The sequence below is a fragment of the Cynocephalus volans genome, chromosome 4 (genome assembly GCF_027409185.1).
Source record: "Cynocephalus volans isolate mCynVol1 chromosome 4, mCynVol1.pri, whole genome shotgun sequence".
Lineage (NCBI taxonomy): Eukaryota > Metazoa > Chordata > Mammalia > Dermoptera > Cynocephalidae > Cynocephalus > Cynocephalus volans.
The window spans coordinates 37,485,151-37,557,239 of record NC_084463.1 but is presented as its reverse complement, the minus strand read 5'-3'; the positions used below and the strand labels follow the sequence as shown (position 1 = coordinate 37,557,239).

Sequence of the window (72,089 nt, the reverse complement as noted above, 5' to 3'; positions counted from 1 at the left end):
CATTTAGATGATTTTTCACACTTTTTTAAAGATGGTAGACTAGAGTTGTGTTCACTTATTTGAAAACTTTTTCTTGATCAATTTTATTCATATAAGTAGCAAGTTTAGAATGAGACAGTTGGTGAAATTTGGAATACTTTTAAATTATTCTTTTCTGTGTTTTTTAATTCTGAATTTATATTTGTGGTAAACAGGAAAAAAAATGCAATGTCATTTGTATGGAAGTGACATCACAGCCCTTACAAATTAATTATAATTTTTTCTTCCTTTAACTGTAGATGAAATTTTATCAATTTTGGGCAAAATATATATACCAGACATTATGCAGAATTTCAGAATGAATCATTAAAATATATAAACTAGCATGTATTCATATTTAACTCAGGTAGCTTTACATGCTAAGTAATTTAATTTTTTTTCCATTTTTTTCCTGACACAAAACCCAGCTTTTACATAATATCAGAGCAGATAAAGTCTTGCTAACAAGAAACCACTTGTTCTAAAAATGTTTTTAGTAAAATAATCTAAAACAATATTAAATGATCACAGTGTTTATTGTCCTTCTACTACAGGCACAGCTCAGTTATAGTCTCTAGAACTCTAGATTAATTGATTGGGTCTCTCCCTCAAAATGATTGCATCTATTTTCTACAGTATGCTATGTATCACTGTCAGACTAAGACAGTCCACATGAGGTAGTACGAGGGATGAGGCAAAATGTACACTGGCACAATAAGGTGTGCGTATAAAAGGTAGTTACATTGAAAAATCATAACACCACTAAGAAACTTAGTGAATGCATTTTAATAAAGGTGAGTAGTAGGTGGGACACCAGTAGAACAACTCAACAAAAACATGGAAAATCTTATAGCTATTTCATTATGAATGTAAACATCTAAGAGTTCCTTTTTTCATGTTGCATTCTAAATTTTCCATGAAATATATTGACTTACATATTAAAAAACACAGATATATAAATAATAAGTGGCTTGTGTAATATAAATAATAGAATGTTGCCAATTTGTCTAATCTGCATATATTAAACTATATTTAAAAAATAAATAAAATAGCCTCCCAATATCAAATGCATAATCCACAACAGGAGGGAATCGTATGTATAAAAGACAGCTTTACCCACTCGGAAAATTTGAGAGCACACACTGATTTTGGCAAATGGTGCGAGAGAGGAATTGAACATTCCCATGAAAATCCTTTTTCTAAGTCATAGAAAGGCAGGTAGTAATAAAATCATATGATCAATTTTAGTGCTTTTTGGTCTTACACCTTTCTCTGAATCCAAACTCTCTCATTTTGAACTTGACTGGATAATTTTATTTTGATAAGAAATAACAAAAATCACAAATGGAAAGGAAGACATTATAACTGATACCACAGATATATGAAGAATCATTAGAGACTATTACAAACAGCTGTATGACAACAAATATGAAAACCTGGAAGATATGGATAAGTTTCTGGACACATACAAACTACCCAGACTGAACCAAGAAGACAGAGAAAACCTGAACAGACTAATAACAAGCAATGAGATTGAAGAGGTAATCAGCAAACTTCCAACAAAGAAAAGCATAGGTCTGAATGGCTTTACAGCTGAATTCTACCAAACCTTTAAAGAGGAATTAATACCAATTCTCCTCAAACTATTCCAAAGAAATTAAACAGAAGCCACTCTCCCACACTAATTTTAGGAGGCAAACATAACTCTGATACCAAAAACACAACAGATAATGACACAACAGATGTTACACAACAGAAAAAGAAAATTACAAGCCAATATCTTTGATAAACACAAATGCAAAAATCCACAACAAAATATTGGCAATCAGAATACAGCAACACATTAAAAAAACTACACACTTAGATCAAGTGGCATTCATCCCAGGGATGCAAGGATGGTTCAACATACAAAAGTCAATAAATGTGATGCATCCCACTGAAAAACTCAAGGACAAAAACCATATGATAATCTCAATAGACACTGAAAAATCATTTGACAAAATTCAACATCCTTTCATGATAATGACTCTCAACAAATTTGATATAGAAGAAAAGCATCTCAACACAATAAAAGCCATCTATGACAAGTACACCATGAGTATCATTGTGAATGGGGAAAAACTGAGGGATTTTCCCTCAAGAACAGGAAGAAGACAAGGATGTCCACTCTCACCACTTCTATTTAAAATAGTACTAGAGGAACTAACCAGAGCAATCAGGTAAGAGAAAGAAATAAACGGCATCGAGAATGGAAAAGATAAAGTCAAACTGTCCCTATTTGCAGAGGACATGATACTATTTATAGAAAAACCTAAAGACTCTACCAGAAAACTGCTGGAGCTGGATCATAATTTCAGTAACATTGCAGGATACAAAATAAATGCCCCAAATCACTTGCATTTATATTCTCCAATAGTGAACTAACAGAAAGAGAAATCAAGAAAGCAAGCCCATTTACAACAGTCACTAAAAAATAAGATACCTAGGAATCAATTTAACCAAGGAAGTGAAAGATCTCTACAATGAGAACTACAAACCACTACTGAAAGAAACTGAAGGAGACACAAAAAGATGGAAAGATATTCTATGCTCTTGGATTGGAAGAATTAACATTATGAAAATGTGTATACTACCCAAAGCAATCTACAGATTCAATGCAATCCCCACCAAAATAGCAATGACATTCTTCACAGAAATGGAAAAAAAAAAAACAATCTTACCTTTCATATGGAAAAAAAAGACCCCAAATAACCAAAGCAATCCTGAGCAAAAAAAAAATAAAAACCAAAGCCGAAGCCTTAACTCTGCCTGACTTCAAATTATATACAAAGCTATAGTAACCAAATAGCATGATACTGACATAAAAATAGATACTCGGACAAGGGGAGCAGAATAGAGGACCCAGAAATCACCCCTCAGGCTTACAGCCATCTGATATTTCATAAAGGCAACAAAAACCTACACTGGGGAAAAGACTGCCTCTTCAATATGTGATGCTGGGAAAATTGGATATCCATATGCAGAAGAATGAAACTAGACATGCACCTCTCACCATCTACTAATATCAATTCAAAATGGATTAAAGACATAAGTATAAGACCTGAAACTGTAGAATGACTAAGGTAAAACACTTTAGGAACTAGGTCTGGGCACAGACTTTGTGAACATGAGCCTGAAAGCAGAAGCAACAAAAGAAAGACTAAGCAAATGGGACTCTATCAAACTAGAAATATTTTTCATAGAAAAGGAAATAATCTACAGATTGCAGCAATAACCTACAGAGTGGGAGAAGATTTTTGATAAGTATGCATTCAACAAGGGAATTATATCTATAATATACAAGGAATTCAAGCAATCACATAGTAAAAAAAACAACACAATTAAAAAAATGGGCAAAGGAACTCAATAGTCATTTTTCAAAGGAAGACATACAGGTACAGAAAAAAATGCCAACAGGTACATGAAAAAACGCTGAATATCACTAGGCATCAAAGAAATGTAAATTAAAACCACACTGAGATATCATCTCACCCCAGTTAGACTGGCAATAATCAAAAAGACAGAGAATAACAAATGCTGGCAAGGATGTGGAGAGAAGGGAATGCTCCTACACTGTTGGTGGGACTGTAAATTAGTACAACTACTATGGAAAACAGAATGGAGGTTTCTCAACTACAGACAGATCTTCCATATGATCCAGCAATCCCCCTTCTGGGTATATACCCAGAGGTATGGAAATCATCATGTTGAAGGGATACCAGCACTCCCATGTTCATCGTAGCTTTGTTTACAATAGCCAAGATATGGAACCAACCTAAATGTTCATTGATGGATGATTGGGTAAGGAAAATGTGGTATACATACACCATGGAATACTATTCTGCCATGAAAAGAATGAAATTCTCCTGTTTGCAACAACACGGATGAGCTTAGAGAAACTTATGTTGAGTGAAATAAGCCAAGTACAAAGGGATAAATACCACATTTACTCTCTCATAAGTGGGAGCTAAGACAGAAAGAAGGAAGGAAAGAAAGACCACAGTGGTGCATTGGATTTGCAGAGGGAGAGAATATACCTTGGGATACAAAGTGGAGTGGGGGGGGAAGAGGAAGGGTGAGGGAGGTTGGGGATAATTGGGTGTGGGACACGGGGTACAATCGCAATTTGTAGTAATGGGCATGCTGCCAGTATGGATCTGGCTTTCACACTTTGGGCATGAGGGATGACAATCAGTTTTGCATCTCATGAGTGTTCATAACAAATAAAAAAGAAGTTTTCATAAGCCTGAACTGTGTACAGTTTTGGATGTGTTTCTTAAAAAAAAAAAAAAAGAAAAGAAAACAAAAATAAAATTGCAATATTAAGATATGGCCTTGGGAGGAGACTATGCATTTGAGAGTTCCTGAAGATTACATTTCTTTAGCTTCGCATTTCCTTCTGAATTTAGGTCTCAAAGTTTAGTAGTTTTTATCATTCTTTCTTTTTGTTACTTTCATTTGACAATCTGCGAGAAAAATACTTTAAGGTTATTATGTGTATTTGTCTGTTTTGTAGTTGCTATAACAGAAGTGCCTGAGACTGTGTAATTTAAAAAGAACAGAGATTTATTTGGCTTACGATTCTGGAACAGCTGCATCTGGCATGAGCCTCAGGCTGCTTCCACTCATGGTGGAAAGTGGCAGGCAGCCGGTGGGTACAAGCAGATCACATGGTGAGAGGAAGCAAGAGAGAGAGGATGTGCCAGGGTCTTTTAAGCTTTCGCAGGAACCAATAGAGTAAAAACTCACTCATTACTCCCTCCTCCCCCAGGGAGAGCATTAATCCATTCATGAGGGATCCACCCCCATGACTCAGTCAGTTTCCAGCACTGCCACATTGGGAATCAAATTTCCACATGAGTTTTGGAGGGGACAACACATCCAAACTCCATCATTATGTACCAACAGAAATAAATGAAATAAGATGATTATGAGAAAATTAACTGATAATGTTTTCTCTGGTATAAAATCGGTGGCATCACCTTATACACTGAGAGAGGGAATAAAAGTGGAGTGTGATGGTGGAGGGAAGTTGGGAAGAATGGCTTAACTCTGAGTAGAACCAGGAGATCACTGTTTGCTTTTTCTACTCAGATATTTACTCCTTCCTTCCTTTAGTGTCTGGTGATAGCATCAACCACTGAAGGTGATTTTCAAGAAATAACTCACAAAGTTGTCCAGCACAAAACAAGCCCTCAATAAATATTATTTTTAACAATGCTAACTATTGTTATTGCTAATGTTACTGGTTTTTTTAAATTATCATTCTATATAAACTAAAATGTTTTCAGGGACGGAGACATCTTCACTGCTTTGCTCCAATGTAGACACAAACCCTTTCAATAGTTATCCAGATCTCAGTGGGACCTAGTTCCATTATAGATTCAAAAACAAACAGACAAACAATAAAAGAGCAAACATCCAGATATAGAATGATTTCAAATGAACACTGCAAATATAGCCATACACTTTGTCCCTATGCCCAGCCCAGCACAGCCCCATGGAGAGAAGACCCAAATAACAAAAATCAGAAATGAAAAAGGAGACATTTACATTCATACCACTGAAATACAAAGAATCATTAGAGACTATTATTATAAGCAACCATACACTAACAAATTTTAAAACTTGGAGAAAATGGGTCAATTTCTGGACATATAATAACTACCAACACCTGAACCAAGAAGAAATAGAAAATCTGAACAGATTAATAACAAACAAAGGGATTGAAGCATTAATCAGCAGTCTTCCAACAAAGAAAATCCCAGGACCAATGGTTTTACTGCTAAATGCTACCACGTGTTTAAGGAGGAATTAATACCAATTCTCTTCAAACTATTCAAAAACATTAAAACACAGGCCATTCTCCCAATCTCGTTATATCAGGCCATGATCACACTGATACCCAAACCACACATATACAACAAGAAAAGAAAACTACAGGCCAATATCTTTGATGAACATAGCTTCAAAAATTCTCAACACAATATTACCAGCAGAATACAGCAAAACATCAAAGAAATTGAACACCATAATCAATTGGGATTCATCCCAAGGATGCAAGGATGGTTCAACATATGCAAGTTAATAAATGTGATACACCACATTGAAAAAATCAAAGACAAAAACCATATGATTGTCTGGGAAATACACTATTTCTCCTTTATTTCTGAAGGATACCATTGCTAGATAAAGTATTCGTGGCTGGCAGTTTTTTTGTTTTTTTTTTTTCTTTTAGTACTTTGAATGTGTTATTCCAATCTCTTCTGGCCTGTAGAGTTTCTGCTGAGGAGTCTGCTGTTAGTCTGATGGGGATTCCTTTATAGGTGTCTGGATGCTTTTCTCTTGCTGTTTTTAGGATTTTCTCTTCATCTTTGAGTTTGACAGTTTGACTACAATGTGTCTCGGAGAGGACCTATCTGGACTGTACCTGTTTGGAGACCTTTGAGCCTTTTAGGTCTGGAAGTCCATATCTCTACCAATTCCTGGGAAATTTTCTGCTATTTTTTCATTGACTATATTTTCAATGCTTTTTCCTTTCTCCTCCCCATCTGAAACACCCATAATTTGAATGCTTATGTGCTTAAGGTGATCGGCCAGCTCTCTTAGATTTTCTTCCTTTAAAATTATTTTTCTTCTCTGTTTTTTTTTTTTTTTCTTCAGTCTTCTTGGGTTATTTCAAAAAGATTGTCTTCAAGATTAGAAATTCTTTATTCCACTTGTGTTAGCCCTGCTGCTTAAACTTGCAATGATAGTTTTTATTTCATCCAATGAATCTTTCTTGTGGTGGAGTCAAGAACCTGGTAAGAGGATGGGGTGGGCTGAGGCTGACTACCCAGCCTTCCCAGACCCTTTCTCCTCCAGCATCAGAAGTGTTCCAAATGATGCATTTTGCTCTGTGTTCAGAGAAGGGTGTGTGGAGTGGGTGGGTGGGTATATGGGTGTATGTAACAAGTTTTCAATTTTTATTTTTTTCTCATGAGCTAGTTTCTTGAGACACATCTTTGAAAAGGTAATGTCTGAGGTAATAGTTCCCGAGGTGCAGTCCTCAGACCAGCAGCATAAGCATCACCTAAGAACTTCTTAGAAATACAATTTCCTGGGCTTCACCCATATTGATTAAGGGTATAAAGTTTGTTAAAAGACAGAATTCCAACAAATTTAAAGATATTGGCTTTTACTTGTGATTCTAGATTTGGACAACATCTTATTCTATAATATAGAATGAGTGTTTCAGTGAGCTGAATGGAGGAGGTTGATTTTATAAACAGAAAAGGGCTGAGGAAGACAGAAACAGAGAACAAAAAGTGAATTGGTTGTTTCAAAGTTACTTTTCTCATAAAAGTTAAAGCAGAGGTACTTTCTTATCATGCTAGCTAAAACTGGCTTGTTTAGGGATTTGGCTATTATCTCTCTCTTCTAATTTCTCAGAAGGTCAGATAAACAACTTAGTTTCTGTTTGGTGACATGGAAATTTAGCATGAATGATTCCATTTTGGTTTCATCTGTTGGGCCTAGTACAGTAGCTCAGTCCAAACCTGGCTTCTGTAACAATTTGTTATTGCTCCATAGCAAATTACTGCAAACTTAACTTCTTACAACAATGTACATTCATATCATGGCTTCCCTGAGTCATGACTCTGGGCTTGGCTTAGCTGGATCCTCTGCTCAGGCCTTATAAGGCTGCACTAAAGATATCAGCCTGTCTGTGGTCTCACCTGAAGCTTGAGCTCCTCTTCCAAGCTCACTCAGGTTGTTGGTAGAATTCAGTTTTTGTAGCGGTAGAACTGAGGCTCTCACCTCATAGAGATTCACCCCCTTCCTTGCAACGTGACTCTCCCTATAATACGACAGTTTGCTTCTTCAAGACCAAAGTAAGAACATCTTTTTAAAGGGCCCGTCTGACTGGATTGGAAACTAACCAGAATAATCTTCCCTCTGAGGAATTATAAGTCAACTGAATAGGGACTTCAATTCCATCTGCAAAATCTCTTTACCTTTTTTTTTTTTTTTTTTTGGTGGCTGACCTGTAAATCTCTTTACTTTTGACATAACATAATCATTGGGGTGATAGCCAGTCATAATCTCAGGCTCCACTTACACTAAAGAGAAGGAGATTATATAAGGACAGTGGTCATGCATTGTCAGAGGCTATGTTAGAATTCTGCCTACTACACTGAATCAGAAACTCTGGAGTTTTCGCAAGTCCTCAAGGTATTTCTAATACATGCTAAATTCTGAGAATCACTGGTCTAAAGAGTTACTAAATTTTGGCCGCAATATAGTCTTTATAATTATTTACCAATTGACTTCATGAGAACAAAGAATTTTTTCAGTATCTTTTTTAGTCTGATTTTATTTTATTGTTTATTTTTGTTTTAGGTGTGGTAAATTTCTATTTATAATGAGCTCTCCTGTAATATATGGTGTTTGTGAAATTATTGCCTAATATTCTGAATAGAGCAAGCTTCTAATTGCAATGGGATTTAATCAACTTCTAGCCCATGTCTGTTGTTTTAATAACCTGGCCTTGATCGTAGAATCAGAACTCTGGATGAATAGACAGATGAAAAGATAGATAAATAAATAAACATATTTATATTTTTTAAGGTTCTTTTTTATAAAGAAAAAACTTTTCTACTTATGATAGTAGTTTCCTAGGAGATTTCAAACCTGAGTTTTATGTTTTAACAAGCTAATTCTAACTAAATTAAGCTGATAAGGAACCATAAACTTCAAATAACCTGGTAAACCTTTCCTCATTGAACCTAACTGAACACTCTTGACCAGTTAAATCAATGAGATTTGATTTAACAAACTGAGTAGATGTAATGTGTGTTCCTGATGGATTTTGGACATGACCATGACTGGTGCCATTGTGCACACAATGAGCACAAAATAGCCACAGGCTTCGTCTTGCACTCCAGCACCAAGCCCCTCCCCACTTCCCTTTATGAGAAGCCTCCTGACTTAAACAGAAACCTCTTTTGCTTCCGCAAGGACACAGATTTCCACCCCAATCCACATTAGCATAATGACTCCTTGATGGTATCAGCCAGCCCTTGGTGCATTATATAAGCTCTACGACCCCCACACCTGCTGCTGCCTTCCATTTTGAGGGCAGCCCTGGGCTGACCCCACTTTGGGCACAGTCCAGCAGATTCTTTTACTTTAATAAAGCTTGAATGGTATCCGGCCTCTTGGCTCACTTTCTTTCAGATCCATTTTATGGAGAATGCTAGTTTTCAAACCTTAATCAGCATAACCTCATGTTGGGAAAATGGAATGGTTTGGTCAAGGCCCTCACCTCAGGTCCAGTTGAGTGTGGTTCAGCATCCTTTGTAAGCAAATTGTGTGTGTGTGTGTGTGTGTGCGTGTGCGTGTGCATGTGTGTGTGTGTGTGTGGAGTTAGTATGCATGAGAGCCAATGTATCTTTTTAGTTTTGTTGCTATTCTTGTGTTCTTGAGAGAGAGCGCTACAGTAAGGAGAGGTAAAGAGAGAGAAAGAGAGAGAGAAAGAGAAAGAGAGCAGAGAAGAGTTTGGTGAAGCAGGCGGGTGGGCATCAGTCTCAGGAGTCTGCCTCGCACAGCCATGCTTTCCAACCTACGACTCCAAGGACCTTTCGGCCGGTTATCTAGCTCGTAGACCTGCATGAAGGGGTCTGGTGACCCAGCCTTGTGTATGAATGGTTTGTGACCCAGTCTGTGAATGGGCTTCAGGGGACTGTGAGCTCCAGACCCAGCCCTAGCTCGACAATTGGCCCAGTTGGCAGGATCACCTGCACATAAAAGAGCCCGACAAGTAGCATGGTTGTGAAGCTAGACAACTGGCATCACGAACGGGATAAGTAGCTCTGCAATTGGCGCTGTGAGGATTCCAGGCCTTAGGCTAGCCAGACACCTCAGAACTTTTTTTTTCTAGCTCTTAATAATGCTTGATCATTTTCTCCTTTGTAAAACAGTAAGTGAATTTATGTCTTCCCTTTTCTTGTAAGTTAACAGACTCAGATATACATCTAACTCCAGAGGCAGATTTTTTTCTTTTAACTATCTTCTAAGATTTTGACCTTCCCCAAAGTATTTCATTTTGAAATACATCTAGAGTTCTTCATAGAAAAGAGAAAAAAACTGTTTCAGAGGAAATCTATGCGTTGTTTATATCACACCCTTTCAGGTTATCTGATTCTAATCATTCATTTATCCGAGGTATTTTACAACTTATCAATTTAACCACATAACTTTAACCAATAAAGTTAAAATTGATAAAATAAATGAATTCTTGAATTCTTGTCTTAATGTAAGGAAACTGATATTTAACTTATTTTACTTCTAGTTTTGCTTCCATTCTCCCCATTATACCATTCAAGCAATACTTTCAAAAGAACTAAAAATTCAGGTGAAATTAAAAGACTTTGTTACCTTTAAAACTTTGGTTCATGGAGATGTAAATATAATTATTTGAATAGTATAAATTTTGTTAGAATTTTTGTCTTTCTGTGAGACTATCTCATCTTCCCAGACTGGCAATTAGTGAGTAATTCTGTAAATCTTTAGTCTCGGCATTGTAAATTTACAGTACTTAGATTACAATAAATCCATAGACTGGAATGGATATTTCTGGAAATATCACATAATGAGAGCAATAGTGACTGAATAAGGAAGAAAAGAGCTTGGGCCAATTCGAATGTGTTAGACAAGATGACCTTTGGAAATCTAAAGATGTTTGTAAACCCTGCCCACTCGAGTGCCCTGTAGATAAAGGAAGATGAAGCAACCAGATGTTGAGGTTCAAAACATGCCACCCCAAAATATCACTGTAGGAGACCAAAATATGCCACCCCAAGTATACCAGATTGGCAAATTGATAATTTCAAGCTAGTTAGTTTGAGAAACTGCCGACACTGGAGTAGCTCTGAAAAACTCCCCTTTTGTAAAGGTAATTTACATTAGTAAAGGTATCTACCAGGAACGGAGCTGCTCCTAGACAACTTTTATTACCCTGAGGGACTGTCATCTGTATAACAAGGCAACCTTTATTCACCATACAGTTCCCCTCACAGCCTGTAACTTTTCTCCACCCACCCCCAGAAGCCCCAAGCCCCTATTCCTTAATGTAGCTCAGGACGCTATCTACATAAGCTTCAATCATCTGGCTCTTCTCTGAGTCTCATACTTTTGTGGGACTCCCACACATATGTAAGTAATTAAAATGGTTTTGCTCTCCTGCTAATCTGTTTTCTGGTTAGTTTATTTCTTAGCCAAGACAAAACACCTACAAGGGTGGAGTGAAGTCATTTTTCCTTCAAAGACAACTAAACAAACTATCTCTAGGGCTTGTCCCTCACATCCCAGCTCTAAGGCTTCTTTCTCTCTTACGTTTCTTCAGTTACTCCTGTCTTTCTCCAAACTGCACATTTGTCTAGGAGAGTTCTCAAGACTGTTTGCTGGAAGGAGCACAATGTATTTGGTTCAGTGGTTCAGTTTGCTCAATTCTTTCTGTGAGCAGAGTGTCCCCTGCTGGCAGTTGTCCATTATGACCTCTAACTTTAGGGGACATTCCACTGTGATATGTAATCTTTCAAGTCCCACAATCTGCATATGTAAGGTGATTGGTCTTGTCTTGTCTGGGTGCACTGTTCAATAACTTTTTTGGTGTATTTGCTGATGTACTTTGCTTTCAGGGAAAACAGGCATTTCTATTGTGAGATCCCTTTACTAGTAAATGTCTCTCTGCTGACATCTTTATGAAATGATAACTTTAAAGTTTTATGGTAAAGTATGTCTCTATAAAGCTGTTAAATTTTGAGAAGAGGTCACTACTAAGTAATGTCGCTCTGTTTTCTCTTGCACCTCCCCATAATCTTATATGGGCATATCCTCTCCATGGTTTGGAAGAGAGAAAGGCTTTGACAATCTTTCTTATTATTGTGATGTCCTTAGTTAAAGAAAAGAATTATTCAATGGTAGTTGTGCCCACAGTAAGGAAGACTTTTTTCAGAATCTTTGCAAGAGGTATAGAGACCACTGAAATGGGGTCTTGTGTTGGGAAGAGAGGCTGGGCTCTCCTTCAAGCACAGCATGGACAAGTGGGAATTTATAGCCAAGGAGCAGTGTGGAGATCAACGGATGGAAAATGTTTAATCACAGGTAAGGGGGATTCTGGCTAAACCAATCCAATAGGATTCTTGCTGAAGGCAGGCCAGGGTGATCAGACATCACCTAGGAGATAGCTGAGGATGAGAAACTGGTCTGATATGGAGGATGATCAGATGGGGTATTCTGTCTAAAATGGCTTAGCGCTATTCTTTGCTATAACTGGATTTTACAAGTGCACGGATGGGCCTAAGAAAAGGTTCAGAAGCACGACTAAAGTTTGGCAAGACAAAAAAAAATCTTTGCCACTTTCCACTGAGCTACAAACATGCAGCGCTTCACATTGTCAGCACCACGCTCACCCAGTGAGCGAACCGGCCATCCGTATATGGGATCCGAACCCGGGGCCTTGGTGTTATTAGCACCGCACTCTCCCGAGTGAGCCACGGGCCGGCCCTCAGCGTTTCACATTGAAGCTGAGCAGAGTTGCAGCTGTTTTCACTTCATTATCTCACATGACCAGGCCCTAATTATATGATCTTTGAAGTAGGGGCTTGTTGCACCATGAAGAATGGCAAGAAGAGATGCTGATTTATTCTATTAAAAGTAGGTATAGAACAGAAGTTGTAACAGGGATTATCCTTCACTTATATTGCTGATAATATATTGCATTTTCTGAGACCTACTCTGCATTGGAGAAAGTGAAAAAGTAAGTAGTGGTATTACAGTTATCAATTTTCTCCACAAACCCATCTTTAAACTGTGGGATAAAGCACTAATCTTTTCTGTTTCCTCCAGGGGGCGGTACTGCTCAGCTTTTTTACCAACAATAGTTCTTTCTATGGGGTAGGAAGTCAAAGTAAGAAGCATTTCTGAGTCTAAGTGTCTTTTTGAATTATTTCCTCTGGGCTGGAAAAATAACTATGGGTCTATAATACTCCGCCTTTTTGGTTCAGGTATTTGAAATGAAACTGTTTGCCATCTAATGCCCATAGCAGCCAATAATTAATAATTTATCCATTTTAGCATTCATTATGCCCCCCAAAGTATGTACTTTGTTTTCTCCAGTGCATATTTATTAGTGTAAATAAATATGGGTAAAATCAGGTACAAGACTTCCAGTAAAAACTTGGAGGATTATGAAACTAGTCCTCATTTCTATTCTAATTCTCCTTATCTAGCAACTGACTCGGGTCTAAAAAAAGAGGTAAAAAACATGATATTCTATGAGCTGGCTCAAGTCAGGCCCCTGTTTTACCATCCCAGGCTACTGTTGGCTTTACAAGTCTGGTAAGAACTCCTTAGATGGCCCAGAGATTAAATACCAGCCCTGCTCCTTTCTAGATATGGCCATTTGCTCAACACATTGTAACTAAGCTTCCTTTTCTGTAAGTAGGGAATAATAATTGTGCCAAATCTATATCATTGCTGTTAGAATTAGGCTAACTGGAGGAGATGAGCTAGAAATAGCAAAACCATTCCTTGGAGGTGAGTCAGCTTCCTTCCCACAGCTAATACACTGCTTACTTTGCGGGCCCACATATTAGGTGGCCAAGGTGTCGGTGAAGGGCATCAAGAACGTGCTTCAGGATGAGGTCTTCCCCTCACTGGGGGTGATCTGGTGACTGCAACTGCTGTGTGCTCCATATGGTAACTGTAGAAGTCACTCTTGGGTCCTGATTATGACCACTCTCCAAGGGAAACAACTTGGCAACCAGTAGACTACATTGGATTTCTCTATCATGGAGGGAGTAATAATTCATCTTCACAAAGATATTTGCAAAATCCACATGCAGACTTGTCATCACTTGCCAAGGTGATGTCTGTCTGCTCAACTCTCTGTAGATCTACACAGCTTTCTATCCATACCCATTACTTCCTCTCAACATTGCTTCCCATTAACAGGCACATTATATCATCAAGGAAATACGGCAGAGGGCTCACATTCTTGGGATGCACCAGTGTTACCTGTAAGGGGCTGACTTGATAGAGCAGTGCAATACCGTGCTGAAGGCTACATGACTGCACCAGTTTGGAGACAGCACACTGCCGAATTTGGGTGCCATCTACCTAATATGTACAAAATTTAAACCAATGGACAATATGTGGTGTTGATTCTCCCTTATCTAGATTGTCCACGTCCATGGAGGAGTTGTGAGTGACCTTATTCACTCTTACACTTAATAACTTCTTGGAAATATTTTTATTTATTTATTTTTATGATTGACACATAATAATTATACATTTTATGGGATATAATTTGATGTCTTGGTACATATATGATGTATAATGATGAAACCAGGGTAATTAGCATGTTCACCCCTTTAAACATTTATCACTTCTTTGTGATAAGGACATTCAAAAGCCTCTCTTCTAAGTATTTTGAAATATACAATGCACTGTTGTTAAGTCTAGTCATCCTACTCTGCAGTAGTACATCAGGACTTATCCCTTCTATCTAACTGTAACTTTGTGCCCATTGACCAGTCCATGCAAACATATCATTGGGCCCAATGGTTTTGAAGGATCTAGTGTCTTTGGAGGAATGATGTCACCAGGGAGAGCAGCCAGGTTTCTGTTCAGATGAAAGTTGAGAGGGCTTCTTAGTTATTTGGGCTCATCATTTCACTGAACCAACAAGCAAGAAAGGAGGTCATTGTATTGGATGGGGTAATTGATCCTTATTACAAGGGGATATAGAGCTGCTGCAGTGCGTGTTCATAGGTGGAATTTGGCAACGTCACTGGGGTACCTCTTAATTCTCCATGCCTAGCGATCCTTGCCAAAACATCAGCAATCAAATAAATACAAGACCCCAAGGACTAAGATCCTGCAGAAATTAAGATTTGGGATCATATCACTACTGAAGTTCTGGCAGAGCATAAGAGGAATATTTGATGGGTGTTGGGAGATGAGAGCCTTAATTAGCTCTTTTGGGTTCATCACCAACTAAAGAAGAGGGGATAGAGCAGCTTCGTGAATGTTACTTGTTTGTTTGGTTGTATTTTTTTCTTTCTTTTTTTCCCTTATACCCCACCTACACAAGGAATACCAATGCCAGCTAATGTTTTAGATTTCAGGTAGGAATGTGATTGGAATTCATGTAGCCATGACACTAGCTGCTGAAACTGTGTGTGCCCCTTGCCCTCATGTTGGGAATGTATACCCAGGAAAGGAGTAAATGCTGAGGGTAAAAATGTGTAGACTGTCCTGCATGTCTTCTGCTTGCCCTCCAGATGCATGCTCCATCCAGTATAGACAAGATTAAGGGTTCCCTATGCCTCCTGGCTTCCAGCTCAGTTTGGTCGTTGGAAAAACAGCAGGTGGGAGAGAGAGAGAAACCTGAGCTAAAAGTATTTATTACTCTGGCTCCCGTCCTGCAAGGTCAATATGGGGGGGGGCATATCCCTTGACCAAAAGCCACTGATCCTGACACGGCAGCTGCAGTAGTTCTCCACTGTGGTGAAATAAATTACTACAACCTTAATGACTGAAAACCTCATACACATTTACTATCTCTCAGTTTCCCTGGGTTCGGCAGCCTGGGCACACTGCTCAGGGACTCACAGGGCTACAAACAAGGTGTGGATGGGTTGTGTTCTCATCTGGGGGTTTGATCAAGGAAAATTCCACTTTTGTGATCATGATGTTGTTGGCAGAATTTATTTCCTTGCAGCTGTAAGCTCACACAGGTTGCTTCTTCAAGGCTAGTAGGAATACAACTCTGATTTCAGAGAAAAGCACGTCCTCTTTTTTAGGTCTTTTTTAAATCAGAGCTGTCCAGGATAATCTTTTTTATTAACTCAAAATCAATAAATTTAGAACCTTCGTTACATCTGCAAAACTCCTGCACTTTTGCCAGTAACATCATTGATGGATCTTGGATGTGACTGGTGCCATTTTACACACACTGAGCATAAAATAGCCACCAGCCTTTCCCTTATGAGAAGCCTTGTGGTTTCTGGGAAATAGAAACTCTTCTACGTGTGCATGGGTGCAACCTTCCATGTGATTGTATCAGCCAGCCTTTTCTTTCACACCAGCAGCAAACGCCTCCCTGATTATGTCAGTCTTCCTTAGAGCCTATATAAGCTCTCCCACCCAATGCCTGGTGCTGCTCTGCACTCTGAGGGCAGCCCCAGCTGCTGCTCTCCAATTTGAGCGCAGCCTGGCAGATTCTATTCCTTTAATAAAGCGTGATCAGTACCTGGCATTTCGGCTCACTTTCTTTCAATCATTTTACCAGTGGGGTGACAGCCCACCACCTTTGCTATATTCTGCTGATCAATAGCAACTTATAGTCCCACCTATGCAATCATGCTCCATCTTTTAATCCTATTGTAAGTGCACCATCTGCTTAGGACCCTGCCTGATGGAAGTTAACTTTACAAAGAATAAAAAAGTGAAGTTTAGGAATGATTAGCTATCTTTATTTATTTTCTTTAATTTAATTTTATTTTGTCAATATACAATGTGGTTGATTATTGTGGCCCATCACCAAAACCTCCCTCCCTCCTTTCTCTCCTCCCTCCCTCCCAACAACCTCATATCTGTTCACTTGTCATATCAACTTCAAGGAATTGTGATTGTTGTGTCTTCTCCCCCCCCCAGTTTATTTGTGTATTTATTTATTTATTTATTTTAAGCTCTCACAAATAAGTGAGAACATGTGATATTTTTCTTTCTGTGCCTGACTCGTTTCACTTAATATAATTCTCTCAAGGTCCATCCATGTTGTTGCAAATGGCAGTATTTCATTCTTTTTTATAGCAGAGTAGTATTCCATTGTGTAGATACACCACATCTTCTGTATCCACTCATCTGATGATGGACATTTGAACTGCTTCCAACTCTTAGCTATTGTAAAGAGTGCTGAGATGAACATTGGAGAACAGGTACAATAGATTAACAGCCTCAGAACTACAACTCTGCTCTGTTGTCTCCCAGCCTAAATGTATGTTAACCTAAAAAGAAACTGAGGCCAAAGACATGTAGCAAGGATCTATTGAGTCAATATGATGGTTGCAACTGGGAAGACACATAGATCAGGTCATCCTACAAAATGTGTTCCAAAGAAGGCTGACTTTACATTTTATAATCACAAGGAAGGGGAAGGATCAAAGGAGAGAGAGAGAGAGAGAGAGCCCATCTAATTAACACTTTATTACTGACTTATCCCAGATCTCCTAAGGCATTATAATTTAGCTGACCTGGTCAGAGCAGATTCTTTTGGCTACCATGTATTTCTAAAAAGTTCTGCTGGCTCCAAGAATAAATAAAACATTCTTCAGCCCATACTTGTCTCCTTGATTAAGTACATAAGAAACCTATTAGTCATTTAATTTGTATCATGTTCCTCTTATTTTTGACTGGCCATTTCAAGTCATTGTAGTTAGTACCCAAACCCATTATTTAGAAGATGAATCAAATCAATTAATTGTTAATAATGGCTTATATTCCTTTTTTCAAATCCCCTTTGCTCATGTGTATCCCAAGAATTTATACACACACACACACACACACACACACACACACACACACACACACACAGAAGATAATTCTGAATCTGTGAGAAAGAGCACACATTTTCCCCTCTTTTTGCCTGTCATAGACATGATTACATGGTCTGTGATAACAGGTTGTAGAGGATTCATAAAGCAAATGTACCTCACAGGGCCTGGTTTTCCAAAGCTTTACAGTTTCAAATATTGACTTTGCAAAGGACAGGAAATTTCCCCCAGGGCATTGAGTCTCTGTTGCAAGATAAAAATGGTAACACAGCAAGGCTGCTGGTTCTAAGACAGACAAGTTACTAATTGATATGTAAAGTTACTAAAAAGCTGCTAGAGGGAAAAGGAATGTTGGCTAAATCAAGCCTTTGTTAGTGGGTCACTTAATTGCCTAACAGAATGTCATTTGACTTGTTTTTACTGAATGTTACCAGCTTCTATTGTAAAACTTGTTAAACTGTACTTAGCAAAACCCCACCTATGTCTCTTCCTGTAACTTCTTGGTCTGGAGAATAAATGTAGGAAGAGAACCCTGATTTCTGGTTAATTTCCCAAATGGAAGGAATGCCTCTATCTTGATGGTTCTGGGAGATTAACCTCTTTCTGGGGCTTCTCACTGCTCAGAAGAGATGGGCTTTGAGTAATCTTTGGTGGCTCCGTCACCCAGGGGAAAAGGGGTGAAAAATCCACAGGAGGCAAAGCAACAATGGGGTATATATAACACACTAAAACAAGAGGTACAGAGATAGGCTTGATCATATAATTATTATGATGGGCACATTTTTCTAATAGTTCTCAGCTTTGTCTTAGAAGAAAAGCTGGATAGCTTACCTGGAAAAAAATATCTGTTGGGGCAAGGCTCATCCCCTCCCCATCTCTAACTCTGGGGTACCTTATAGCTCTTCCTTTCTCAGATAAGCTTCTCAAAAAGGAGTAGTCCTCTCAACTTGTCTCCTATTAACACTTCAGCACATAGAACTTGGCTTCTTCTGACACTCCTAATGCTGCTTTGCAACAGGTTCCTGGTGTCCTTGGTATTGCTATGTATGATCCATTAATAATTTGCAGCTCTCTTTTACTCTCTGACATACTGAACACATGGATGCTCCTTTCTTTTGGAAATTTTCTTGATCACTAAAGGTGTCTCTGTACCTCCTTCTCAGGCATCCGCTTTTTAAAAAGTTCTCCCCCCTCATGAAATCTTTGGCCTCTGCCAACAACATAGTATTTATTTTTCCTATCATTACTTCTTTGGCTTCTTTTTGTAGTGGCCAAAGGCAAACTTTCTCTTCACCCATGAAGGTTCATTAATAAAAATGACAAATTTATCTCAATATATGACAAATTTATCACTGACAAATTTATCTCAATATGAAGAAAAGGCATAAAAACTTTATTGCCTAACATGCTGCGAGAGGGCAAATCACAGGGGAAATCATGAGAGTCATGTCCCAATTTTCCACTGGGGCACAGAGCTTATGTACCCATCTCTATAGGGAAGGAGGAGTTGGAGGTGTAGGAGTAAATGATTATTAGGGGATGCAATGGGCCTGGAGAACATACAGTGTCCTGGGACAAAGCCTAGTTGGCCTGCAGAGCAGACAATGACTGGTAGACGATTTTCTTTAAAATACTGAATAAGACTGAAATAGAAGACAATTGTCTGTGACAAAAGTTAGTCCAGTTGTGTTGGCAGACTGGAGTCTTCCTTCCTGGGATGTGAGTTCTTAATTAAAACTCAGGGAAAGGGCTAGAGGTAATTGTCATTTTTGGCTGTTCCAGACTTTAGGCAGATAAGGAAACAGCTTCATCCTGTGATTTGGAGAGTGACAGAGAATTGAGAGACAGGAGGGAGGAGAAGGTAAGAGAGACCTTGAGGCTACTTCTTTATTTCATCATATCAAAACACCATATTCTGGAGTTGCCTTCCGCAACAATCCCCTAGAGTAACTCTACCTTCCTGATAGTTTTAATCCCAGATTATTTTTTAGTGATTTCCAAATAAATACCTGGCATAGATTCTATATAAAATTTCATATTATTCTGTAGAAAACAGTTTCCAAAGGAAATTCCAACTCTATATGTTCAAATCAAAACTAAGTGTTTTGGGGCTGGCCAGTTATTTAGTTGGTTAGAGCATGGTGTGTTCTAACACTGAGGTCAAAGGTTCAGATCCCCATGCCAACCAGCCAAAAAGAAAAAAAAAAAGCACAAAAAACTAAGTGTTTTCATCCTGCACAAAAACACACGGCCTTAAGTTCATTGCCTGCGCTCCCTTTATCTAGCAGTTTTCATACCTGTAATTGCCTGGCTTATGTATATATTTATATATGTGGGTGTGTTCCCAATTTTCTCAAAGCACAAAGACCTTGTCAGTCATATTTGCTACTGTAATTCTAGTCTCTAAAGGAGTACACATAGTATGTGCTAGCCACATTTGTTTAACTGATAGGTGTATTAGTAGATGAACAATATAGTTGAGCTTCTCGGTAACACCTATCATGGAAGTAAAGATTGTTGATAGGTCTAATAGGTGAGTCAGGTGAGTATGACTCTTCACTTGGCAGGATGATGTGAAACAAAACACAATTTGATACAACTTCTAGACTGTGCTTCATTTTTCTTCTGCAAATGTCTGTGTCTCCTATGGACATGAGGTCTTTGACACTCACCATAACATAAAAGCAAAGCTATAAACATTAGAGCCAAAGTGAAGGTTATATTTATGATAGAGTAGTTCTGTTAAGTCAGGAGAGACATTCAAAAAGCTGTTGTCCTCCAGAAGTATTTGGAATAAACAAATGGGAAAGATGGATGAAGTAGAGAAAGAAGGGCCTGGAATAATCAAATGATTGGAAGAAAAAAATCATGAGTTACTATAGGTTTTCATACTGCAAAGAAAGCTGTGACAAAAGTAGGATTTAAATGAGCCTAAGATAATGGAGAATTTGTATGTCACAGGCACTTAAAAAATGCTCAACATTACTAATCATCAGGGAAATGCAAATTAGATATCACCTCACCCTACTTTAGATGGGCTATAATCAAAAAGATGGAGAATAACAAATGCTGGTGAGGATGTGGAGAGAAGGGAACACTCCTGCACTGTTGGTGGGACTGTAAATTAGTACAACCACTTTGGAAAACAGTATGGAGGTTTTGCAAACAACTAAGATCCAGCAATCCCACTTCTACTTATATACCCAAAGGAATGGAAATCATCATGTTGAAGGGATACCTGCACTCCCATGTTCACTGCAGTTCTATTTATGATAGCCAAGATATGGAACCAACCTAAATGTCCACCAATGGACAACTGGATAAGGAAAATGTGGTAAAGATACACACCATGAACTACTACTGTGCCACAAAAAATAATGTAATTTTGCTATTCACAGCAACATGGATGAGCTTGGAAAAAATTATGTTGAGTGAAATAAGCCAGGCACAGAGGGAAAAATACCACATGTTCTAACTCATAAGTGAGAGCTTAGAGAGAAAGAAAGATGGAAAGAAAGACCACAGTGGTGTGCTGGACTTGCAGAGGGGGAGAGCATACATAGTGTCACAGAGCGAGGTGGCAGAGGTGAAGGGGAAGGGACGTCAGGGATTAATTGGGTGGGGGACACAGGGAATAACTGCAATTTGTGGTAATGGATATGCTGATAGTATTAATCTGGCCATCACATCTTGGGCACAAGTGGTTTTGTACCCCATGAATATGCATAACCAAAAATAAATAAATAAATAATGGAGAATTTGAAGCCAACAGATAATGACCCAGTTAAACAATGAGTTTCACAGTCATCAAAAATAAACTATGGACAAAATAAGAGTATAATATATTTCTTGTCCTTTGAACTGCTAAAATCCCTAAAACAATAATTATATAAAATAACACAAATTACTTGTTTTTTTTTCACTAATGTTACAGAAGAGGCTATAAATTATAGATAATTACTCATTTAAAACAAACTTTCTGAGCAACTGCTTTATCTAAAATACACATACACACACAAATATATGTGGCACATATATGTAAACACACACACACGTATATATTACATATATCTATTGTCTGTACTATCTGTGTATGTGAAAAATCATAGCTCACAGAATAAATAGACATGTAAATACTTACAATTATTTTATTCTCAGTCTTTTTAATAATGGCCAGTCTAACTGGGATAAGATGATATCTCAATGTGGTTTTGATTTGCTTTCCCTAATGAGTAGTGATGTTGAGCATTTTTTCATGTAGTGACTACCACATACCACGCACCTCAAGAGTATTAACTATTATCATCAAGGTAGAAACATAATTGTGCTTCAGTGGAAAACTATGAATCATTTATAGCACACCCTTCTGGTTATCCAATTAACATTCTAGCCCTTTCCTTGGGTTTGAACAAATTTCCACTTTTTGGTAAATTGTAGGTAACTGATACATAAGCAAAAAGTAACATGTCAGGGGTAGAGATTTAATTGACATTTTTACTCCAAATGGAAAAACCAGTTTTGCTCCATTTTCCATTCAGCTCAACATTCCTTCACTGTAAATTTATGCTGACTTATTTTTCCACTGAGACAGTTATAACATTGGCTTGGTTCCCTCAGATCCTATGACTAACACAATTTTTTTTTTTTAACACACATTCATTTTTATAGTTCTATGAGTCATGATTTTATCTTTTTCTGAAAATTATGTTTTAATAGTATGATAAGTAAAAAAAATGCTTTGACCAGGTCAGCTAAATTGTAGTGCCTTGAGAAATCTGGGATAAGTCAGCAGTCATGTCCTATGTCCTGGAAAACATTATTTAAGGCACCAGAAAAAGTAACACAATGACCTAGAATGCTTATTGTAACTCTTACCCTAGATTCCTGCACATGGGATGTTACCTAGTAACAATCTCAAATCTCTATATATGTGTACTAGCCAATAGAAAACCTGATGTAATGATAAGGCGGCTGTCCTCTTCTCTCTTTCCTTTAATTCTCCCCTTTTCTTGTGATTATGAAATATTAAGCTCTGCTGGTCTCCTTTGGAGCTTATTTATCAGGGCAATGGGACCTATGTGTCCCCCAAGTTGCAACTGTCATATTGGCTCAATAAATCATATGCTTGGCTTCAGCCAACAAGTATAAGTGAAAATTAGCATAAAAAAAAGACATTTGCACTCCCATGTTTATTGCATCACTATTCACAATAAGCAAGATACGGAATCAACCTAGGTTTCCATCAACAGATGAATGGATTAAAAAAATGTATGAGGACTTCTGGTCAAGGTGGTGGAATAGATGGTACCCAGTGTCTAGTGTCACCCTCTCCCACAATCAACCAATTTACAACTATTAAAAAGCAACAACTGCCAAGCTGGGGCCACTAGAGCTCAGGGGAAGAGGAGGAGAGACCTATGGAGTCCATGGAGGTAGGAGAAGCCATAATGAGAGAAAGAAAGGACCATTCCAACCATTTTGAGCCCCAACCACTACAAGTCTGGCCCTGGTGAGCACACGGAGAAAGAGCTGGCAAAAGCCAGAGCTGTGCCCTTCATATGAAGTTGTTTGGAAGCTACAAGGGAGAAGATGGCTTTGGTGGCCCCCAGGCCAACAAGAACACTAATACGGTTCCCATGAACGCACACAGGAGCAAAGAGCCACAGAAAACTGAAAATAGGAGCCACTCAGAGGCCAGTGAGTCACTGCAAGAGAATGGTACATGGCCCACCCCATGAGAAGTGTTTGGAGTACAGGCGGTGGTGGAGACGGGCCCACCAAGGGAACATTGGAGCAGAGCATGAACAACTGATCTGCCATCCAATCAGCACAGGACCACTCAGTGGAGACTGGTCAGGAATACAGAACAGCAGGGGGTGCAGTTTGCTGAAAAGACTCAGGTCCAGACCAGAGTTTCCACACAACCCAGGTGTACCGGACCTCACAAGACCAGGAAGTGTTTACAAGGTCAACAATTAAAACCTGAGCTGCACACAAAGCCTTCCCCAGGAAATCAGCAGAAAAGCAGCAATTTAGCTCAACCACAGGATTCAAGTGCTGGTCCCCACAGGAAGTTCCCCTGTTTTAGATGAAAGCAAAGGACAACAAATAAGTTCCAGTGCAGAGTGAAGTGGTGGGAAAAGCAAATAATCCAACAAAGAACTGAAAGAAAAAGCAAAAAACCCACAGATCAAAGACAAAGGTCTGATGTTAACCAGTAAAGGTCTAACACCACCAAAGAAAACCTATAAAATCTAGAAGGACTGGAAGGCCCCATGACCCCAAGGCAGGATGGGGGAGGGCCAAAGGTCTCAGCCACACTCTCTAGATGATGACATCCAGACCAGCAATGACCACCAGGCTGCTGCCAGAAGCACCCTGGGCTCCCAAGCCAGGGTTGGGGGGTGCTGAAGGCCTTAGCCATGCCCCACCCAAAGTCTGCACCCAGCACAGTGACAACCACCAAGCTGCCACCAGAAACACCCCAGCCTCCCGAGCCAAAGTGGTGGGGGGCCAAGGACCTCAGCCATGCCCCTCTATCATCTGTATCCAGCCCAGGGAGGACCGAGCTGCTTCCAGAAGCCCCCTGGGCTGCCCTGCTGGAATGAGAAGGGTGTCAAGGGCCTCAACCATGCAGCCTCCCTTCCTCCTCCCATCACCCTATTCCACTCCCCTTTTCCCTCTCCCCCTCCCTCCAACTACTCCGCAACAGCATCTTAGAATGTAATAATAATAATAATAATTATTATTATTATTAATTAATTAATTAATTATTTTAAATATATGGCATATATATACAATGGAATAGTACTCAGCCATGAAAAAGAATAAAATTCTGTCATGTTCAGCAACATGGATGAGCCTGCAAAACCTTATATTAAGTGAAATAAGTCAGGCACAGAAAGGTAAACATCACATGTTCTTACTCACTGTGGTAGCTAAAGAAAAAAAGTTGAGCTCATAGAAATAGAGAGAACTGTGGTTACTAAGGGCTGGAAAGGGGAGGGGAGGACAGATACAAATACAAAATCACAGCTAAATAGGATAAGTGAGTTCTAGTGGTCTGCAGTAGTGCCAGGCATCTATAATAAATAATAATCTATTGTATGTTATCAATTGGCCAGAAGAGAAGAGCTCCAATGTTCGCATCACAAAGAAATAAATTTTTACAATGAGGAATGTGTTAATAACCCTGATTTGATCAGCACACATTGAAAATATATCTATTGAAATATAACTCTGTACCCCATAAATATGTGCAATTAATGTGTCAAATAAAGTAGTAATCTTTAACAAAAAAAAAAAAAAAAAAAGAAGAAGAAGAAGAAAGTTGGGGAAAAAAACAAGTGTATATGGTACAGGTGGCATTGACAGAAGAGGAAGCCATAGCTGTAGGTAATGAAAAAAAAATTTTTTTTAAAGCTGACAGGAGTTTTAAGATGCATAAAAATGGATGAGAAAAGAAAGATGAAACAAAACATAAAATGCAGTGGCTTTTCAAGGAAGTGGAACAAGAAGAATAAAGAGAGGACGGGAGAACCGGCGGAAAGAGCAGGAGTCACCAAGCAATGACTTGAAAAGGAAACTATTCATCTACAGAAGACAATTTTATTCTGCTCCACCTGATATCTTGACACTTCATTTTTATCTTACTGTTTTAATATGGTGTAGAAAAAAATGTTTGTGAAACAAAATGTACTGGACAATTACAGGAGATGACTTTATCCAGGTTCTTGCAATAAAGGGAACATTCATTAATGACGAATGTCTCCAAGAAAAAGAAGGAGCCAGGGAATTTACAGAGCAGCTAAAGAAGGTAGTCATCCGAGTTTTATGGGAGTCTGAGGAAGGGTGGACTTGCAAGAGGCATGTGAGGAAAGGCCTTTCTTTACAGTTAGCCATTGGCTGGAGCATAAAGAGAATGAAGATTTCTTACCTGTCCCTGATCAACCTTGCCCTGGCTTAGGCACCACACGTTGAGTATCTTATATAATTCCACAGCAACTATCTTAATTGGTGACTCCATGTCATGAGATGATCAGAGGAGACACAACAAAAAATTGCTCACCACTGTGCAAACCACCTCCATTCTTTGTTCTCTCTGGCACAATTTTTTAGAGGCAGTGTAAAGCTACATGAATATGCCAGGTGTCAGGTTGAGGCAATAGCTATTCTAATTGTATTGCCACATGACTTTCATAACTAAAGCCAAAACATTTCATTATTTTAGTTATACTAAGTTTCTATTTGTATTGTCAGGGCTAGGGCTCAGACCCATCAAACCCATTGTACAGACTGGGTCACCAGACCTGTCACATGCCAGGCTGGGTCATAGACCCCTCACACACAGGTCCACGCTAGGTTATTGGGAAAGATCCCGGGAGCCATTGGCAGATGACACGAGTTCAGTCCTTAGCAGTAGCAGCAGCAGCTTACAGCAGATCCAGTGGCACCGGCAGTGGTGGCCTTCTTGGGACATCCTGGGGCATGGGCAGCAACAGCTTCCAACAATAGCCTCCAGCAGCAGTAGCGGCCTCCCTGTGGCCCCCCTGGGAGCATCCCAGGGGCGGGGGTGCCATGGATCAGAACCACTTATCCTTTACACTTAAGTCCATAACCCAGGACATCTGGGAGCACATAAGCAATTACATTAGTCAATAGCCAAGGAACACCTGGGTGCACGTGCATCTTTACAATAAATGCTCGGCAACATTCTGAACATCTGAGGGGCCCTGACCATTTTCCTTCACTTTTCCTACAGGCAGGAATCCCGGCAACTTCAGGGTGCCCCAAGTCTGCTCCGCAGAGCCCACTCAGAACATTCAGTGAGTTTTCTAAAAAACGGAAGGTGTTTTAGAAGTCCTGGGAGCACCGTCCTGATTCTCTATTGAATCTCCTCCTTAGACAGCTCAGTACCAACGCAGACTTGTGGAGTTTTATAACTCATGGAAGTGCACCCTACCTGATGCACAGAAAATTCTCATTCTCTCAGTCACCACTAGCCCATCCATATCACCGCTTCTTTCAAAGAGCAGTTTTGAATATTCAGACCAGGGCCCCTTGAAGCACAGGAATCCACCTTCCACTGGGCTCTGATTTGTTTACACGTAAAGGACTCCCTGGGGCTGCTGCCCTTTGAGATGAGGCATGGAGGGTGAGGAGGTTATAAAGAGAGGGCAGGAACGGCCCAGGGAGGAAGAGAAGAGGCTGTGAAGCTGAGGGGACTGAGAATACACGTGATGGCAGAAGAATGAGTACCCCAGCCAGGCTTTTCACATCATTCCCTCCCATACTGTATTTCCCCTTCATCTCTGAATGCAACCTCAGCTTTTTCCAGAATTTGCCTGCCCTCCCAATGCCTGTAAAGAGAGCAACAGGTGATCTATTTCCCAGATCCTTAAGACGTGGCCTGAGTGCCAAGAATGAGTGCATTACCTGGGAGGTTTGCAGAAATGCAGAATCTCAGGCCCTTCCCAAGACCTACCAAATGAGAATCTTAATTTTAATAAATTCCTAGGTAATTTGGTTGCACATTAGTGGGAGAAGCCCTGGACAGCCTTACGTAAAAAATAAGAGCGAGTAGTGCTCTTTAGCCTCAAAGGGTCTTTGACTCTACTTGTCACGTGCTTAAGGATTTTTCCTCTTAAAAAATTCATGTTGCAATAGAAACAGCAAGAATTGGGAGTGAGACAGAGCTTGGTGTAAATCTCTGGTTTAGTTCTCCTTTAACAAATGATTTGATGTTCAAGCTTCAAGTATTAAGTAGGTAAAACGAGGATAATGATAATCACACTGACTTCAGACAAATGCCAAGAAGATTAAATGAATTAAGAGTGCCTGGTACATAGCAGGAATTTAACACACATCAGGTCCTTCTTACTAATGAAAAATAAACATACTTGAAAAATAATGATGCTTTAAAATTTAAATGACCCATGTATCATTATTATAGGTTAACTTCTCGGTTTATCCAGAATCTTACACCAGACTTTAGGGAAAATGCCAAAGTTGGGGATGAAGGGTAGAGAAAACCTACCTGTATGATTTGATGAAAAGTTTTGGGTGGGAAATTGGGAAATAGAAAATACCAAACAGTGAAGAATTCCAGTGTTTGATAGTTGTCAGCTAAGAGATGCACTTGGTCTATGTCAGCAGCAGGGATAGCCATATTGGTATTCTGATGAAAAGATGCAGAATGCTGTTGACGAATTAAAAACAAACAACAATGAAAACAAAACTCAGAAAAGTTGCTGCCTCCTCGGCACTCTGGTATAAGTTGGTGCAAACTCAATAACTATCTCAGTTTGTTCTTTGGACCTGCTTTATAGGTCATCTAGAGGGGTTTTTGAATGATACGTGTTGTGCAGCTCGCTTATACAACATGATGTAGGAACTGAAACAGTCTTTCAGAACTCCAGAAAAAGGCAAACAAGTTGGGAGTCACAGGCTAAAACCAGATCTGATCCAGTGGTTCCAGATGCCATCCATGGTCCTGAATAGAGTTGACAGTCAGGCTGGAGATGCCCTTACTCCCTTCCTACCTCTCTGTTACCCAGCAGCAGCCTTCTCAATGCCCCCTTGACCTCTTTGTTTCTAAGGGTATAGATCAGAGGATTGAGGAGTGGGGTGACGATGTTGTAGAAGAGGGTGAGGAACTTGCCCTGGTCCCGGGAGGAATTGTTGCCCGGTTGCATGTACATGTAGATGATGTTTCCATAGAAAAGTGAGACCACGGTGAGATGGGAGCCACAGGTGTTGAAGGCCTTTTGCCTCCCTGACACTGACCGAATTTGCAACACAGCCCTCACAATGTAGCTGTAGGAGACCAGGATAAACACCAAGGGTGACAGGACAATGCCAACTGCCAGGACAAAGACGGTACCTTCGATGGCCACTGTGTTGATGCAGGCCATCCGGATCAGGGCTGGCATCTCACACAAGAAGTGGTCCACCTTGTGGTACCCACACCGGGGTAAGCTCAGGGTCACTGGTGACATGATCAAAGAGTTGGTCACTCCACAGCCCCAGGCCAGTGACACCAAGCCCAGGCAGAGCCTCGGATTCATGATCACCATGTAGTGCAGGGGCTTGCAGACAGCCACAAACCGGTCATAGGCCATGACGGCCAGGAGCAGGCACTCAACACCGCCAAGACCCAGGAACAGGAAGAGCTGGATGGCACAGCCCGTGTAGCTGATGGTCTTGTCCTGTCCATGAAGGTTATAGAGCAGCTGAGGAATGGAGCTGGTGGTGAAACTGAGGTCCAGAAAAGACAGGTGGGTGAGGAAGAAGTACATTGGAGTGTGCAGGTGAGGGTCCAGCCGGGACACCAGGATGATGGTGGTGTTGCCCAGAAGGGTCAGGAGATATGCTATCAAGATGACCACAAAGAGGATCCCCCTCTGCAGATGGGGGCGGTCAGAAAACCCCAGAAGGATGAAATGGTTTTGGGTGCTGTCATTGGTTCCATCCATCTCTACTGCACTTGAAGAGAAATATGGATGCTATTAACATGATCACCCAGTATTAAAGGAGCACTTACAATTAGCCAGGCATTTTTCTATGCTTTTGACATTTATTTACTCATTTAACCCCAATGACAATGTAGGCACTATCTTTATTATAACCAATTTATAGAAAAGAAAACTGAAACACATGTGTTAAGCAAATTGTCATATGTAGAAAGAAGCAGAGCTGACTTTGAACCCAGGACACATGGCTTAGATTCTTTGTCCTTAACATCTGCTGGTACTGCCTCTAAATCCAGTGAAGCCAAAGATGACTCCTGCTATGGCCCAACCATTGATTCTTCTAGAGACCCAAGTACCTGAGCTCCTGTCAAAACCCCAAAGACCCAAAACCAGCCCTGAAATAATCAGTAAATAGTATTTAGGTAATATCCCGTGTATGTAGAATACATCATCTGCTCTTTTGTTTGTTTGTTTTTGTTTTTGTGACTGGTAAGGGGATCGTAACCCTTGGCTTGGTGTTGCCTGCACCGCGCTCAGCCAGTGAGCTCACTGGCCATCCCTATATAGGATCCGAAACCACGGCCTTGGCACTCCCTGCGCCGCTGCTCTCCCAGCACTGCAGTCTCCCAAGTGAGCCATGGGGCCGGCCCCATCACCTGCGCTTGATCCCAAAGAAACACCTCATTCATTTGGTTATTATTCTCAAGATAATTTTTAATTTCCTAATTAGATAAATAATGTATGAGACAACAGAATATTATTCAAGCAACATACACATAATATCTCTCTTTCTCTTCCTGCCTTAATTGGGTTTGGAATTGAAGAAATAGAGTAAATGACATTTTTTTCTTCCAAAGTAATATATACTACTTAAGGGGGAAAAAAAAATCAAAAAAATTTTGTAACAGAAAAATTTTGTAATAGAATCTTAATGCAATAATTCACATATATGTGCAGAAATCTCTATCAAATTCTAATTCCAAGACTGTGTCACATTTGAAGCAAACCATGTTTGAGGAGATAAATGACAAGTCTTACAGACAAATGTAAAGTGACAGATTAAATACATTTTAGGCAACAGCTCTAAACTCCTCTGTTAGGATCCCTTAACCAATGTGCCACAGTTTTGAGATCTTGGAAAGCTCATTTACCTTTTCATAGTTTTCTCATCTAAAATAATACTAATCAAATCTACCTTATTTATTTTGCAATTACGTTTTGAGACTTTTAAAAATATAGATTTATAAAATAAACTAAGGTTTGATAAATATAAAAATTTCCATGTATGTTAAATAAAATAGACATATCATAAAAACAGAGGATAGGAAAATGAGTCCATGAGGTTAGGCAGAGAAATTCTGAAGAAAAAAAACAAGTCAATAAAGAGAAACTATCTTGGTGCATATGTAAGCATACTTTGAAAATACAGTAATTCAAACGTGAAAACTGACAAGGAACTTGCGTGTATTAATTATACAAAACCAAATTTCAAAGTATTTATTTAAACATTAAAGAAAACACAAATACTACGTGAAAGCACAATAGTCTTTTCTTTTTTTTCTCTGATCATGGATTTAAGTAGACCTCACAAGAAGTTACAATTCTCTAAAGCTATGAAGCAAAATATGAATAAATTTGATTGCATATTTAAAAAATCTGCATTCTAAGAAACACTACTAACAAAATCTAAAAAAAAATAAAAAACTAGTAGAAAAATGCATAAAACAGTTGAAAGTCTACCTTGTTCAATTTTTTTTTCAAAAAATGGACTAGAAAAGCATGTAACAAAATGAAAATAAGTAATGACTTGAAGAAGCAGTTCTCAGGGAAAAGAACGATTTACAAAAATATGACTTATAAACATTGGAAATGTTCTCAATTATTAAGGATATAAAAATTAAAACATAAAGATATTTCTTTTTAGATATGTAAACATTGAAAAGTGTGGTAATATCCAGAACCTTGAAAAGTGTGGGGAAATAAGCCCATTCTCAAGAACTCTTGATAGGAGTTTAAATTGGACAAGTATCTTTGAAGAGACCTTAAACAAACATCATTATTTAAAAAACATATATTCCTTGACATTGTACGTATTATTTTAACAAAAGAAACAGCTGTCTTCCATAACATTTAAAACCATGTGGGATCTTCTTCACCCATTAATTCCATATCTAGAAATCTGCCCTCCTTTAACCATCAATAAGTAAATACACATCCTCAAGAATCTTCATTATAGCATTGGTTGAAACAGATAATATTCAGAAAAATGTATATGTTTAAAGTTATAGGCATGATTTCATTGAAACACCATTATGAACTGAAAACAAATAATTACTAAAATAAAATAAGTATATGTACGTGATGTCACCTGGAATTTTATTTTAAAAAAATTAATTTCAAACAAGTGGAAAGCAAAATATACAGTGAGATTACATGTAACATAATTCCTTTTCTTTTTCTTTTTCTTTTTTTTTTTGGTCACAGACTCGTTATATATGTGTGTATGCATATATATATATGTTATGTGTATTAAAATAGAACAATATCTAGAAGTATGCACTGAAATATTAAAAAGACTCACTTGTAGAGAGTGAGATGGACATTAAGGGAGACTTTCATTTTTACATATTCCTTCTTTATAATATCATAACCAATAATCATGAATTATTTTGAAACTTAAAAAGAACACATATGTGTATATATGTAGTATAGACAATGTGATATTTAGGAAATTTCCCTATGAATAATTTTGTTTATTTTTAATTTGTTAATATATCTTTTTAACTTTGTCATTCCTCCTTTTCAGAGATCACTGCTCTATTCCCCTTAGTAAATTTGTATCTTTTAAAACTTAACAAACTGAGAAAAGAAGGAAACTAAGAAGAAAGGTAGGAAGGCAGAAAGAAAAAAAAGACGAACAAAATTTCAATCACCATAATAATACCATAGTATTTGAAAACAAACTACTGCACAGTTTCATGGTCCTAAAATTGTGAATACTGTGAAACAAGAGAAAAGTGAGAATGAGTGAAAATAAGACCGAGTACACTAAGGACAAAAGTATGGTTTTCAGGATAATTAGAATTCAGATCGGGGATTGCATTAAATTTGTATATCACTTTGGGTAGTATGGACATTTTCACTATGTTGATTCTTCCAATCCAAGAGCATGGGGTATCTTTCCATCTTCTTGTATCCTCTCTAATTTCTCTCAGCAGTGGTTTGTAGTTCTCATTATAGAGATTTTTCACCTCCTTGGTTAACTCAATTCCTAAGTATTTTATTTTTTTGGTGGCTATTGTAAATGGGCAGGCTTTCTTGATTTCTCATTCTGCATGTTCACTATTGGAAAAAAGAAATGCTACTGATTTTTGCATGTTGATTTTGTATCCTGCTACTGTGCTGAAATCATTTATCAATTCCAAGAGTTTTTTTGTAGAGATTTTAGGCTGTTCAATATATAGGATCATGTCATCTGCAAACAGGGACAGTTTGACTTCATCTTTTCCAATCTGGATGCCCTTTATTTCCTTCTCTTCTCTGATTGCTCTGGCTAGTACTTCCGACACTATGTTGAATAGGAGTGGTGAGAGTGGGCATCCTTGTCTAGTTCCTGTTCTTAAAGGAAAAGCTTTCAGCTTTTCCCCACTCAGGATGATATTGGCAGTGGGTTTGGCATATATGGCTTTAATTATGTTGAGATACTTTCCCTCTATACCTAACTTATAGAGAGTCTTTGTCATGAATGAGTGCTGAACTTTATCAAATGCTTTTTCAGCATCTATAGCGATGATCATATGGTCCTTGTGTTTGACTTTATTAATATGGTGTATCACCGGGCAGGGATGCTGCTAATCAATGTACCAGAAAGAACCTACAGCAAAGAATTATCCAGCCCCAGATGACAACCATGTGGAGGTTGAGAAAGCTGCTCTAGGGTGATACAATTACTTGATTCTCGTTCCATTTTTAAAATTACACTTTATTTAAAAACAGTGATAAAACAACAGATATGCCGAAAAGTATTACATGTGAAATTTTAATACACTGTACTCATCAAAGTATTAAATTGTGCTGCCAAAAAAAAAAAAAAAAAAAGAATTCAGATCGCCTTCCGAATCTCTTTTCTCAACTGTGATGAGGGGTAAGCGTGACTTCTCGTGGGAAAGTTGGCAACAATTTAAAGAGAATGTTAATAATAGTGCCTCACATACTGTTAGCTCTTAAAAAAAAAATAGATGAGAACCATTCTTTCAGGCATTCAATAATGTGTGTATAAGCACATGTTGTGTGGCCAGCAGCTCTAGAAAGGAGCGTCCACAAGCCCTATTGCCAGCACACACCTCTCTCCATGGACGGAAAGGGTCTATCACAAGGAATCCACTGTACCTTCACTTTCTGAAAAGTTTTGGGAAGGGACACATATTTTCTCTCCTTAAGTTTAAACTTTGGAAGGAATATGATGAGTTTTCTTCCTTCTATGTAGAGACCCTTTTCGGCATTATGGCCTAGTATTTACAACTCTCCGTGTCCCTTATAGTTTACACTTAATAAGCACTTTCTACAGCTTCTGTATTTAACCTAATTAGGCACCTTTTCCTGCACATAACAAATTGCTCTGTATTTCGTGTGGATTTGTCGCCACTCTTTCCAAGTTCCTCTCCTGGTGAGGGGAGAGATTGGGCAATACCCATCTTTTTATCTTTAATACACAGGCACAGAGTAGGAGCTCAGCTCAATGAATGAGCAATTCATTGGTTAACTAATTCAGGTGGCAGTTCGAGTCTTCCCTACCTTGGGGAGGTTCTTCCTCTTCATGACTCAAAGCTAGAAACACTGAAAGGCAGAACCAAGCACTAAACTAGGGAGATCTGAATTTTCCCCAAAAATATGAGTGAGGACATTTGGAAAGGTCAAGAAATGAGTCTAATGATTAAAGACAGACAGTGTTTCAGACATGATGTTGCATGAAATTGAAGATATGGAGCAGCTCACCTGCATGAAGGAAAACTATTGCTTTGTAAAAATATTTGTTTAACTTACATATTTGGGAGTGCATGTGTTGATAGTGTATCAAAATTAAAATTTATTTCTCCTGTGGATGGTGAACAAACAGCCTGAACAGCTATTGCCCCCAAATACTCCATATTAGAAATGGGCACACTCCCAAACAAAAAGTCAACAACATGTGGGGTTTTTTTTGTTTGTTTGTTTGTTTTTTTAGTTCCTGGAGGATGGGTAGAAGTCATATGATTAAAGATTTTAGTTCATTTTTAAAGTTTAAATCTTTTAAAATTAATTTTAAATCCTGAAGATTAAGGAGCTTTAAACTCACAAAAAGTGTGGCTACAATAGCAGGATGTGGGATCTATGTTTTCAGAGCAGTGCAGGGGTCTAGACCATCCCAGTTACAAGCTGATGGGTTACCCATTTCTCTCTTAAGATGCTGATAACTCCCTTTTCATTGATACTTTTTTTCTGTCTAAATAAAGTTCACATATCAGATCTCATTTTCTTATTTCTGCCCGACAAATCTTTTTTTGTTTAAAAAGCTCCAATGTCATCATTAAAAAAAATACGCAAAAACTTATATTTTGTGTTTCTTCATATGTTGTATCCTCAGTACTTTTATATTTCATCATTTAAAAATAATTTTGCTTTGGTAAGTTTACTGCTAACTAAATGAGTTTTGATGTATGTGTTTGTGTGTACATTTGTGTCTTGGTGTGTCTATTATAATCTATAAACTTTTCGAGAGCAAGGCTGATGTTCTTCATTTTAAAATGTTTCTATACTTTTGAGGCACTCCATATGGCTTCTTTATTTAACAAACCAACTGAGAAGTGCAGACCTCTGAGTTGAGCTCCTAAATCCAGAAATCTACTCACCATTTTTACTTGCATGCTGCTCGGTACCATGGAAGTCAGAATGCAGAAAGTGTAGATCTAGTGGGAGGATCTCAGTGTGATCATGCAATGTCTTCTTCCCTCCTGGGTGCACACAGGCGCTGTAGCCAGGTGCTTTCCAGATGTGGGAGGAAATACAGGTGCCTTTCCCAGGCTTGGCCTATTCTTCTATAAAGCCAGTGGACCACAATATTTGTGCAGGGGGATTTATTGCAATTTCAGATTGATGCAACTCTCCTGAGGAAGGACTGGAGATGGACCCTGATGGTGGTCTGGATTCATTAGCATCGCCAAACTCTGGGGAAATCTCCAACCCACAGGGGTTATTAGCACATCCAGTGAAGCACTTTGCAGTGGTTCATCACATTAAACACTCCAATCTCCCATAGGGGCCAGACGGAAAATGAGGACCATGAGGATTTGTCCCTTGATATAAAAAGGATTTACTACCTCATGTAAAATTGGGGACTCAGCCCATTGTTCTAAAAACATAAATACCAATGGGCCATTTGTTCCTTTTCCCTGTTTCAAAGAATTATTATGTGACTAAAAAAGAAAAAAATAACTGAGACACAATCAGCTTCACCTTATCAAGAACAGGATCTTTCCTTCCTTCCCCCCTCACTCCCTCCCTGCCTCCCTTCCTTCCTTCTTTCTTTCTTTTCTTCATCTCCTTAGATCTACTGAAAATAGGGCAAAAGTATTTTGACATCTTTTTAGTAATAGTTTCATATATAAACTAGAAAAAATTTGTTGTCCTAGATAGTGAAAAAATTTCACAGGTACATTGATTAACAGAAAGCTTATTAAATTAAGCTAAAAAGGTACCTATTTTGTTTTATTTTTACTTTTGGATTTGAAAGGAAGATGTCAGCATACACGGGTTTATACTTCAGTTCCAAAAACTAATTAGGGGGAAATTGAGCAAGTATCATGAATTTCCTGATTAATTAGGTGGTAAGTATGTATCTATGTTTTTAATGCTCTTGTAGAGGCAAAAATGACACCACAAGGCTTACAATTTAAATAAATAGAGTGAGTGAGTGAGTGAGGGAGGGAGGGAGGGAGTGAGTGAGTGAGGGAGTGAGTGAGGGAGTGAGTGAGGGAGTGAGTGAGTGAGTGAATAGAAACTGAGTCATTGCAATCAGCCAGGCAGCATCGGAGAAAAATCAGGCTGATTAGTTTGAATCAGTTTACAAAAGTATTTACCAAAATGATTGATTGGGTGGGTACTTTTGAGTACATGTAGTCATAGAAATAGGAATTAAAGACAATATTCCATATAGATGAATGTGTAGAATTTGTACGTTTGTAGAACATGTATGCTACATATATGCAGACCACATCCATCCTCTCCTCCCATATACCAGAACAGCTCCACAGAGGGTCCCAGGAGCACACTGAAAGCATGCACTGAATGGTCGGTGCTTGAAGAGCACACAGATTTAATAAATCCCAGTGTTCCCAATTTCTCTGCCCTTTGGGATGCTAAGAGTTGAAATCACCACTCTACATTGTTCCCTTACATTTGCTGGCTAATGAGGCTGTTTTACTTCCCACTCCCAACCAGCTCCACATATCTCCCTCCTCCCACTTCCCTTCATCCAGGGCCTTCCCAACATGCTGGAAAAAATATGTTTACTTAGTTAGTTTGCTTAATAAACCAGTCACTTGATAGGCAGGGGGAGGCGCTGATCAAATTAATTATTTGAATAAGTCATCCAGTCTTCCGGATATACTTCGTTTGTATAGACATAGTTCTGCAGAGGTGTAGCTTAGGAAAAACTAGATTTGAAATTTGGGGATTGACTTTTTCATTAGTCTTTACAGAAAAGAGGATTTGATTGGTAATTGTCATAGCAGTGCTTAAGGATATGGCACAAAAAAGAAAAAGATAATATGGGCTAGAAAAAAGTCTGATGTGTAATAACTGAGGGATACACAGTGGTACAGAAGTGATGGGGAAGAAAGCAGACCCAAGACATCCCACTGCAGAGGGCACGGCTTTATCGTCTAGGTCAGATGAAGAGAGGCACATAAAGCATGCAAGAGGTAGTGTTTTTTAAAAAGGTTTTAGTCTATATAAGTGTATACAAAGTTCCCCACATTCCTAGTGAATGTATGTGTGAACTACATAATCTCACTTTTCTGTAGAATCTAAAATAGATTCATAGAAGCAGAATGGAATGATGGCTATCAAGGGGTAAAGGGATGGGGAAATGGGGAGATGTTGGTCAAGGCATACAAAGTTTCAGTTATGCAAGATGAGTGAGTCATGGAGATCTAATATGCAACAATGCGACTATCACTAACAATATTGTATACTTGCAATTCATTAACAAGGTAGAACTTAAGTGTTTTCACACACACACAGAGGGGCAACTATCTGATTTAATAAATTATTTAACTAATATTGTAATTATTTCACAATGTATATGCATTTCAAATTATCAAATTGTGCACTTTACATATATGCAACCTTTAATTGTCAAGTATTCTTCTATGAAAAGTAAAATAAAATAAAATCACCTAAAATGGAAAAAAAAAAATTCAGAGGTGGCTCCTGTTATATGAGACGAAGCATAATTCAAAGGTGTCAAACTACAGAAGACTCGATGGGACTGCCCCTGTCATGCGAAGTTATTGTGACACTAGAATTCATCATCTTTACAAAAATAGCCTTCTATTCAAACTTTCTCTATACCTAAAAATTGATTTTACTCATTTATCACTTGGCATTGGACTTGATTGACATTGAACTTTATTGTCTAGTTACAAAAATAATATGTTAATTATGTATAATTATTAATTTATATATAATTATTTATAATTGATAATAATCCTGAAATAATAATGCTTTCAGGTCCATCATTTAATTCTGCTCTCTGGATAGGCAATCATTTATTCATTCAACAAATGTGCATTGATTGATAATCACATACAAACCAGTGTTTGGTGTACTTGGGATATGTCACTGTCAACAGACACAGCTCCCTTTCCTCATGTTGCTTACATTGTATCACAAAAAGGCAAAACATATATAAATAAATAAATAACAATAAATCTAATAAATAAGAAAACAATATAATACATTAGAAGTTGATATGTACTATACAGGACAAAAGAGGCTCCACTGAGCTCAGTGAGGGGGACTGGGAAGGTGAGTTCTTGGTGGGGTCAGGGGTGGGTAGGGCTGTGCAGTCCTCACTGAGAAGGTGGATTTGAGCGCAAGCTTAAAGGAGAAAAGGAGGTGGGTCAGGGGGACATCAAGAGAAAGAGTATTTCAAGCAGAAGCCACAGCTAGAGGGAAGGCCCTATGTTAAGAAGGGGAGGAAGAAAGAGTCAGAAGGGATTGGGGTTCGGAACCTCTAGGAACTGAGGATTCACTGTGAAGATTTTGACTTTGGGTTGAATAGGAGGAGGTCACTGCAATGGTCTTGTGTGCTAAAAGGATCAGCTCAGCTGTGATGTTGGGAATGAATGTGGGAGGGGCTGGAGCCCAGCCAGGACTACTGTTAGGAAAGGAATGTGGTAATGACTGTGGTTACAGCCGTGGAGCAGTCAGGGCTGGCTGAGCTCTGGGTACATTCTGCAGGCAGAGCCAGCAGGGTTTGCTGATGGACTGGATGTGGCATATGGTGAAAGCAAGACAGGAACCAACCAGATGTTTAACTTAAGCAACTGAAAACAGAAGCGCCCTCCACTGAGATGGAGAAGCCTGTGATTATTTATTTATTTTTCCAGTTAGAGGGAGACTTGGGGAGAAACTTAGGGTTAAGTTTTAGGCATATTGAGTTTAAAATGTCTATTTTGATGGCAAGTGGATACTCGAATATATAAGGCTAGCATTCAGAAGGAATGACGAGGAAGAGCAGGAAATAGGTATGAATTTGGAGGATTTTGCTGGTAATGAATTAGAATTCCAGAGGGAATAGTAGAAACCTTTTGTAAACTGGGAAGGAGGAGGGGTTCATAACAGAAGACACATAAAGCTTTGTGAAGCTTAGAAAGCAAGGAATAAAGACTTACGTGGATTTAGTGACTCACATAACCACAATAAAATGTGCAATAAGGTGACAAGACTCGAGAGTGACAGTGGAGACCAGGATGTCAGGTTACATGGTGGGGAAGACGTATTCCTGGGACTCACTTTTTCACCTTATGAAGAGGGTAGAGGGCACGTGTAGGTAGTGTCCTTCCCAGGGAACGGGTGCAGCCCCCAGGGAAGGTACGGTCTCAAACCAGTGACACAGTCCTTCCTGAGACCCTTGAGGAAGGGGCTCTACTGTTGAGCTAAAGTTCACCTTCCCTAACCAAACTGTGCATCCAAGAGGCCTGGGGCATGAATGTACTGTAAAATATCAACAAGAAGTATGTAAGGGTAGGTTATTTTCTGTTTGCAAATGAGAGACAGGGAGGAGAAGTGTCCGCTTATGTTCAGACAGTTAAAAAATCTAGAAAGAGAGCTACATTAATAACATGATTGGAAGGTAAGTGAATGATGTCAGTCAAAGATATCTCCCTGGACTTAAAGAGGAGGATTAAACCTTTGGTACATTATCATCAGGATAGCATTAGATAAAATTGCCATTAATTCATATTTGGTTAGCATTTAAGCACTTTAGCATTTGCTTAGCAATTATTTATTAGGCACAGATACAGAGAAAGATGGCAGCAAATTTAGCTTTCAATGACTTTTAAAAATTATGTTGGAAAGGTACAGAATATACTATAAAAATAAATTAAATCTTATCATCATTTCATCATAATCATCTTTACATTGTATCTAAACAGCAAAATTGAATCATTTATGACTTTAAATATTTACCACAACGCTGTGAGGCCAGTATCATTGTTCCACGTACAGGAACAGTAACCAGTAGCCGAGACAGAGAGAGAGAGAGAGGTGTGTTTATTTGAAGTCTTATAACTAACTAATAAATGTCTAGCTCAAAGAACTGGTTGAACCAAATTTCTGAGAAAGTCCTACTTTAACAAAAAATGTATCCGAAGATAAGAAAAAGTCTAGAAATCAGTGATATTAGATTCACATTAATAAATTTCATAATCCCCAAAAATACGTCCCAAAATAAAGAGAATTTAGAATGTAATTGAATGTAGTAATAGGAAACATGAGTGTATATAGGAATGGTTCTGAACATACTAATCTAGAAGGAAATGAGGTTAAACAATGAGGTATATAGCAAAAAAATAAAAATAAACAAGAAAGAGACAGAGAGACAAAAAGAGAAAAAGCAGAAGAGAAGAAAAAGAGGAAGAGAAGTGGGATTATGGATCTGACACTTGAACGATATCAGACTGTTCGGAACCAACTTCAGAACTGCCATTTTTAATTGTCAATATATGGAAGGTTTGGAATGAAAAGATATTCAAAAGAATGAAGAATTATAGTGAATGTATAGACATATTTGCTTAATACAAGGTCATTAATTTAAAGAAACCCATCAAGAAAGTGTATGGAGCCATTTGGAAATAGAATTTGATGAGATTCCTCCATTTCTATTTTATATTTTCTCTTTTGTCCCTATGGGAACATTGCCACAGCCACAAGGAATAAAGTGCTGACCTCAATGGGAACATGTGTGGAATCAGCACGTGGATCCTTCACTCCCCTCCAGGAACCTCTGTCAGGCTAGGAAGGTATCTTGGGAAGAGACTTTTAGGAATGACCATCTCTCACATTAGATGCAGGGTCAGGATGACCCCTGGATGCACAATTTCCTGATTCTGCTTCTGTCACAGGTGGCAAATTAAGAGGAATTGTGTCACAGATGAAAAAATAAGGCCGGAGGATACCAGAGAACAGCTGGTTAAATGTACAGATGTAAGACCCGTTTGTGACGTTGTACAATGAGATTTCCCCGGCTTCATAGTCCAAGAAGATCCCGATGCAGCGAGGCCGTTCCAGTGGGAGGAGAGGCACCGATGGGGAGGCCAGGACCATGTACTCACTCCCTTTCAGCAGCCACATGGCCCAGACCCCGTTCTCAGGAGACGGGGTGGTGTCCCCCTTTCTTGGCACTGTGTCTTGACAGATGCCTAAACCCCACTCTGATCTTTCTCCCACCACAACCTCCCAGTAATGCCTTCCTGACGAGAAGGTCTGCAATCCCAGGATACAGGGCCATGTGTCAAATCGCTCGGGGTTGTTGGGGACGTCCCTCCACAGTTCCCCATCCTGCACACTGCGCAGGTCAGCGGTCAAGAGAAGGCTCGGATGAGCCGTGGCAGGATCCAGCTTTACATCAGCTGTGGAAAGAATTTTGTGGGACATGTAAAAGGACAGAAAGGACTGGTATAAACTTAGGAAGTCACTGAGGAGAAAAGTCATCCAGTTCCTCATTCATCTCTCTCTAATAACTCCCAAGGGAAAACAAATAAGTATTTCAGAACCTTGCAGGTCCTTCAGCATATTCGCCGTTACTCTCTAATGTATTCTGCAAAATCCAGAAGTCATGATCACTCCCAATAGAAAACATACCATTGATGCTATGACAAACCAAATGCATAATCATTTAGATTCCTTTCTTTTACATCAAAAGCATTTGGGTGCACTTAGGAGGATCTTATGCATTTAACATAAAATTTATAAACTCCTTGAGGATTTTTTCTCTCAAAACCTAAAGCAAAATTTTATTAAAACCAAATCTACTGCTTTCAAAGTTATATTATTGTGGTTGGCAGAACTTTAAAGTGGACCCCATGACCTGCACTCCTTAGTGTTGCCCTCATGATATGTTACATTATATCACAAGAGAGAAATTATCTGGGTGGGTCTAATTTAATTGCATGACCTTTTAAAATCAGAAAGGTTTCTCTAGCTATTGGGTTGGTGGCAGAGAGGAAAATCAGAGATTTGGATTTGATATATCACTGCCAGCTTTGAGAATGAAGGGTCACATGAGGAGAAAGGCAGGTGATCTTTAGAGCTGAGAGTGGCCTCCAACCAACAGCAGGAAAATAGGGATTGCAGTCCAGCAATTGTAAGGAACTACATTATGACAATGACCCGAATAAACCTGGAAGTAGACTCTTCCCCAGACCCTTCAAAGAAGTTCAGACTGACCAACATCTTGACTTTGGCCTTGTGAAAACCAAAGCAGAGGAGCCAGCTGATCCCACCTAGATATCTGATCTTCAGAATTATGAGCTAATAGATTGGTGTGGTTTTAAGCAGCTAAGTTTGTGGTAATTTGTTACATAGAAATGAAAACCTAATACTGACACTGTGAAGTTCCAGCAAGATTGATGTGACATTTGACCTGTCTACATAATAAACAAATACATCTAGACATGAAATCTCAGTGAAGGGTGGATGTAACATATTCAGAGTATTTCCTTATATTTATTCAAAAGTAGTAAATTCATTAACATAGTTTTATTTTTAATATTGTAACAAATACTACTACCACAACTACTGCTACTACTACCATTAATCTTACTCATTTTTAAACCATTTCTAGTGAAATATTATTGATGCCCAAACCTTAGTGGTCACATAACTAGGCACTGCATGCACATTATCTATATCAACCCATGTAACAGCCCTCAACATAGCTGTTCCTATTCCTGCATTAGAGATGAAGAGATGAAGAGTCAAAGAGTTTATGTGTTTCCCCAAACTCTAGCAGTAATCAATAACAGGGATTGAAATGTAGGTCTCCATGGAATTCTGTAAGGTTTATTTAACATATGTTATGGAACGTTACACACCGTTCCTGCTCCAGCACATTCGTCTTTTCATTTATAAAAAGAGATCTATGGAATGACTTTTGATGGCTACCTACCCCTTCTCTATTAAACTCAATTGCTCATCATGACAGAACCATCCCCCACCCAAACTGCTCATGTCCATCTTCCCAGCGACCTCCACACTGATGAACGGTTACTTGTCAGAGTTCACCTAACATGATTTCTCTGTAGCACTCAACACGGTTGAGAATCCACTTGTCCTGAAAAACCTCCTTTCTCTTTTCCAAAGGTACCAGTCATCCATGCTTTCCCCCCTCTCTACTCCCTACTCTTTGGTTTCCTTTGCTGTTCTCTCCTTTTCTCCTCTATCCCTACCACTGCAGAAACCTTGGTCTCAAGACTGGGACCTCTTCTCTCTCTCTGAGCTTACTCCGTGTGTGTCCTTAAGTTGGCTGGCTCAATGCGTTAATTAAATCACATCCATATGCTGACTGATTCCAAATGCATATCTCTAGCTTAGACTTTCCTCCTCAAACTCGATATTTGTAAATGCATCTGACTACCTGACATCAGCACTTGGATATTTAGCAACATCAACATGTCCAAAACCTAATTCACCTTCTGCCTCACCAGCAACTTTACCCATCAGTGTAAACGTCAACTTCATTATGCTAGTTCTAGAGACCCAAAACCTTGGAATCATTCATGGCTTTCTTCTTTGCATGACATGTTATAACTAATCCAACAGTACATCTTACCAGCTCAGTCTTCAAAATATACCAAGAATCTCTCTTTCTCAGTTTCTCCAGTACTAACACCTGTTCCGATCCATAATCATCTCTCCTGAAGTTATTGCAATGGCCGCTAACCATGTTTCTCACTTCAATCTTTGCCTCTCTGTAATTTATTCTCAATAAAGCATACAGAGTGATGCTCATAAAACATTAGTCCAATCCTGCTATTTTTCTATCTACAGCTTTAAAGTGATTTCCTGCTTCACTCAGAGACAGAGAATCTTGCTCACTGTGTCCTGCCTATCTGGACCCTCCCTGGCTTCTCCCCCGTCCCCCACTCGCTCTGTACTGGTGTCTGCACAGAGCCCGGAACACCGGAACACGTCCACCAGATATCACTGGTCGTTGTTTCTGCTGCCTGAGTGCTCTCCTCTAAATCAGATATTTGCTGAGTTATCCCTACTGGGTGAGGTCTTTCTTTATCACACCTTATTCAAAATTAGAACTTCTGGTCTCCCTTCTCATACTCTTTTTTTTTTTTTCCTTCAAAATTCTGTATCATCTTCTCATACTCTGTGTATTTTGCTTAACTTAAGTAAATATTTGCAACATGTTTGTTGTTGTTCAATGATATGTTATAAGAGTATCTGGCATAAAATATACAATATTGATTGAATTGATTATTTCACTCAGTAAAAAAAAACAGAAAAGAAAAAAAGAAAATGGGAATATGAGGTCACTGGGTCTGAATGTGCCATAATGATTTTCATCAAGTCATGAGGTTAGTATATACAGATTGAGCATCACCAATACAAAAATCCAAAACCCAAAATGCTCCAAAATCTGAAACTGTTTGAGGGCCCACATGACGCTCAAAGGCAATGCTCATTGGAGCACTTCAGATTTCAGATTTCTGGATCAGGGATGCTTAACAGGTATGTATTCTGCAAATATTCCAAAATCCGACCCACACTATATTCATCTGCCCATCAGAACACGGGTGGAGTCACTGAGCAGTATTGCGGAGGTGGCTTTTCTCATGATGGGACAAAACTTTTTCCACGTAATCAGTGAAGCCACTACTTAGCCACAGCTTGTTTACATAAATTGGCATAAATTATATGTAAAAAATGAAAAAAAAATATTGAATCTATACTGTTTTAAAGAATGACATAATCAGACTGAACAAAGTAATTAATTTATGACATTAGTTATTTCTACATAAAAATAGTTGACTGAATATCTTTGGCTTTATTGACTCACCAATTCAAGCAACTTATCAAATGTTAGCCAATAAATTGAACCAAACTTCTTGTTAACTGATACTCTGCAACGCTTTCATACTGATGATTTTTTTGGGGGGGGTCAAATATGTTTAATTCAGTCCTCCGAACAATGGTTTTTTTTTTGCATTTTATAAACAAGGAAATGGAAATTTACTGGAAATTATGTTACTCATATCACAGCTAATAAGGTATGAACTACTCTTTCAAGCCCATTGTTCTAACCAAATGTAGACTGTATGGGTGTCTGGGACTCTGATATTCTTTAGGATTGTTCACAAATATCCCAATCCTCATTCTCCGGGGCATGGTGCACTCTCCCAACTATTTTACAGTTTGGTAAACCCATGTGCTTCACTTTGGCCAATGAAATCTCCAGGGAAGACATTCACCATGAAGGCCTTTCAGGCTCTATAACTGTGATACTGTAAAATACATATTTGGTTTTCACCCACAATTCTTGACATGTAGCTCCTAAAATCCTTAGACTCTACAGAGCTATAAGAAGGCCTTTTTGCATGTTAATAAGATGAATGCCAGGGGAACCGACCATGTAGAGGGCTGCCACTTTCGGTTCTACACACCCTCCCTCACCACTGAGACGGCTGAAGGTTGAATTAATGAACCAATAACCAGTGATTTCATCAATCATACCTACATAATGAAGCTTCCATAAAAACTCAAAGAGACTATGTTCTAAGGGCTTCCCTACAGCTGAACACGAGGTGTCTGGAGGGTGGCACTCCCAGAAAGGGAACACGGAAGGGGAAAGGAAGTTCCCATACCTTGTCCTATTTGTCTCTTCCATCTGGCTGTTCATCTGCATTCTCTATAATATCCTTTATAAAAATGGTAAATGTAAGGACGTTTTTCTCTGAGGTCTGTAAGCCACTTTGGCACATTAGTCAAACCCAGGAGGGGGTTATGGGAAACCCGATTTGTAGCCGGTTTTTCAGGAGCAGAGGCACAATCTGTGCTTGCAACTGGCATCTAAAGTGGGGGAAGTCTTCTGGGACTGAGCCCTCAATCTGTGGGATCTGATGCTATCTTCATGTATATAGTGTCAGAATTGAATTGAATCAGAAGACACCCAGCTGGAGAATCTGCTGCAGAATGGATGTGAGGCAGAAGTAAGGATAGGGCTGACAGGAGAGACTCCATTTTGTTGTCTGCTCTGAGAACCCAGCAGTAGTCTCTGTGCTGGAAATGCAGCAGAGACCCTCAAGGCAACAGACCACATCCTGTTCCAGGAAACACCAGAGAGGACAGGGGTTAAAGATAAGCCCTAAACATGTTGGTGTATCTCTTTCCCACAAGCATGTCATTACCCAAGTTTGCTTAACCCCCTTGTGTAAGCATTCTTTTACAGACCTCAAGAGAAAATGAGGTCCCCACCTGATGAAGGTGAAAACAGAACGCCCTGACCAACTGAGGAAGACCCTAATCATGAGACCAGAGACCTCATCATCTTTCCCATACCCAACTGTTTTGCCTTAAAAACCCCTCACACTAAACAATCGGGGAGCAACACTCCTCTTTCATGTTGGCCCCTTGTGCACAAGCTATCTTTCAACAAACGTAGCTTGCTCACTCTCACTATGGGTTCAGTGTTCATTTCCATGACATTGACTCCCAAAGAACCTGGCATTCTAGGTCTAGGTCGGTAACAGATTGGCTGTTGGTGGGGAGAAATCTCCACATACTTTAGTGACCACAGATGTGTTGTACTGACTATGTAAGAGAATAGGGGAAAAAACAGCCCTTTTCCTCCCTATCTCTTTAATCACCTTACCCTTTTCTATCACCAACAGCACCCAGAAGGAGATGGAGCTCTGTCAGCATGGATCTCAGAGTGAGAGGTTGTGACACAAAAGTCTCCACAATTCAGTAATCAGTCAACAGCAGGCTGTTCAGAAAAATCTTGCTCATTTTGGCCATGAAGACTTTGGGTTCTGTTAGTTACTGCAGCCTGACTAGCACAGTAACAAAATGCAATAACAGCCAAACCCAGGCATCAGAGTTCTCCTATGATGCAACCTACCTTGGAACTTCCTCAACATTTCCCTCATGCCAGGGATGCGACATACTGTCTTCATCTCTGTGGGGATGGTGTCTGGTTCGAGCCGTGTGACAGCCTTACTTCTGAGGAGAGCAGAGAACAGTCAGATTTCAGTTGGGTTATACACCTTCCTCCTCTGCCTCTCCCAGCCCCTTCACTGATTCAGAAAGTAAACGGACCTGCTCAAGGCTCCTCTCACACCCTGAAAGTGAAAGAGAAACATAAACAACTGAGCTAGACACAGGCGACAATAGATTTCTTTTCATTAAAGCCAAAAATAGGCTGTCTTTTAATTTCCTCACACATCTGATATAGCAGAATCATTAGTAATTGGAAAAGAATCAGCTACAAAAAATTTAGGTTAATTCCTATGGCATCTATCAATGTATTTTCTGAATTGATAATTCTGGCACGCGGACGTTTTAACAGAGATTTATGTTCTGCACCTATTACAGATGGAATTATGGTAAAAATGGATCCTAAATATTTGTGGAATTTATTTGAGGAACAATGGTAAGTACAGACATAAAATGTTACTCTCAAAGTCTTTATAAGAGAACCCCAAATTGCTAATTCATTGAACCAACACATCAGAGCTACCCATAAGAGTAGGTTAACAAAGCAGATAAAAAAGGAAGTCACTAATATCTATTTTGTGCTAAGAAATGCTTATTTTAAATAAGATGTTATGGAGATATGGTGAAGTGAAACAATGAATATTATTATTAAAAATGTCAAAGTACTATGTTTATTTGATGTCTGCTATTTAGAAAGTTAATTTCTTTCTGACCCTTCATTCACTTATAAGGAAATGGGCATAGCAATAATACTAATAATGCTAATAATAAAAGAACATAAATTTTACTTGTATACATATTTTGAAAATAAAATGTGAAAAATTAAATGAATATGCTTTGTAAATAAAAATGTTTTATAAACTTATTCATTTAATAATTCCCCTACTCTGTGACCAGTATTGTTTAGTAATTGTAAATGTTATACAGATAGTTAATATAGTTATTTATAACTATGTCATTTTCAGTGTCTAGAGCTAAGTCAGACAAAGTACAATCTGTCAGGCAGCTACTAACTGAGAATATAAATTACTTAGTACCAAATTTCCTGAATGAGTCACTGGGGATGAGACACAGAAAAGTGCGCCCAGATAAATTCCTGCTGCAGGTGATTCTATCAAGATAACACGCATCCACCAACAAACACCATGGCTTTCCCTGTTCAACTGGGGTTTAATATCTTCATGAGGGATTAAAAACAATTATTTGTTTCTCTGTTATTTTTCCTTCTGCTCTGTAATCTCGAGTACAAGTAAATAGTGAGAGCTGCGTGGGAGTCCATGTACTCCCTCCCCACCATGCCTGGACTGGGCATGCCACATGGGCTAGGAAATTAGCATTCACCTTAAATTTTTTTAATTTATTTTTTATTGCAGTGCATACTTATCATGTCAAAATAAGAAAAGTGAACTGCAAATATTACACATGTAGGAACAGTGTACATTATTTTATTTTGTTTTGTTTTGTTTTGGTCAGTTTGTTTAGCCTGGAAGACCTTATGTTAAATGAAATAAATCAGGCACAAAAAGATAAATACAGCATATTCTTACTCATATGTGGGAGCTAAAAAGAAAAAAAAGGTGAATTTTTAGAAGTAGAGAGTAGAATCGTGGTTACAAGAGGTTGAAAAAGGGAAGGAGAAAGGGAAGGGGAGAAGTTGGTTAATGGACTCAAAATTACACCTAGATAGGAAAAATAATTTCTAGTGGTATATAGTAGAGCTAGGCATCTATAACTAACAATAACTTATTATATGTTCTCAAATGGCCAGAAGAGAGGAGCTCAACTGTGAAACAGATTAAGGCTAGGCCTGAGAACCAAACTGACTTCTTTTTCCCTGCAGAGGACACTTTGTTACTTTTCCACTCCTCAGTCATGAGACCCCCCAGGGCAAATGATTACCCCAAGGGCTGTCCTGACAAAATAGACTGAGAGGGGAAACAGATATTTACCAAGTTGCAAAACCTCTCCCCAAGACTTGTTTACTATGATTGTAAAAGTTACAGATTAACTTTAAGACCCCTTTAGGAATTCCCACCTGTGCACAAAGCATCAAGGTGACTGCTACAATGACCCTCCTGGGGTGACAGTGGTGTTCATGTGCTACTGAGCATGCACACATGACGCAACCAGGAAGAACAGAACAGACCACCTCCAGTGACACTGGACTTCCACCCCTTAACTCCTTTCCCTATAAAAGACCCTAAGCAGCTCCCCTTGGGAGGCTAGCTTTACTGTTGCTACCCCCCTTCTGCATAAGTCTATCTCTTCTTTTAATAAAGCATTGCTTGCTTTACTGTTGGGTACATTGTTCATTTCTATGACTTTGGAATCCGGGACCTTAATTTAGTCACTGGTGAAAACTGGAAAGCTTTGAGCACCAGAGAAGACTCTAGCTGCAAGAGGCAAGTGGCCACTGGCACTATTTTGCTCCCATGTCTCTGCTGCTGGTAGATCTCTCCTGGAGTCGCTGGCCTAACTTCTGACAAGGCAATGCTTTATTCTTTTTACCTTACACTGATTTTTCTGAGCCCTCTTCTGCTGTTTGGTTGGATTGTATCCACTTCTATATAGGTGCACCCTGGAGGGCTCCTGGCTATGCTTTGTTTTTCTGATTTAAATCTAGTCGATACTTTTCTTCTCTATGCTGAAAACAGTCGGGAGAACTGCTTTTATCAATTACTGTTAATGGAATAGGTTGGCCCCACCGATTGGGACTAGGATAAACTGGACCCCACTGCTTCATTTTTCTCTTTCTTTGTTTGCTTGGTTAGACATTTAGTTGAGTATCAGTAATCTGAATAAACCTTCCAATCTTTGCACCAACTTTTGGACTTTCAGGTCATTCATTTAATGTGAGAGGGCAAGCCGAGCCTGGCCTGTCAGTAACAAATGTTCTCATCACAAAGAAATGATTAAGTTTTACAATTATGAATATGCTAATTACTCTGATTTGATCTTCACACAGTGTATACATGTACTGAAGTATACCTCTGTACCCCATAAATATGTACAATCAATATACCTTAAAATTTAACATGAAAATTTCAAGTACAACAATTTAAGGCACTATTCATACTTTTGGCTATTTATACCTGAAATGGGTTACCAAAGACTTTTTGGGTTGACATCGCTGAAAAACAGCAATATTATCATTGACAGACTGTTTCACAGCCATGATAGTGTAAATTTGATTGTCTTTTTCCTAACTGTTTAAAGTTTTCATAAACCATTAAATTAATTTTAATTTTTAAAAAATTTAGGTTTTTTGTCTTTAATATAAGCTATATGATGCTCTAAGGTCCCTTCTGATTCTGATGCTAGATTTAGGATTAAGATGCTTTCCAAATAAGTTATAGGGTACTCTTTTGCTAAAGAGCATAAATGCCCAAGTGTGTGTCTGGAAATGTCACTGTCCTCTTGTTTCTGTCCTCTTGGTCTCATTTCTGCTACCCTTCCCGCACTCGGCCTCACCTCCAGCAGACCCAGGGCTGGGCGCTGGCACCTTTCCTCCAGCTCCTTGGCCTGCTCCTTCAGGGCCTTGTTCTGCTGCACCAGCAGGTTCTTGCTCTCCTGCAGCCTCTGCAGGGTCGATCCCTCCTCCTGCTCCAGCCGCCTCAGCTGGAGTTGCTCCTCCAGGGCCAGAAAGCCACGATACTTCTCAAACTCCAACCTGAAGCACTGCCTCTGCATTTCCACTCTTTCCTGGAGTGAAATAATGGATCACATCATCAGTGATTGGGGCAAGGTGTCTGCGTCTCCCCCTACATGTATAAGATGGTGGAGCAGGAGAACACAATGTCCAGAGTTCCCTCAGCTCTATAACTCTGTGGACTGAATGGCTGCATTCTCACAAGATGCAGAAACCAGGCACCACTCATATGAGAAATGGCCTGGTAGAATATTCAAACTTAGAGTTTGAGAAAGACTGTTGGATTTGGGTTCCCATTTTGCCATAGGCTTGGGGCCAAGGTACTTTTATATTCAAGTTTCAACATCATATATTGAAAGACTCCCGCAGTGGGTAGTCAGTCAGTTCAGGGAGACCCTCCCAAGGAACAGCGAGACCACGGCTTCGGATGCAAAAACAAGAGGTTTATTGAACACACAGGTACCCGGGCGACTCAGTCTTTCGAAAGACTGGCGCGCCGAGTAGAGCTCCTGGGTCCTTTTTATAGCAAAAAGCGCGGGTACAGAAGCGAGAAGCAAGGTAATTGGTTAGTTTAAATCAAGCCAGGGGTGAACTTCGGTCAAGTGGGAGTCCTTGAAACAGCTGAGGGGCACTCTTGAAACTTTAACTGACTTGTCTATTTCTGGGAACTATCCGCCCTTTGCCTCGGGCCGGGGCCCAGGTGCATAACCACAGATATCCTGTTTGACTCTGTTCCCCTTGTTTCTTAACTTGACTTTTTGGCTGTATTTTCCCTATACCCTTGTAAAAAGCACTTCCTTCATTCCCCCATTTCTCTTGTGGATCGCTCTAATCTTAGAGCGGAATTAAAAGTTATCTTCGCCATTTAAGGTTTGGTATTTTTGCCTAAGGACCAGAATCTTAACTGCACTTACCCTATCATTGATGAATTGGACTAGTCTATTGATGACGTAGGGCCCAAGGGTGAACAACAGAAGGAGGAGTAATAGGGGCCCGGCGATGGTTGACAGTAGGGTGGTCAACCAAGGGGAGTTATTTGATCTGGTTATAAGCATTTTCATAGTTTGAGTCAGGAGGCCTGACTCTTTTAGAGGCCGGTGCATCAATTTCTGGAATATCCCAAGCCTCGAGACCCGCCGCCAGGGCACATATATCAGGGGTAAGGGAGGGCCACCAAGTCCAAAGGGGGTGGACTTCTGTCTTGAACCAGACAACCTTTCCAGTTTGGGACAGTACCTGCCAGGTGAGGGTGTTGGGCTGGTTAGGGTTATTACTTGGTAGGCTTGCTCCGCCGCCGCCGAATGCGCAACTTAAGAGGATTATCAGTCCTTTCCAGCTCCCAGGTCTCGTTTGGTGCCGGGGGTGGTGCAGGCTTGAGATGGGAAGCATGGACCCAGGCAGCGATGCCATCAACTTTTACTGCGGTCGGGGTGGTCAGCAATACCAGATACGGGCCTTTCCACCGAGGCTCAAGGTTGCTGGGTCGATGGCGTCTGACCAGCACTTGGTCTCCGACCTGGAACGGATGAGGGATGGCCACGGCACCTGGCTCGTATACCTCCTTGATCTGGTCCCAGATCTGGGTTTTTACAACTTCTAAAGCCTTTAAGTGAGTAAATAAGACAGGAAGAAAGTTATCATCGGGACCCAGTGTTCCTCCCAACTCAAGTATGGGGGGGGGTCCCCCGTGGAGGATTTCATAAGGGGTCAGACCAAGCTGGCCAGGGGTATTCCTGGCTCTGAACAGCGCTAAGGGAAGGAGGGCCACCCAGTCTTTTCCACCGGTCTCTAAGGCCAATTTAGTTAAGGTCTCTTTGATGGTTCTATTCATTCTCTCTACTTGACCTGAGCTCTGGGGCCTATACGCACAATGTAATTTCCAATTTATTCCCAGTTGTGTGGCCAGTCCCTGGCTTACCTGAGCAACAAAGGCTGGGCCATTATCTGACCCGATCACCTTAGGGATCCCGAAACGGGGCAGGATTTCTTCTAGTATCTTTTTACATACAGTCAGGGCCGTTTCAGTTTTGGTAGGGAAAGCTTCTACCCATCCAGAGAAAGTATCTACAAATACTAGCAGATACCTGTTCCCATACCGGCCAGGCTTTACCTCTGTAAAGTCTACTTCCCAGTATACGCCGGGTCGATCTCCCCGTTGTCTTTTTCCGGTCTCTCGGTAGGTGGTAGTCGCATTAGTCATGGCACAAGCCGGACACCGATTGGCGACTTCTTGAACGGTGGACCGGAGATTCGGGATGGAGAGGCTGGTGCGGCTCGTTAGTTGAAGGAGCTTTTCTGGTCCTAAGTGTGTTAGCTGATGTAACCGCTAAATGAATTCTTTTCCCTGGTCAGGAGTGAGCTCTCTTGGCTTGGTCCTAGCTTGAGCAGGCTCGATTGGCTCTTGAAGCTTTATAGTTTCTGCTAGCACCCTGACCGACAGGGCGGCTTGTTTTGCAGCCTCGTCGGCCCTCCGGTTCCCGGCCGCCACAGGGTTATTTCCTCTCTGGTGGCCCGGGCAGTGGATAATGGCGACCTGCTGTCCGTGTAGATGTTGATGTTTTTTCCTTCGGCTAGGCGTAATGCCTGCGTCAAGGCGATTAGCTCGGCCTTCTGGGCTGATGTCCCTTCTGGCAGGCTGCTTGCCCATACCGTCCGTTTGCCATCTACGTATAGAGTAAATGGTTTGGTGAGGTCTGGGAGAGCCAAGGCGGGGGCAGACAGCAAGGCTTTTTTTATGTGGTCAAAAGCCTTTTGATGCTCCTCAGTCCAGGTAAAAGGAATGTTTTCCCTTGTCAGGGGGTATAAGGGTGCAGCCAGGGAAGCAAACCCAGGAATCCAGAGCCTGCAGAATCCGGCAGTACCCAGAAATTCGCGGACCTGCCTGGGGGTGGTGGGAGTAGGGATCTTCATAACTGTAGCTTTCCGGGCCGGGGTCAGCCATCTTTTTCCCTCCTTGAGCAGGTACCCCAAATAGGTGACCTCTTTCTGGCATAACTGGGCCTTTTTAGCTGATACCCGGTACCCCAACTTACTCAGTTCCTGCAAGAGCTTTTGTGTCCCTCTTTTGCAGCCTTCATATGTGGGAGCTGCCACTAGGAGGTCGTCCACATATTGGAGTAATATGACCTGGGGGTTGAGAGCCCTAAAAGGAGTTAAATCCCGGTGGAGGGCCTCGTCGAAGAGAGTGGGTGAGTTCTTGAACCCCTGTGGCAGCCGTGTCCAGGTCAGCTGACCAGCGTTACCTTTTTCTGGGTCTCTCCACTCGAACGCGAACAGTGGCTGGCTGTTGGGGTGTAGTTTGAGGCAAAAAAAGGCATCCTTGAGATCCAAGACTGAGTACCAAGTGTGACTAGGCGGAAGGGAACTCAGGAGGCTGTATGGGTTTGGGACTGAGGGATGAATGTCTTGCACCCTTTTGTTAATTTCTCTCAAGTCTTGGACTGGCCGATAGTCATTGGTCCCTGGCTTTTTTACTGGTAGCAGAGGGGTGTTCCAGGGCGACTGGCAGGGCACTAAGACCCCTAGGTCTAAGAACCTTTGGATGTGGGGTCTGATGCCTTCCCGGGCTTCTTTAGTCATTGGATACTGTCGGACGGCCACCGGTGAGGCACCCGATTTCAGCTCTACTACTACTGGTGGGACGTTATTGGCCAGTCCCATACCTGTCTTTTCTGCCCATACGGTGGGAAAAAGTTGGAGCCAGGATGGGTCGATGGAGGGAGAGGCCGGCTTTTCATACAGCCGGTATTCTTCTTCTAGGTTTAGGACCAGGCACATGGTAGAGTGATCTCCCCATGTTACTTGTGGGCCCTCTGTAGAAAACTGGATTTGAGCTTTTAGTTTGGTCAGGATGTCCCGGCCCAACAGAGGAGTAGGGCACTCAGGTATGACCAAAAAGGAATGGGTCACTTGCTTATGTCCGACCCTTAAAAGTCTCTGTGTGGTCCAGGGGTAGACTTTGCTGCCGGTCGCTCCTACTACGACTGTCCGCCTGGACCCTACCTTCCCCATGGGTTGGGTCAGTACCGAATGTTCAGCCCCGGTATCGACCAGAAACTCGATGGGGGTCCCCTCCACTGTCAATGTTACCCTAGGTTCGGGGAGGGGGTCCGAACCTTGACTCCCCTAGTCGTCTAGGGATAGAACCTTGGCTTCTCTGATGTTCTTTTTCCGGGGACATTCTCTTGCCCAGTGACCCTTCTCTTTACAGTACGCGCATTGGTCTTTGTCTAGAGGGGGTCTTCCATCCCTAGGTGTTTTCTTTGCCCGGTTGCTCAGGTTCCCTTTCTGCTTATCTGTAAACCCTTTATCACTTACTACTGTGGCCAAAATCCTAGTTAAATTTTTTTCTTGGCGTTTATCACGCCGTCTCTCTCTCTCTTCTGTCTCTTTTTTTTTTTTTCTTTCCTGTCTTTCTTCTTCTGTTTCTCTCTTGTGGTACACCTTTTCTGCCTCCTTTACTAAGTCTTGTAAGGAAAAGTCTTGGAGCCCCTCTAGTCTTTGTAACTTTTTCTTGATATCTGGGGCTGACTGGCCGATAAAGGCCATGGCAACTGCCGCCTGCTGTCCCTCAGAAGAGGGGTCAAACGGAGTGTATCTCCTATATGCCTCCATCAGGCGTTCCAAGAAAACCGAGGGGGGTTCTACCGGTCCCTGCAAGACCTCTCTTACCTTAGCCAAATTGGTGGGGCGCCGGGCTGCCCCTTTGAGACCTGCCACTAGAGTCCGGCGGTAGACCAGAAGACGCTCCCTACCTTCGGCCGTGTTGTAATTCCATTGAGGTCGATTGAGGGGGAAGGCCTCATTAATGAGGTTCTCGAGTTGTGTAGGGGCCCCGTTGTCCCCGAGAACGTTCTTGCGGGCCTCCAGAAGAATCCTTTCTCGCTCTTCAGTGGTGAAGAGGATCTGGAGTAGCTGTTGGCAATCGTCCCAAGTGGGCTGGTGAGAGAACATAAGGGACTCAAGAAGTCCCGTGAGTCCTGCTGGTTTTTCAGAAAAAGACGGGTGGTTAGACTTCCAATTGTAAAGATCTGCTGAGGAAAAAGGCCAATACTGTAGAGGGACCAAGCCATTAGGCTCAGCTGGGGGCCCTATGGCTCGGAGGGGCAAAGCTACGGTGGAGTCAGGACCGGAGCCGTCTCTCGGACTGCGAGGTTGGCGGCTCCTAGTCCCTGCAGCCGGTCCCTCAGGGCTAGGATCACCGGGCGCTCGGCCTGGTGCCGATCTGTTTCCCTGAGGGGCCAGAGGGGGCAGCGGAGCCGCCGGGTAAGGTGGGGTTTCAGAGAGAGAAAATAGGTCATCTGGTGTCGGGAGGACGGGGGGTTGGGGAGGGGCGGAAGGCTTCCTTGTAGGTGGCCTTTGAGTATTTTCTGATCCCGAAACAACAGCGACTTTGCTGGAGGGTGGCACCCAGGGAGGGGGATTCTGGGCGAGGTCTTGCCATACCACGACACAGGCAACCTGGTCCGGGTGTCCTCCGGTCTCCTGAAAAACAATCTTTTTAACTGCAAAAATGACAGTAAGATCAAAGGTTCCCTCTGGCGGCCAACCTACGCCGAATGTGGGCCACTCAGACGAACAGAAAGTCTGCCATTTTCCTTTTTTGATCTCCATGGACAGATTGTGAGCCCTGGCTTTGACATCTTTCCAATGATCTAGAGTAAGGGAGAGGGGCGTAAGGGCACTTTGCCCCATCTCGAAAATTTCCAATAGGGGAACGACGACGCAAAGACCTATCACAACTAAGACAAAAAGAAACCAGAAACGGCGACGAGACCGAGTGCCGTAGAAATAGAAGAAAGAGTCCGATGGCAGAGCGTGCCTCCCGAGACGCGGTGAGACCAAAACACAATAATCCTCTGCCAAGGGGTCCACCAGGCGTCCCTGGTCCTCCCCTGATCCTGGGACGTCTCCCAGGATTGCCGGGTGGCGAGCCCCCGAACACGTCTGTTCGCTACCCGCACTTCGCTCCCAGAGCGACTAACCCGGAACAAACTGAAACCAAAATGCGCGCGCTCAGAAAAGACAGTCGAAATCACTGAGTCAGACACAGAGACGAGACACAGAAACGAGACACAGAACGACTGCTGGCCAGCTTACCTCCCGTTGGTGGGTCGGTGGTCCCTGGGTGGGGGTCTCCGATCCCGGACGAGCCCCCAAATGAAAGACTCCCGCAGTGGGTAGTCAGTCAGTTCAGGGAGACCCTCCCAAGGAACAGCGAGACCACGGCTTCGGATGCAAAAACAAGAGGTTTATTGAACACACAGGTACCCGGGCGACTCAGTCTTTCGAAAGACTGGCGCGCCGAGTAGAGCTCCTGGGTCCTTTTTATAGCAAAAAGCGCGGGTACAGAAGCGAGAAGCAAGGTAATTGGTTAGTTTAAATCAAGCCAGGGGTGAACTTCGGTCAAGTGGGAGTCCTTGAAACAGCTGAGGGGCACTCTTGAAACTTTAACTGACTTGTCTATTTCTGGGAACTATCCGCCCTTTGCCTCGGGCCGGGGCCCAGGTGCATAACCACAGATATCCTGTTTGACTCTGTTCCCCTTGTTTCTTAACTTGACTTTTTGGCTGTATTTTCCCTATACCCTTGTAAAAAGCACTTCCTTCAATATAAAATGTGGGGAAAAGAGGAATATGTGGATTAGAGTTGAGCACAGTGAATATCATGGTGTAGTAACACAATAGAAGTTTCTATTTACTATTACATTAGTCACTAGAAACACTAGAAAACAACTGAATTATAAACAGAGATTAGAGAGACCTGGATTTGTAATGGTGAATAAGAAAAGGCTGAGAGATTAGAAAACACGAACTTTCTTTCAGAATATGGTAATTGCGAAACCAACCTTAAGGTTAATGTTCTCTGTACAGAAAAGAAAGAACAAAATGTTCCTCGGGCCACTTATTTCAGAGTTAACTTCAGGGAATTAGTCCTGATTTCCTCCCAAGTCTCACATCTACAATTTTTTAACAGACCTAAGGAACATATTTTGCTACAAGTTTATTATATCTAAATTTAATTCTCTCAGGTTAGTATGTAAGAAGGTAGCTTTAAACTGAATATGAGAGGCAAATTATCCTCCCAGAGTATCTACACCTTGAATCCTCGGCCTTGTTTTTAAACATTGTAACTTCTTGATTTGACTAAAAGGCATAAGCTATCAGTTTTTTAAAACTCTAACAATGGTTCTCTCCAAATCCTGTAAGACTCAGTTCCTTCCTCCAATTTTCTATCTCTGCCTTCTACCATTTTCTAAAACAACAGATTCATACAATCTTGGCCTTTTTCTAAAATCAACCAACTCTGAATTTCACATTTAGATTTTTAAAAGGTATGACTCAATTAAATATAAGCAACTCTCCCCCATACTGGGGGGGCTGTGCTGTTGAGCAGTGGAGTTAATAACTCGGCCACTGGAAATGAGTGGAGCCACAGTCCGGGCATGAGGGACGATGTGGTGCAAGGGGGTTTGGTTGCAGTTCATTTTCCTTTCACACATCCTATTGAGTACAGGTCGAGCACCCCAATCCAAAAACTCAAAATCTGAAAGGCTCCAAAATCCCGAACTTGGATTTGTGATGCTGAACTGGTAAGTATATATAATACAAGTATTCAAAAATTCGAAAAAAATCCAAAATCCAAAACACTTCTGGTCGGAATCATTTTGGATAAAGGATACTCAACCTGTACTAAAATTATATCTGCGCATGTAGGGAAAAAAGTATTGTTTTAGAATTTAGAGTTTATTTTTATCCAACCTGTGTTTGTTGCATTTGACTCACATGGATACATTATTGATGGGAAAGATTATGTCGGTTTACTTGTTGGCTTTGCACAGGGATCTTAGTAGCGTCTCTAAATAATCGATGGAGGGTTTTAAAAAATGTAGTAACCCAGACCTTGGATATGGAGATTCTGATTTCAATCTATGCTCAGGGCAGAATTTAAAACAACTGACTTGGATTATTCGCCTAAAAAGAACATAAAATTGTCAATTCATATTTAACTTTACCTATAATATACATAGTGATAGGAAAGCATAAGACTTATCCGAGAAGAAAAATACAGCAAAAAAATGGTTCTTTGGAAACATCTGTCTGAGGACAGAGTTGAAGACTAAATTTTTAGAGGAAAAAATAAGAAAATAATTAGGAAAATATAGAGAATGATCGCAGAAGAATGATTACTTGGAGAAAGAGAAAGAGTGGAAATAACCTATAAAACATGTCATATATCATATAAGACATTGTGTAAATTTATAGAACTATAAACACAGTTTCTATAGATAGTTTCTCAATCTTAACAATACAGACATTTTCACCAGATAATTTCTTTGTTGTTTGGTGTGGAGACTGGAGACTGCCCTGTGCGTTGTACGGTGTTTAGCAGCATTCCTGGCTCCACTCACAAGACAGCAGTGGCACACTGCACCCTCAAGCTGTGACACTCAAAAATGTCTCCAGACACTGCAAAGTGTTTCTTGATGAGGGGCGCAAAATCACCCCAGGTTGAGAACTACTGTGTGTGAGAGTGTGTGTGTGTGTGAGAGTGTGTGTGTGTGTGTGTGAGTGTTCGCAGGTGAGGTGTAGAAAAGAGGGAATATGGATATGAATACTGAAAGGAGGCTGAAAGTTCTGATAATCTTTCTCTATGTAAGATGACCACCATTAGTTGTACTGCACGTGCTATAAAGTTGTGAAGTGCTCAATATTTCATTTATCTAACAAATACTTTTTTAAACTAGTAGTGACAGCATGAGATTCTGTTCTTGGGATACAGCAATAGGTTTTACAGTCAAATTAAGACAGTAAAGCTATTTATTTATAATTTGGATTGGGTAGTATCAATAGAGGTAAAAAGAACAAAAGTGGACCATATAATTTGGGGGGACGGGATGTTCCTGGATGGCACAGAGGTGTTTTTCTTGAGGAAGTATGTGGATGAAATATAAGTATTGGGGAATGGGAGATGGTGGAAGAAGGATTTATTGACCCAATTCTGGATCCTTCAGATGGGCAAGACTCCTGAAGCGCCCATATTCTATTACCTTCCAAATGACAGTCTTCCTCCCCATGTTAGCTTCCTGAGTCAAGGCCTCTTCCATCTCTTTCCTCACAAGTTCCAGAGCCATTTGGAGCTTTACCTGTTTGGGAACATATACTAAAACCATTATAGATGCACCCAGATGTGTGAGGAAATACAAAGATAACCTGAAACAGTCCTTAGAAAGCATATAAACAAGAGGGCTCGACCATGGCTCACTTGGGAGAGCGTGGTGCTGATAACACCAAGTCAAGGGTTAAGATCCCCTTACTGGTCATCTTTTAGGGAAAAAAAAAAAAGAGAGAGAGCATATAAACATGATCCACCTCATTAATAACTAAACTAAACATAAATGTATTTAATACCAGACACAATCAAAGATTTATCTAAAAATATGTTCATTGCATCATTATTTACAAAAGTAAAACTGTAGTTAAACACAATGGAGTAAAAAAATGTTTTATGTTAACAAGATATAATTAAAATAAACTTGCAGAATATTTAATGACAAGAAATACAAGTATAATGTCAAGTAAAAGAGTATATTCTATAAAACAACACCAATTTTGAAAGAAAAGTGCTTGTAATGAATACATAAAAATTAGCTAAAGGTAATGAAAAATGTTATTAGATAAAATGTCATCTATTGGTAGTAGGTTAAAGACATGCTATTTTTTATATCTCTATATTTCAACTTCTAAAAATTATTTACTACTTAATGATAATAAAAGAATCTATTACTAGTGTTGGGCTTTAAAAACTAACGCCACCTTAAGTAACATTACAAGTGGATTAACGTGGCAGCCAAGATGGCACCAGGAGGAACTAGGGTGGGAGTGTCTGCAGGAACCTTGCCTTAACCCTTAATTGGCTGCACTCGTGAACACTGCGTGATTGCAATAGATAGACATTGGGACAGGACCCTTAAGCTGATTGGAGGATGTAAAAAACCTGCCTTCCCCATTTGCCTTTAAAAGCAAGTGCTTGTGTGCTAATAAAAGGAACTGCTCGACAGAAGACAGAACCCAGGCCGCGCCAGGCCGCGTCTGAGTGTCCTTTAAACTGGGCTTGTTGTGCCGGCGGTGTGCTCACCTCTCTTCACAGCTCTCTTCCCCCGTCTCCTTCCAAAGGGGGCAGGAGGGAAAGAGGAATCCCGGGCAGTTCGCTCGCCCATGGAAAGGAACGAGGCTAGGGCTGTTCGGGTCGGCCGGCGGCGGGCCTGACATACTAGTAGTATTATTAGGCCAAAAGAAATGTTGTAGGTTCACATACTTAAAATTTAAAAAAAAAAAGTATGTTGTAAATCTTACAATGAGTAAAAAAGTAATCCAATGAAAACTACATCTCCCTTCAATAATACGACCCTTGCTAGAGGTAAATATGTGTATTTTATTTACACTCACAAAGATACACACATAAACACAATTTTAATAGGGAAAAAAAATTTTCTATTCCCAAAGTTATTCAATAAGTCCTATGTACACATCATTGCCTCTAAAAGGAGGATATTATATAGCTGTAGATAATGCTGCACATAAAACAACACTATAATTCATGGTGGCATTTGACAAGATGGGGTAGGTGGCATTTACTTCAGTGTGTGCAAGAAATAGAGCATTTTGACACTTTTAGATGTAGAAAAGTTCCCTCAGACTCAGAAATTGTGAGCAAAAGCAAGGAGGTGAAAAAACAGTGTGGCACATTTGGGGACAACAGTGATTAGGCTAATTTTGCCTAATCTCATGGTTGGTTAAGACAAGAACTGTGGATACGTAACTTAGGGCCCTAGAAAGTCTTGACTGACAGGCTCAGGAAATTAGATAATATTTATTTGTTATTTAATTAAGGAACTACTGAAAATATAGAGAATGTCTTTAGAAATATTTCACTAGCCATGTGGTACTTTCTGAATTTAAAACAAACAAACAAACACATACATATGAGATCCTATATATCACAAGTCTAGCTAGAAAGTACCTAGTACCTGAATTTTGTAGATGACAACTGAAATCAAGAAGAAAAACCAAGAGAAATATTTTCAGATAGATCCAGAGGGAAGTTTCCAGAGGGAAATATACCCAAACCTAATTAAGTAACCAAACGAACAAAATACATACATAAAATTCTGAGAAAGCTAGTATTTGCAATTTATTAGTGTGATAGCACTTTAGTTACATATGTCAGTAGATTAAAGATTAAAGATGACTCCGGCCTCCTTTGTGCTAGTAGCTGTTCCAAATGTCGGGAATTTAAATGTGCTCAGAATATGTCCACAAACTTTTGAAGAGCACCAGGAGGAAGAATCCTACACAGTTTCACAGTTGCCACCTTTGGGGAACAAATACTCCAATACAAGTCACTCTTCACTGAGGATTTCCAAATTATAAGTTTTCAAATATTTGCCAGCGCGTGGCCTGTGTCCCTCCTGCGTCAGGGGAGGCAAGCCTGCTCAGACTTTAAAGGTGGCAGGGACAGAGCCCGCCAGACTGTATTCTTAACACATGCCCCAAACTGAGGGCTGTTAATTAATTAATATTACTTAACGCAGAGATAAACACTATGAGAAAGCAAAACTTTGTACGAATGAAAGTTATTAGGACGCCTTTACAATAAAGATGTACACGGTAACCAGCCGGACCGCACAGCCCTCCCCACCGGAGCTCAGACGATCAGCATCAGGAAAAATAAGACCAGCGTGAAATTAAAGAGCCAGGAAGGCTTCGGGGGAGAGGCGGGCAGCCTGAAGTGACGGTGCGTTTGGGCTCCTGAGCAGGAGTCCCTAAGGGAGTTCGCCACCAGGAAGGCTGGGGCCCCGTCTGAGCGTGAGCTGCGACGGAGGAGCTGGGGTGGGTGCAGGGCAAGGGGAGCAGGAGGCAGGAGGCCGGGGAGGACGCTTTGGCTCTGTCGCTGCGCAAGTCACTTCGCACCCCCGGCTCAGCCTGCCCCTCTGTCGCAGCAGCCTTTCCAGACCCCGAATGGGGCCTCTCGGGTACGCCCTGCCCGAGGACGGCGCAGCGGCTCCCACCTGGTAGCAGGCGGCGGCCTCCTGCAGCGGCGCCGTGCGGCGGCTCCTGTGCTCCGCGGTGGCGTCGCAGACCCAGCACAGCGCCACCTGGTCCTCCTCGCAGAAGCGGCTCAGGTCCTCGCCGTGCCGCGCGCACGGTGGCGCCCCCGCGGGCCCCGCGCCCGGCCGCAGCTGCCGCACGCTGTCCACCAGGCTGAGTCTTACAGAATGCAGGTGTGTACAAAGGGGTAGTGTGAGGAGAAATTTCCTATCCCCTTGTGCCAGAGATCAGACCTGGATACTATATATCGTATGTAGGTTTTTGTTGACAGTTAAAACACATGGAGATGCTGATTACTTCTTTACTTTGAGAGTTACTTATTTTTGGTAGTAGATCATTGCACATTTTCCTAATATGCTTGCAAATATCCACTTTGATTGGTTTTAATAATCAGTCCCCAGACAACTCCAAACTTGAAAGCAATTATATTTTCAACGAGTCAATGGACTGGAATGAAGGAACATGGATTGATCTTCCAAGTCAGCAACATGTCAGGAGTGAAAGATACATTGGATAAGTCAGTCTCCATAATCCTTTCAGCTCTTACATTCTGTTATTCCAGAATAAAGTGTTTGAAATGCACCCATTATGTTCCTCTTAGCAGGTGCAGTTCCTTCTGGAGAGATGGGATGGGGCAATGAGAGCTCCCTGATGGGTTTCATCCTTCTAGGCTTCTCCGCCCACCCTCGCCTGGAGGCTGTGTGTTTGTTCTCACTCTGGTGGGGAACTTCACTATCATCATCATCTCATCTCTAGACCCCACTCTCCACACCCCTATGTACTTCTTCCTCACAACCTCTCTTCACTCTGCTTCACTACTAGCCTCACTCCTCAGACCTTAGTTAACCTGCGAGGACCAGAACAGACCATCACTGATGGTGGCTGTGTGGTGCGACTCTGTTTCTCTAGCACTGGGCTCCACTGAGTGTTTCCTTTTGGCTGTGATGGCCTCGGATCACTCCATTGCTGTCTGCAAACCCCTCCACTATGTAGTTATCATGAACCCACGGGTTTGCCAACAGCTGGCATCCATCTCCTCGCTCAGTGGTTTGGCCAGTTCCTTGATCGATGCTACCCTCACCTTGCAATTGCCGCTCTGTGGCAACCACAGGCTGGATCACTTTATTTGTGAAGTACCAGATCTCCTCAAGTTGGCTTGTGTGGACACCACTATCAACGGACTGGTGCTTTTTGTTGTTAGCATCCTGTTCCTCATGATTCCACCAACACTCATTCTTATGTCCTATGGCTTCAGAACTCAAGCTGTGCTGAGGGTCAAATCTGTGGAGACAAGGCATAAAGCCTCAGCACCTGCGCCCCCCACCTTGTGCTGGTGATCATTTTCTATGGCACCCTAATCTACATGTACCTGCAACCCAGTGACAGTAATGCACAGGACCAAGGCAAGTTCATCTCTCTCTTCTTCACTATGGTGACTACCACCTTAAATCCTATCATCTACACTTTAAGGAACAAGGATGTGAAAGAGGCTCTCAAGAAACTTCTCTCTGGAAAATCGTGCTACCTACAGACGTGATATGCAAGGAATTGATGATAAGCCATGGACTTCCTCAGCCTCTATTTAGCCAAATCCATAGTTCTAAATTTTGTACCAGCTAAATTACTGTTCACTTATTTTATCTTAGATAAGGGCTATTTTCCCTATCTATGTGTCACTAAGCAAAATGTATATATGTTTAAGTCGACAGCTTGAGCCATGGAGAAGAGAGATGTGCCTGGGTGCGATGTGTGAGACTCACCATAAAGTCCACATTTTACTTCTGATGCTTATTCCCTGGGATTTAAAAAATGAATTATTAAATATTTACTAACTATTTCTCTAGGTTATTAGGATTTCCCTCACAATTTCAGTAAAATGCTCAGTTTTCTGCCAAAAACACACTTTATATTTACTTTACCCTCCCCTCCCCATTAAAGCTTTATATTGGGAAATAAGCAATTTCTACATGTACTTCCTCTACCAAGGCAGAAAAATACTTGTTTGTATTTAGTTTCAATTTATCGATAAGTGGGATATTGTATTAACTATTTTTCTCATAAACCATTTGCCATTAAAAAAACATCTTGAGAATTCAGTAAGCAGTAAAAAAAAACCAAAATATACCGAACACATTGTTTTTCATAACTCAGTGCATCTCCTTTTGTGGTCTGAAGATCTCTGTATGTGTGGTAGATATGAGCTTTCTGAGACCAAAAAAAAAAAGAATAATAATAATGAAATAATTTTGTTCGAAACCATTTCACTCGTTAGATTAATATGAATAATTGGAATTTATTATTTTCCTTTAAAAATAGCTTCATTAAGGTATAAGTGATATACAAAAAGTGTACATATTTAATGGGTACAATTTCATGAGTTATGACATGCACACAACCATGAAAAAATCACCACAATCAAGATAATACAGATATTCATCATCTCTAGAATTTTTTTGTGTCTTTGTGCTGTAAGAACACAACACAAACTCTAACCTTTTAACAAATTTTTAAGAGCATGATACAGGACTGTTAGCTATAAGCACTATGCTGCACAGCAGATCTCTAAAACTTATTCATCTTGCATAAGTGAAACTTTGTACTTATTGAACAAAAACTCCCCATTCGCCTCCCCCCATCTCCTAGTAACTACTTTTCTATTCTCTACTTTTATGATTGTGACATATAAGTGAGATCATGAGGTATTTGTCTTTCTGTGTCTGGCTTATTTCACTAAGCATAATGTCCTTCAGGTTCATCCATGTTGTCAGAATGGCAGGATTTAATTCTTCTTTAAGGTTGAATAATTTTTTATTATATGCATATACCACTTTTTCTTTCTTTCTACTCATTATTTTTAATTGACAAATATCATATTTATGGTATACAATACGATGTTTTGATAGATGTATACATTGTGGAAAGGCTGAATCAAGTGAATTAACATGATCATTACCTCATGTACTTATCATTGTTTTGTAATTGGAACACTTAGAATCTATTCTTAGCAATTTTCAAGTATACAGTAAATTGCTATTAACTATAGTCACTATGTTGTGTAATAGATTTCCTGAACTTCTTCCTCCTAAATGAAATTTTGTGTCCTGTGACCAGTATCTCCCCAAACCCCATTTTGCTCTCTGCTTTTATGAATTCAGCTTTCAAATATTCCACATATAAATGAGATTATGCAGTATTTGTCTTTCTGTGCCTAGTTAATTTTACTTAGCATAATGTCCTCCAGGTTTATCTATGTTGTTGCAACTAACAGGATTTCCTTCTTTTTAAGGCTGAATTACGTTCCATTGTAAACATACCACATTTTTCTTTATCTCTTCATTTGTTGATTGGAATTTGTGTTATTTCCATATCTTGCCTGATTGTGAATAATGTTGCTATGAACATAGAAGTGCAGACAGCTCATTGTAATCCTGATTTCAATCTTTGTGGGTTTTTTTACCATTAAAAAAAATTAATTTACCAACATACAATGTAGTCGATTTTTGTGTTCCTTTATGGTTCATCCTTTTCCACCCTCCCTCTCTCTCTTCCCCATCAACATATCTGTTCACATGTCATAGCAAGTTCAAGGAATTGTTGTGATTGTTCTGTCTTCTTCACCCTCCATTTATTTGTCTGGATATTTATTTATTTATTTTGATTAGCTCCCAAGAATAAGTGAGAACATGTGGCATTTCTCTTTCTGTGCCTGGCTTATTTTGCTTAATATAATTTTCTATAAGTCCATCCATGTTGCTGCGAATGGTAGTATTTCATTTTTTTTTTAATTGCAGAGTACTGTTCTATTGTGTAGATATACCACATTTTCCTTATCCACTCATCCGATTATGGGCATTTAGACTTGTTCCAACTCTTGGCTATTGTAAATAGCACTGCAATGACTGCAATGAACATGGGAATGCAGGTATCCCTTTGACATGAGGTTTTCCATTCCTCTGGGTATATACCCAGCAGTGGAATAGCCAAGTCATACGGTAGATCTATCTGTAATTGAGGAACCTCCATTCTATTTTCCATAAAGGCTGCACTATTTTGCAGTCCCACCAAAAGTGTAGGAAGATTCCTTTTCTTTCACATCCTCATCAGCATTTTTCATTCTAAATCTTTTGGAAGTTAGCCATCCTAATTGGAGTGAGATGGTATCTCAAAGTGGTTTTGATTTGCATATCATGAATGCTGAGTGATGTTGAGCATTTTATCATGTGTCTGTTGGCCACTCACATAGCTTCCTTTGAGAAATGCCTATTCAGCTCCTTTGCCCATTTTTTAATTGGGTTACTTGTTTTTTTGTTGTTAAGTTGTTTGAGTTCCTTGTATGTTTTGGATATTAATCCTTTGTCAGGTGTATATTTTGCAAATATTTTCTCCCATTCTGTTGGTTGTCTTTTTAGTCTGTTAATTGTTTCTTTTGCTGTGTAAGAAGCTTTTTAGTTTAATATAATCCCATTTGTTTATTTTTCCTTTGGTTGCTTGTGCTTTGGGGGGCATATTCATAAATTCTGTTCCCAATTCTACTTTCTGGAGTGTTTCCTCTATGTTTTCTTTAAGGAGTTTTATTGTTTTAGGGTATATATTTAATCCTTTAATCCATTTTGAGTTGATTTTGTTATATGGCCAGAGGTATGGGTCTAGTTTCATTCTCCTACATATGAATATCCATCATCCCAGCATGATTTACTGAAGAGGTAGTCTCTTTCCCAGTGTGTAGACTTGGTGCCTTTTTTGAAGATCAAATGGCTGTCGGTGTATGGGTTAATTTCTGGACTCTCTATTCTGTTCCATTGATCCACATGCCTTTTTTTATGCCAATACCATGCTGTTTTGGTTACTATAGCTTTTAGTATAGTTTAAAGTCAGGTAGTGCTATGCTTCCAGCTTTATTTTTTTTTTCTCAAGACTGCTTTGGCTATTCATGGTCTTTTGTTGTTCCATATGAATGTCTGGATTGTTTTTTCCACTTCTGAGAAAAATGTCATTGGAATTTTGATGGAGATTGTATTGAATCTGTAGATCACTTTGGGTAGTCTGGACATTTTCACAATTTTAATTCTTCCAATCCAAGAGCATGGAATATCTTTCCGTCTTCTTGTGTTCTCTTTAATTTCTCTCAGCAGTGGTTTGTAATACTCATTGTAGAGATCTTTCAGCTCCTTCATTAAATTGATTCCTTGGTATTTTATTTTTTTGGTGACAATTGTAAATGGGCTAGCTTTCTTGATTTCTTTTTCTGCCAGTTCATTGTTGGAGTATAGACATGCTACTGATTTTTGTGTGTTGATTTTGTATACTGCAAGTTTGCCAAAATCATTTATCAACTCTAAGAGTTTTTTGTAGAGTCTTTGGGCTGTTCTCTACGTAGGATCATATAATCTGTAAACAGTGGCAGTTTGACCTCACCTTTTCCAATCTGGTTGTCCTTTATTTCCTTCTCTTCCTTGATTGTTCTGGCTAGTACTTCTAACACTGTTTTGAATAGGAGTGGTGAGAGTGGGCATCCTTGTCTAGTTCCTGTTCTTAAGTGAAAATACTTCAGATTTTCCCCATTCAGGATGATATTGGCAGTGGTCTTATCATATATGGCTTTAATTATATTGAGTTACTTTCCTTCTATACCCAATTTATAGGGAGTTGTTATAATGAATGATTGTTGAATTTTGTCAAATGCTTTTGCAACGTATATAGAGATGATCATACAGATTTTGTCTTTGATTTTTTTGACATTGTGTATCACATTTTTTGATTTGCATATGGTGAACCAACCTTGCATCCCTGTGATGAATTCCACTTGATCTTGGTGTATAATTTTATGTATGTGTTGCTGTATTCTGTTAGCTAGTATTTTATAGTGGATTGTGACAACTATATTCATCAAAGATATTGGCCTGTGGTTTTTTTTTTTTTTTTTTTTTTTTTTTCTGTATCCTTTTCTGGTTTTGGTATCAGGGTGATGTTTGCTTCATAGAATGAGTTTGGGAGAATGGCCTCTGTTTCATTTTTTTGGATTAATTTGTAGAGAATTGGTATTAATTCCTCTTTAAAGCTTTGGTAGAATTCTGTAGTGAAGCCATCTGGTCCTGAGATTTTCTTTGTTGGGAGACTGCTGATAATCGCTTCAATCTCTTTGATTGTTATTGGTCTGTTCAGATTTTCTATGTCTTCTTCACTCACTCATGGTAGTTTATGTGTGTCCAGAAATTTATCCACTTCCTCCAGATTTTCAAATTTGTTGGCATATAGTTCCTTATAGTAGTCTCTAATGAATCCTGTATTTTTGAGATATTGGTTGTAATATCACCGTTTTCATTTCTATATTTTGTTATTTGTGTCTTCTCTCTTCATTTTTAGTTAGTCTTGCTAATGGTTTTTCAATTTTATTTATCTTTTCAAAAAACCAGCTTTTTCTTTATTGACATTTTGTGTCAATTCTGTGAACTACTTTTGGGTTTGGATTGTTCTTGTTTTTCTGATTCTTTAAGGTGAAGTGTTAGGTCCGTTCACTTGCCATCTTTCCATTCTTCTGATGTAAGCATTTAATGTGATTAATTTCCCCCTTAGTACTGCTTTTGCAGTATCCCACAAGTTTTGGTATGATGTGTCATTATTTTCACTAGTTTCAATAAATTTTTTGATTTCCTGTTTAATTTCTTCTTGGACCCATATGTCATTGAGTAGAATGCTGTTTAATTTCAAGGTATTTGTATGGTTTCCAGAGTTTCACTTGTTATTGATTTCTAATTTTAATCCATTGATTCTGATAAAAATGCATGGAATAATTCCAATTTTTTTGAATTTGTTGAGACTTGATTGTGACCTAACATGTGTTCTATCCTGGAGAATGTTCCATGTGCTGATGAAAAAAATGAATATTCTGAGGTTGTTGGATGAAATGTTCTGTAGATATGTGCCAAGTCCAATTGGTCTAAAATGTTGTTTGGATTTTGTGTTTCTCTGTTGATATTTTGCCTACATGATCTATCCAATGTTTAGAGAGGGGTGTTCAGGTCCATTACTATGATGGTATTAGTGTCTACCTCTTTCTTTAGGTCTAACAGTGTCTGCTTTATGAATCTGACTGCTCTGATGTTGGGTGCATATATATTTATGACTTTTACATATTCTTGTTGGATAGATCATTTTTATTATTATATAGTGGCCTTCTTTATCTCTTTTTATGGGCTTTGGCTTAAAGTCTATTTTATCTGGTATAAGAATATCTACTGCAGCTTGTTTTTCATCTCTGTTTGCATGGTATATATTTTTCCATCTTTTCACTATTGGTCTATGTGTGTGTCTTTACATGTGAGGTGAGTCTCTTGAATGCAGCATATTGTTGAGCCAACCTTTTTAATCCAATCAGTCAATCTGTGCCTTTTGAGTGGGGAATTTAATCTTTTTACATTAGGAGGTATTATTGAAAGGTATTGATTCACTCCTGGCATTTTACTGATTATTGTTTGGATGTTTTAAACATCTTTTGCTCCTTTCTTTCTGATTTACTTTTTGTCTTCTGTGTTTGTTGGTTTCTTGGGATGGTAGAAAAACTTTTTTTTTTCTTTATTTACTGATGGGTTTTGTTCTTTCTTGAGTATTCAAGGCAGTGATGGTTGTTTTTCAGGTACCAGACTCAGTACTCCCTTGAGAGTTTGTTGTAAGGCTGGTCTTGTGGTACCGAACTCCTGTAGTTTTCATTTGTCTGGGAAATATACTATTTGTCCTTCACTTTGGAAGGATAGCCTTGCTGAGTAAAGTATTCCTGGCTGGCAATTTTTGTCTTTTAGTATTTTGAATATATCTCCAATTCTCTTCTGGATTTTAGGGTTTCTGTTGAAAAGACTGATGTTAATCTGATAGGGGTTTCCTTATAGGTGACTAGACACTTCACTCTTCCAGTGTTTAATATTGTCTTTATGTTTTGCCAATTTGATATGGACAAAGTAGTTGTTGTGTGAAATGTTCTGTATATATGTGCCAGTTCCAGTTGGTCTAAGGTCTAGTTTAAATCCTGTATCTCTTTGTTGATTTCTTGCTTGAAAGATCTGTCCCATACTGAGAGAGGGGTGTTCAGGTCACCCACTATTAATGTGTTAGGCCCTATTTCTTTCTTTAGGTCTAAGTGTGTTTGCTCTACATATCTGGGTGCATACATATTTATGATTGTTATATGTCTTCTAGCTGGATAGATCCTTGTATCATTATATACTAGCCTTCTTTGTCTCTTTTTATATGTTTTTGGTTTAAAGTCTACTTTGTCCAATATAAGAATAGCTACTCCTGCTTGTTTTGGGTTTCCATTTGCACGGTACATCTTTTTCCACTCTTTCACTTTGTCTATGAGTGTCTCTACAGGTGAAGTGTGTCTCTTGGAGAAAACATATACTTGGGTCTATTTTGTTTAATCCAATCAGTCAGTCTGTGTCTTTTGAATGGGGGTTTAATCCATTCACATTTAGGGGAGTTATTGACAGGTTATTGTTTATTTCCTGTCATTTAATTGCTTTTTGTTTAGATGATTATCATTAATTCCCCTTTTTTTACTCTTCTTCAATGTTAGTTGGAATTTTGAGGTGGCATTATTTAGCTTCTTTCTCTTTATTGTTAGGATATTTGTTTTAACAGCATGTTTTTTTTTTTCCTTCTTATGTATCTGTGATATTGATCATTATTATTCAGATTACAGATGCGGGACTACCTAGAGAATTTCTTTCAGGGCTGGTTGTGTGATGGTGAACTCCCACAATTTTTGTTTGTCTGGGAAATATGCTATTTCTCCCTCATTTCTGAAGGAGAGCCTTGCTTTGTAAAGAATTCTTGGCTGGCAATTTTTTCTTTTAATATTATCTTTGATTGACAGTAGGTATTTTAGTGGCTGTATTACACCACCTTGGGTCCTGTTCCAGAATCTGTGCCCCTAGTATGAGTCCCCAGCAGGTGTCCTTGGCTTACCTCAGCCGGGCAGGCGTGGGTCCTGGCATCTCTCTCAGGGTCCATGGAGGGGGTGGAGGGTCGGTCATGCTGCATGTGTCTCCTCGGCTCACCTCAGAGGGGCGGGCTGTGGATCCCTGGTGACTAACTCCAGGTTCAAGGAGGGGGGAGGGGTAGGTTGCACCATGTGTCTCCTCGCCTCACATCAGTGGGGCTGAAAGTTTTCAAATTTAGCATATAAAGGCAATTTCTGGTAATTTGTATCTCTTGTGAATATTCATTAAAAAAAGATTCCCCTAATTTCCAAAGTTACTTAAGTCAATAAGAAAATAAACATATAAATAAACACAATAAAGGTCTCATTTTTGTTTGTGATCTGGGAGACTCAGGAGTGTAGAGCTCCATTACCTCTATCAGAACAACTTTAATGAAGAAATGGGGCAACGGAAAATATTAGGTATATCAAAAGTTTCCTAATGATAGACTA

General features: G+C 39.9%; 2 protein-coding genes and 1 pseudogene across 2 annotated transcripts; 1 reads left to right on the top strand and 2 right to left on the bottom strand.

Moving 5' to 3' along the window:
• Positions 1 to 28,186: 28,186 nt before the first annotated feature.
• On the bottom strand, positions 28,187 to 29,134 carry LOC134375681 (olfactory receptor 2W3). The gene has a single exon (XM_063094340.1). It carries the CDS (start codon positions 29,132 to 29,134, stop codon positions 28,187 to 28,189), a length of 948 nt encoding a protein of 315 aa, XP_062950410.1.
• Positions 29,135 to 40,717: 11,583 nt separating this feature from the next.
• On the bottom strand, positions 40,718 to 63,007 carry LOC134376016 (E3 ubiquitin-protein ligase TRIM58-like). Its single transcript, XM_063094713.1, has 7 exons — positions 62,943 to 63,007; positions 62,623 to 62,815; positions 59,602 to 59,697; positions 50,375 to 50,605; positions 47,006 to 47,028; positions 46,809 to 46,909; positions 40,718 to 41,307 (listed from the first exon to the last, which is right to left on the bottom strand). The coding sequence occupies exons 1-7, from the start codon at positions 63,005 to 63,007 to the stop codon at positions 40,718 to 40,720; spliced, it is 1,299 nt and encodes a 432-aa protein (XP_062950783.1).
• Positions 63,008 to 63,286: 279 nt separating this feature from the next.
• Positions 63,287 to 64,199, top strand: LOC134376015 (olfactory receptor 2G3-like; annotated as a pseudogene).
• The last annotated feature ends 7,890 nt before the right edge of the window (positions 64,200 to 72,089 follow it).

What these genes read in the sequence shown, in the direction of transcription:
- LOC134375681 (XM_063094340.1), bottom strand. Translation starts at nt 29,134, where the DNA reads ATGGATGGAACCAATGACAGCACCCAAAACCATTTCATCCTTCTGGGG.
- LOC134376016 (XM_063094713.1), bottom strand. Translation starts at nt 63,007, where the DNA reads ATGTGCAATGATCTACTACCAAAAATAAGTAACTCTCAAAGTAAAGAA. An exon ending in AGGCCGCCGCCTGCTACCAG is followed by an intron (nt 59,698 to 62,622) that starts GTGGGAGCCGCT and finishes GTTCCCAAACAG; the next exon opens with GTAAAGCTCCAAATGGCTCT. An exon ending in GGAAGACTGTCATTTGGAAG is followed by an intron (nt 50,606 to 59,601) that starts GTAATAGAATAT and finishes ATTTCACTCCAG; the next exon opens with GAAAGAGTGGAAATGCAGAG.